General features: G+C 40.2%; 2 protein-coding genes across 2 annotated transcripts; one reads left to right on the top strand and one right to left on the bottom strand.

The window, feature by feature from the left end:
- The first annotated feature begins 10,273 nt into the window (after positions 1 to 10,273).
- Positions 10,274 to 10,726, top strand: LOC135968653 (small ribosomal subunit protein eS27-like). Its single transcript, XM_065536347.2, has one exon. The coding sequence runs from the start codon at positions 10,430 to 10,432 to the stop codon at positions 10,682 to 10,684; it is 255 nt and encodes an 84-aa protein (XP_065392419.1). The 5' UTR covers positions 10,274 to 10,429; the 3' UTR covers positions 10,685 to 10,726.
- Positions 10,727 to 20,096: 9,370 nt separating this feature from the next.
- LOC102143870 (uncharacterized) lies at positions 20,097 to 53,688 on the bottom strand. The gene is made up of 4 exons (XM_015440458.4): positions 53,509 to 53,688; positions 29,574 to 29,700; positions 28,966 to 29,061; positions 20,097 to 21,744 (listed from the first exon to the last, which is right to left on the bottom strand). The coding sequence occupies exons 1-4, from the start codon at positions 53,509 to 53,511 to the stop codon at positions 20,264 to 20,266; spliced, it is 1,707 nt and encodes a 568-aa protein (XP_015295944.3). The 5' UTR covers positions 53,512 to 53,688; the 3' UTR covers positions 20,097 to 20,263.
- Between the last annotated feature and the right edge of the window lie 18,401 nt (positions 53,689 to 72,089).

Below are 72,089 nucleotides of genomic sequence, written 5' to 3'. Positions count from 1 at the left end.
CTCACTTGAGAGGAATTGGACAAAGCAGTAATCCTAAACAAAGTTCTAAATACCTAACATGGACAGATAAAGAAAACAATTCAGGCCTCATTAAGCCATTTGTCATCACTTACCTACCTGTTAACCTTTGGGGGCGAGATCTGCTCTCTCAAATGAAAATTATAATGTGTAGTCCAAATGATATAGTTACTGCACAAATGTTAACTCAAGGATACACCCCTGGTAAAGGTCTTGGAAGAGGAGAAAACGGTATCCCACAGCCTATACTGGTTTCAGGACAACTTGATAAAAAGGGGTTTGGAAATTTTTAGCTCAGGCCACTGACATACCTGCACCCCAAAGGTGCGCTGACCCCATTACTTGGAAGTCAGATGAGCCCGTTTGGGTTGATCAGTGGCCTTTACTCAATGATAAACTAAGTGCTGCCCAACAGTTAGTGCAGGAACAACTGGTAGCAGGACATATTGCGGAAAGTAATTCTCCTTGGAATACACCTATTTTTGTTATTAAAAAGAAGTCTGGTAAATGGAGACTCTTACAAGATTTAAGAGCAGTAAATATCACTATGATCCTTATGGGTGCCTTACAACCAGGATTACCTTCACCGGTTGCGATTCCTCAAAAATATTTTAAAATCATTATTGACCTTAAAGATTGCTTTTTTACAATTCCCCTTCACCCTGCTGACCAAAAAAGATTTGCCTTTAGTCTTCCATCTACAAATTTTAAACAACCAATGAAGCGCTATCAATGGAAAGTCTTACCTCAGGGTATGGCCAATAGTCCTACCTTGTGTCAAAAATATGTAGCTGCCGCTATAGAGCCAGTCAGAAAAACATGGGCACAAATGTATATTATACATTATATGGATGATATTTTAATAGCAGGAGAAATTGGCGAACAAGTCTTACAGTGCTTCGCCCAACTCAAACAAGAGTTAACAGCAGCCGGATTACAAATAGCCCCAGAAAAAGTACAATTACAAGATCCATACACCTATCTTGGTTTCCAAATTAATGGACCCAAAATCATTAATCAAAAGGCCGTTATACATCGTGATCATTTAAAAACTTTAAATGATTTCCAAAAGTTACTGGGAAGCATAAATTGGCTTCGATCGTACTTAAAGCTCACCACAGGAGAGTTAAAACCTCTTTTTGATATATTAAAAGGAGACTCTAATCCAAAATCCCCCAGGTCCATTACTAAAGAAGCATTAATAACACTCCAACAGGTAGAACATGCCATTGCAACACAATTTGTTACCGGTATTGATTATTCTCAGCCATTAATATTCCTTATTTTTAACACAACAATAACCCCTACTGGCCTATTTTGGCAGAACAATCCCATTATGTGGGTACACTTGCCCTCCTCCCCTAAAAAAGTTTCATTGCCTTATTATGATGCCATAGCTGATCTAATTATCTTGGGAAGAGAAAACAGTAGAAAATACTTTGGAATAGAACCCTCTACCATTATACAGCCCTACACTCAATCACGCATCCATTGGCTGTTACAAAATACAGAAGCCTGGCCAATTGCTTGCGCTTCTTATACTGGCGCGATTGACAACCATTACCCACCTAACAAACTCATTCAATTTTGCAAACTTCATGCGTTTGTGTTTCCCCATATTACCAGTAAAGAACCTCAATGACGCATTACTAATTTTCACTGATGGATCTTCCACAGGACTTGCCGCTTACACCTACAATAATGTAGTCGTTAAGTTCCAGACCACTTATACATCAGCTCAGCTGGTCGAATTGCAAGCTATAATTGCAGCACTATCAGCTTTTCCTTGTCAGCCACTTAACATTTATACAGACAGCGCTTACCTGGCTCATTCAGTAACCCTCTTAGAGACGGTGTCTCAAATTAAACATATTTCAGACACAGCTAACCTATTTTTACAATGTCAACAACTTATTCAAAAAAGAACTATTCCCTTTTTTCTTGGGCATATTAGAGCACATTCAGGATTACCGGGACCTTTAGCACAAGGTAACGCAACAGCCGACACGGCAACAAAAACCATAGCCATAGTCACTACAGACAATTTGCAACAAGCACAAAAAGCACATGCCTTACATCATTTAAACGCCCAAACCTTAAGGCTTATGTTTAAACTTACCAGAGAACAAGCTCGACAAATAGTTAAACAATGCGCCAACTGCATAAAATATTTACCTGTTCCCCATCTAAGAGTTAACCCCCGAGGACTCATCCCCAACGAAATTTGGCAAATGGACGTTACTCACCACTTAGAATTCGGTCAACTAAAATATATCCATGTATGCATAGACACCTATAGTGGATTCATTAGTGCAACTCTCCAAACAGGAGAGGCCACCAAATGTGTCATAGCTCATTTATTACACTGCTTTTCTATTTTAGGAATACCCAAACAAATCAAAACAGACAATGGCCCCGGTTATATAGCCAAAACCTTCTTACAATTTTGTAATACCCTACACATTAAACATACCACAGGCATTCCCTACAATCCCCAAGGACAAGGTATAGTAGAAAGAGCTCATCTGTCATTAAAAACTGTTATCACAAAATTAAAAGGGGGGAGCTGGTACCCCGTGAAGGGTACCCCCAGAAACACACTCAATCATGCCCTGTTTATCCTTAATTTTTTAAATTTGGACAGTCATGGAAAATCGGCTGCCGACCGTTTCTGGCATCCTGAATCTCAAAAACAGTTTGCAATAGTAAAATGGAAAGATCCACTTGATAATTCATGGCATGGCCCCGATCCAGTTTTAATTTGGGGAAGAGGCTCAGTATGCATCTTCTCACAAAAAAATGATGCAGCCAGATGGCTGCCTGAAAGATTGGTAAGACAAATAAATCATAACCATTGTCAGTCCAGGGAAGATAAATCTCCCTGAGAAGTTCTTTCTTTCTTGTTTTTCAGAAAATGAAGCCTAACATGAAATTCCTTTGGAGAATAATTGCTCTATATAACATAGTGACAGTCTATGCAGGTTTTGGTGACCCTCGTAAGGCAAGAGAATTATTACGAAAACAATACGGCCAGCCTTGTGATTGCAGAGGGGGACAAATATCTGAACCTCCGTCAGATAGAATCACCCAGGTGACTTGCACGGGCAAGACAGCTTAATTAATGCCAAACCAGTTATGGAAATGTAAGTCTACCCCAAGAGATACCTCACCTAACGGGCCGCTCCTAGAATGCCCTTGTAGTTCTTTCCAATCTTCTGTACATAGTTCCTGTTATACCTCCTATCAACAATGCAAATCAGGCAATAGAACATACTATACGGCCACGTTACTGAAAACACAAACAGGAGGCATCAATGACGTACAAGTATTAGGATCCACTAATAAACTTGTACAATCTCCTTGTAACGGCCAAAAAGGAAAGCCTGTTTGTTGGAGCACTACCGCCCCCATTCACATTTCTGATGGAGGAGGCCCATTAGATATTGCAAGAATTAAAACCGTCCAGAAAAAATTAGAAGAAATTCATAAAGCTCTATATCCTGAACTTCAATATCACCCTTTAGCCCTACCTGAGCTTAGAGATAATTTTAGGCTCGATGCTCAAACTTTCGATATCCTCAATGCTACTTACAAGTTACTTCAAATGTCCAATACAAGCCTGGCCCACGATTGTTGGCTTTGTCTTAAAATGGGCCCCCCTATTCCTCTAGCTATACCTAACCTTTCATTGTCCTATGTCAATTACTCAAATGAATCCTTAGTAAATAATTCCTGTCCTATTACCCCGCCCCTTAGTTCAACTGATGACGTTTTCTAATTCCTCTTGCCTCTTTTCACCATCATATAATAACACTAAAGAAATTGATTTAGGCTATGTTGTGTTTGACAACTGTACCTCCATAATCAATGCCACCAACCCTTTGTGTGCCATAAATGGCTTGGTTTTCGTTTGTGGAAACAACATGGCATATACGTATCTACCTACAAATTGGACAGGGCTTTGTGTTCTGGCCACTGTTCTCCCCGACATTGATATCATCCCTGGAGATGAACCTATCCCCATCCCCGCTATTGAAAATTTTATTTATAGACCGAAACGAGCCATACATTTTATTCCCTTGTTGGCTGGACTAGGAATCACAACTGCTTTTACTACAGGAGCCACAGGCCTAGGAGTCTCACTAACCCAATATACTAAATTATCCAATCAATTAATTTCAGATGTACAGACCTTATCCAGTACTATACAAGATTTACAAGACCAAGTAGACTCATTAGCTGAAGTAGTTCTCCAGAATAGAAGAGGTCTAGATTTGTTAACGGCAGAACAGGGAGGGATATGTTTGGCTTTACAGGAAAAGTGCTGTTTTTACGCCAACAAATCCGGAATCGTCAGAGATAAGATAAAAACTTTGCAAGAAGAACTAGAAAAGCACAGAAAAGGCCTGGCCGCCAATCCACTGTGGACTGGACTCGATGGACTTCTCCCCTATCTCCTGCCATTTCTTGGTCCTTTACTTACTCTTCTACTCTTCCTCACTCTCGGGCCTATAATCCTTAATAAGCTTATGGCATTTGTCAGACAACAAATCGAGGCCTTCCAGGCCAAACCTATACAGGTCCATTATCATCGCCTTGAGATGACTGAAAATGGTGAGTCTTATTTACCTTAATAAGACCACCTCCCCTGTGTGCTGAACTGGACAGTCAATGACGGGTAAGAGGACACTATCTCCATCGGAGCCTAAGACAGGAGGGCCGCCCTTGCTGCTGCCTTATCCCATGACGGGCCTAGAAGGTGGGGGTGAGTTGACCCAACCTAAGACAGGCGCAGTTCCCGAGGGGTTTTCTTATCATAAAAATATAAAAAGGGGGACCTGTCCGGAGCTGCACGCCCCGGCCATAGCGAATAACAATTAACGATTAAACGCCTGAGCTCTATTCATTTCCACCTTCTACCTCCTCCCTGTATTTGCCTTTTCTCTTTTGTATCAATACCTCATTAAAGATGGCGCTCTTCCTGCTTCTTCTTCACTCACTTTTCCCGCGCGTGCAAAAATTGTTACTTAGTTGTTACTTAACAGCGCAGGCGCAACATGACGTTCGACCGGAGAAACCGAAACCAACCTGGCCACACCCTCGGCAATGAGATCATTTCCGCCTTAGCCCAACCCCTTCCCCTCCAAGTGTATATAAGGCAGTGCATTACCGCCATTAAACGAGACTTGATCAGAGCACTGTCTTGTCTCCATTTCTCGTGTCTCTTGTTCCCCAAATTCCCACCCCCTCCTCCAGGGCCTGCTCTGTCGATCCCGCGGGCCGGGATAAGCCTTATACTTTGTCTCCTAATAGAGGAGTATATAAATTAGCTATTAGAGTGTGTGGCCCTTTGCCAAAAGGACATGATGTTACTAATAAAATTCTTATTATGGTTCAAGTCTCACAATTTATATGCCTAGAGGCAGGGAAACATATTCTCAATAGGGAGGGTTTGGTAGCACAGAAAATAACTGTTTTTTGGGAAACTTTAGTTTCTAATTAAAAGCCCTTATGTTCATTGCACATTAATGAAATAGTTTTTAAAGAGTTAATTGATACGGGGGTGAATATGTCTATTATTTGTTTAAATTAGTGGCCTATACAATGGGAAAAAAGACAAGTTTCAGTTATACTCACTGGCTTGGGTTCTGCTTCTGTGGTTTATCAAGACGCAGAACCTTTAACTTGTGTCGGTCCTAAAGGTCAACAAGGTCAAGTGTTTTTTTTATATTGTTCCTATCAATATTAATTTTTGGGAACAAGATCTTTCACAACAATTTGCTGCTTTTTTAAACATTCCTCATATTTTCTCAGCTGCCAAAAATATGATGTTCAAAATGGGCTACAATCCTTTAAACTCATAGCCACCACTGCTATTTAGGTGAAACAGTGACCATTATCTAAAGAAATACTTAGGACTCTAAAAGAGTAAGTCAAAAAACAAATGGCCGAGAGGAATATAAAGCCACGTATTTCTGCATGGAATTCCCGTCTTTGTCTTGTCTTAAAACTATAAATGTTTACATTCAACCTAAGGAAATGTTTACAGCCTGGTCTTCCTAATCCTGCCCTTATCCCACAACGTTAAAAATTAATGGTCATAGATCTCAAAAATTGTTTTTTCTCTATTCCATTACAACCTCAAGATTGTAAAAAGTTTGCCTTTATTATTCCTAAATATAATAATGGACAACCCATTCAAAAATATCAGTAAAAGCTTCTTCCCCAGGGTATACTTAATAGCCCTACTATATGTCAAAAATTCGTACATAGGACTTTAAATCCTGTAAAAAATCAGTTTCCAACTGTGTTAATTTATCATTGCATGGATCTTCTCTGTCCCTGTTTCTAATAATTCTCAGCCACTTTCTCGATATCAATGGAAAGTTTTACCTCAAGGTATGTTAAACAGCCCTACCTTATGTCAAGAATTTGTCCTTTTGCATCATTACAAACTCAGCTTTCTTTCTATTCACTTAATATTGCCCCAGAAAAAATTCAACTGGATTTTCCTATTCAATATTTAGGTTATACCTTAGGAGCACAAAATATTCGACCTCAAAAAACTCAAACTCGACGTGATCATTTCAAAACATTAAATGACTTTCAAAAGATGCGTCCTGTTTTAGGAATATAATATCTTTTTTCTATTCTAGAAGGAGACAGTCAGTTGGACAACTCATGCCATTTAACTCCTTTGGCTTTACAGGAACTCCAGCTTGTAGAAGAGCAACTTCAAAAGGCCCATTTATATTATCTCCTTCCCAATGTTCCCCTTTCCTTTTGTTTATTTCATACTTTACATTCTCCCACAGGAATGATTCATCAAACTAATCGGCCACTAGAATGGATCTTTTTGTCCAATAAAATATCTAAACGCTTGGCTACTTATATCGATCATTTAGCTAAACTGATCATCAGAGGACGACATCGTCGACAACTTTGGGGAGGAGATCCTTCCTTAATTATCTCTCAATTCCCTCATAATCAGATTACTTATCTTCTTGCAACTTCTGATTCTTGACAAGTTGCTTGTGCTTCATTTGTTGGTCAATTTTCTACCCAATATCCTAAGTCTCTGATCTTTTCATTTTTTAGACAACATTCTGTGTTGCCTTTCTCACCAATTTCTATATTTCCTGTTCAAGGTCCTACCTTTTTTACTGATGCTAGTAGCAATGGTAAGGCTGGATATTGGAGTGTTCATCAATCTCGAGTTACAGTTTATCCTTATCCCTCGGTGCAACAGGAAGAATTGTTTACTATTTTCATGGTCTTACTTGATTTCCCTACTACTAGTTGTAACATTATTAGTAATTCTTAATACGCCGTTTATATTACTTCTTATATTTCTCAGGCCACTTTACTTCTTTGTGCTACTTCTTCTCTTCAGAAACTCTTTTCTTTGTTATCCTCTACTTTGAGCCAACGTCGAGCTCCTTTATTCATCACTCATCTTCGTTCTCATTCTCAACTTTCTGAACCATTAGTTCATGGTAATACTCAGATTGATTTGCTTTTAATCGGCCACCTACATGCTGCAGAACAAAAATATACTCTACATCACACTAATAGTTCTGGCCTTCAACGACGGTTTCATTTAACTCATAAACAAGCTCGTTCTCTTATTCGAGCTTGTCCTTCCTGTGCTCCTTTGAGCATTCCATCCTTCCATCCTGGGGTTAATCCACGAGATGTCCCTTCTTTTGGACGATTAAAATATGTTCATCATACCATTGATACCTTTTCTCATTTCTGTTATTACTCATCTCTTAGCTTGTTTCGCCATCATGGGCATTCCTCTTATACTTAAAACTAATAATGCCCCTGCCTATGTCTCTTGTAAATTACAAGTTTTCTTACAGCACTACAATATTCAACATGTCACTGGTATCCCGGGCAACAGTCAAGGTCAAGCCATCATTAAGCGCGCAAATTTAACCTTAAAAACTTAACTGTTTAAAAAAAAAAAAAAAAAAAAAGGGGGAAATGAGCCCCTCAAAAAACTAGATTTTGAAGGTTCTTTTTACTTTAATTTTTTTGATTTTGAAGGTTCTTTTTACTTTAATTTTTTTTGAATCAATGGAGACAATTGCAAGACTCCGCTGTTGTAACCCATCTTTCCTCACCTCCCTCGGTGATAGTCCCCACTGACAATTTAAAGATTTGGTATCCTAATGAAGAAGGTAAGTATGTTCAAGGGCAAGTTCTAAAACAGGGACGGGGCTATGCTCTTGTCCTTACAGGGAGCGGACCTGAGTGGTTTCCTACAAGATTATTGAAACCCTCTTGAAAAGAAAACTGGATTCAGCATGCATTTCTTCCATTGTTGGATGTGCCTCGGTGGGGGACTTATTTCCCTTAGTGAGGCTTTATATGAATATTGGTCTTATATTCCCTTTCCACCCTTGTATCAGGGAGTCGCCTGGGGGGAGGCGGAAATTAAGGTTTTCACCAATGACACTATTTGGATGCCGTCCCCCTATATGGACAAGGACAACACAGAACGGGAAACGGGAATCATAAACAGCACATACCAATTTGGAGTGGAAGGACTTCCAATATGCATGGGAAATAGTCCTCATTGTCTCCAAAAATCGCATGAAGCCTGGGCTGTTCGCTATAATCATAGTCATGTGGCTGCTAATACTGTTATTATTGTAACTAGAAGCTTTTAATATAATCATACTGTATATAGTAATGAAACGATTCCTAGTTCTTTACCTTTTTGTCCTATTCCAGAGGTTTCTCCTAATATTGAGGTGCTGGAGTGGCAACAATGTCGGGGAACTAAACCCCGGATTTTATTAGAATACAATGGAATGCAAATAACTGATTGAAGTGTGCACGGTGATTTTCAAATAAAATTTAGTCACATACCTTTGAAATGGCATCGGGTAAATAAAAGTATTGCCGCTAACAGTAATGAAACCTTGGTATGGCATGAAGGCCTGGCCTAAGTACAGAGTCATCTTTGGAAGTTGTTAGCTGCAGGCGATGCCATTAGCACTTTTGTGGGGAATATGTCCCTTAATCTTTCTAACCCGAATAACTCCTTTCATATTCAGTTATATCGAAATACCTCCTGATATATTATTGCTTGTGTCTGTAAGCCCTACCTATTATTAGTGGGGAATTTGACATGGGATAATGATACGGGGATTGTTAATTGTACAGATACGTGTACATTTTTGTCTTGCCTCAATCATTCCTGGTGGCACAACTTTACTGGGGATATTTATATCCTCAGGGCTCGTAAGGAAATTTGGCTACCTGTTAAACTTACGCGACCGTGGGGGGCATCACCTCTTGAGACTTATATTTGGACTTCTCTCCAGCGAACCCTCCATGCCCTTGGACTTATAATTGCCTCGGTGATGAGCCTTGTCGCCATCGTCTCCACTGCGGCCGTAGCAGGGCTCGCTCTTCATCAAAGCATACAAAATGCTGAATTTGTGCAGCAATGGCACGAACAATCTCACCGGTTATGGCTTCAACAACGAAACATTGATTCTCAACTTGCTGAAAGATTGGACAACATGGAGCAAGCCTTGACATGGCTTGGAGATCAGCTCACTGTACTCAGTACTTGGATAACATTACAATGTGATTGGAACTCCACTCAATTTTGTGTAATGCCTGTGCCTTTTAATATCTCTCAAAATTGGACCATAATCTGAAAATTATTAATAGGCCATAAAAATATTAGTTTGGACATCCAAGAGCTCACTCAGAACATTTTCGAAGCATTTCAACAACAATTACATGTGTTGTCCGGAACTGTAACCCTTCAGGAGCTGGGTCAACGCCTTGCTGCCTTTAACCCATGGACCCAGATGAAAACATGGATTTCTACAATCTCTGGAAGTATATTGCTTTGGGCACTTGGATTGGGTCTACTTCTTTTGGTGATTCGATGCTCCCTCCGTCGCCTCCAAAAACAAAAGAAAACACAAGAACAAATATGGGCTACATTTTTAGGATTGAGGCAAAACAAAAAAAAAGGGGGGGGGGAAATGCAGGGGCCTTTGAAAACAGTATGCTGAGAATAGATAGGGCTCAAAGACAGTATCTCCAATTGAACTTTTAATGAACTCCCGTAGGCGCCAAGAAGGCGGGCAGATAAGGAAGAGCATAGAAACAAGGAACTGAGTAGAAGTTTACATCTGGAAAAAGAAAGTTTGTTTTGCATTGCATTCTTTCTGCTGACGTGGGGTTTATGGAGTATAAATAAAGTGAGGCGGAGGCTCTGAGTGCGGCCACCATGTTCTCTGTGTGTCTTTGTCTTTTGTGTGTTCTTTCATTCTCCACCACCCCCGCCACGGACCCCAACAATACATCCCATCAATACCTAGTTTATTAAGAGTTTTTAGTGCCCTTTCCAGTAGTGACGACCTACCCACATGAGAACATGCCTCTCACAAAGGATTTCCTTCATCCCTCCCCAGAAGAGGAAAAGAGGAAACACAAGAAGAAACGCCTGGTGCAGAGCCCCAATTCATACTTTATGGATGTGAAATGCCCAGGATGCTATAAAATCACCACGGTCTTTAGCCATGCACAAACAGTAGTTTTGTGTGTTGGCTGCTCCACTGTCCTCTGCCAGCCTACAGGAGGAAAAGCAAGGCTTACAGAAGGATGTTCCTTTAGAAGGAAGCAGCACTAAAAGCACTCTGAATCAACATGAGTGGGAAACCATCTCAATAAATATATTTTAGATTAAAAAAAAAGTTTTTAGCATAAAGTGCTGTTGAATTTTGTCGAAGGCATTTTCTGCATCTATTGAGATAATCATGTGGTTTTTGTCTTTGGTTCTGTTTATATGATGGATTATGTTTATTGATTTGCATATGTTGAACCAGCCTTGCATCCCAGGGATGAAGCCCACTTGATCATGGTGGATAAGTTTTCTGATGTGCTGCTGGATTCGGTTTGCCAGTATTTTATTGAGGATTTTTGCATCGAAGTTCATCAGGGATATTGGTCTAAAATTCTCTTTTTTTGCTGTGTCTCTGCCAGGCTTTGGTATCAGTATGATGCTGGCTTCATAAAATGAGTTAGGGAGGATTCCCTCTTTTTCTATTGATTGGAATAGTTTCAGAAGGAATGGTACCAGCTCCTCTTTATAACTCTGGTAGAATTCAGCTATGAATCCCATCTGGTCCTGGACTTTTTTTGGTTGGTAGGCTATTAATTATTGCCTCAATTTCAGGGCCAGTTATTGGACTATTCAGGGATTCAACTTCTTCCTGGTTTAGCCTTGGGAGGGTGTATGTGTCCAGGAATTTATCTATTTCTTCTAGATTTTCTAGTTTATTTGTGTAGAGGTGTTTATAGTATTCTCTGATGGTACTTTGTATTTATGTGGAATCAGTGGTGATATCCCTCTCTTATTAGTCTTACTAGCAGTCTATCAATTTTGTTGATCTTTTCAAAAAACCAGCTCCTGGATTCACTGGTTTTTTTGAAGGGTTTTTTTGTGTCTCTATCTCCTTCAGTTCTGCTCCGATCTTAGTTATTTTTTGCCTTCTGCTAGATTTTGAATGTGTTTGCTCTTGCTTCTCTAGTTCTTTAACTGTGATGTTAGGGTGTCAATTTTAGATCTTTCCAACTTTCTCTTGTGGGCATTTAGTGCTATAAATTTCCCTCTACACACTGCTTCAAATGTATCCCAGAGATTCTGATATGTTGTGTCTTTGTTCTCATTGGTTTCAAAGAACATCCTTATTTCTGCCTTCATTTCATTATGTACCCAGTAGTCATTCAGCAGCAGGTTATTCAGTTTCCATGTAGTTGAGTGGTTTTGAGTGAGTTTCTTAGTCCTGAGTTCTAGTTTGATTGTGCTGTGGTCTGAGAGACAGTTTGTTATAATTTCTGTTCTTTTACATTTGCTGAGGAGTGCTTTACTTCCAACAACGTGGTCAATTTTGGAATAAGTGTGATGTGATGCTGAGAAGAATATATATTCTGTTGATTTCAGGTGGATAGTTCTGTAGATGTCTATTAGGTCCGCCTGGTGCAGAGCTGAGTTCAAGTCCTGGATATCCTTGCTAACTTTCTGTCTCGTCGATCCAATGTTGACAGTCAGGTGTTAAAGTCTCCCCTAATTATTGTGTGGGAGTCTAATTCTCTTTGTAGGTCTCTAAGGACTTGCTTTATGAATGTGGGTGCTCCTATATTGGGTGCATATATATTTAGGATAGTTAGCTCTTCTTGTTGAACCGATCCCTTTACCATTATGTAATGGCCTTCTCTGTCTATTTTGATCTTTGTTGGTTTAAAGTCTGTTGTATCAGAGACTAGGATTGCAACCCCTGCTTTTCTTTTGTTTTCCATTTGCTTGGTAGATCTTCCTCCGTCCCTTTATTTTGAGCCTATGTGTGTGTGCACATGAGATGGGTCTCCTGAATACAGCACACTGATGGGTCTTGACTCTTGACTTATTCAATTTGCTTGTCTGTGTCTTTTAATTGGGGCATTTAGCCCATTTACTTTTAAGGTTAATGTTGTTATGTGTGAATTGATCCTGTTTTTACGATGTTAGCTGGTTATTTTGCTCGTTAGTTGATGCAGTTTCTTCCTGGCATCAATGGTCTTTACAATTTGGCAAGTTTTTGCAGTGGCTGATACCGGTTGTTCCTTTCCATGTTTAATGCTTCCTTCAGGAGCTCTTGTAAGGCAGGCTTGGTGGTGACAAAATCTCTAAGCATTTGCTTATCTGTAAAGGATTTTATTTCACCTTCACTTATGAAGCTGTCTGGCTGGATATGAAATTCTGGGTTGAAAATTCTTTTAAGAATGTTGAATATTGGCCCCCACTCTCTTCTGGTTTGTAGAGTTTCTGCCAAGAGATCCGCTGTTAGTCTGATGGGCTTCCCTTTGTGGGTAACCTGACCTTTCTCTCTGGTTGTCCTTAACATTTTTTTCCTTCATTTCAACTTTGGTGAATCTGACAATTATGTGTCTTGGAGTTGCTCTTCTAGAGGAGTATCTTTGTGGTGTTCTCTGTATTACCTTAATTTGAATGTTGGCCTGCTTTGCTAGGTTGGGGAAGTTCTCCTGGATAATATCCTGAAGAGTGTTTTCCAACTTAGTTCTATTCTCCCTGTCACTTTCAGGTACACCAATCAGACGTAGATTTGGTCTTTTCACATAGTCCCATATTTCTTGGAGGCTTTGTTCGTTTCTTTTCACTCTTTTTTCTCTAACCTTCTCTTCTCATTTCATGTCATTCATTTGATCTTCGATCACTGATACTTTCTTCCACTTGATCAAACTGGCTACTGCAGCTTGTGCATGCCACGGTTTTCAGCTCCATCAGGTCATTTAAGGCCTTCTTTATGCTGTTTATTCTAGTTAGCCATTCGTCTAATCTTTTTTCAACGTTTTCAGCTTGTGATGGGTTCAAACATTCTCCTTTAGCTTCGAGAAGTTTGTTATTACTGATCATCTGAAGCCTTCTCTCAGCTCGACAAAGTCATTCTCTGTCCAGCTTTGTTCCATTGTTGGCAAGGAGCTGCGTTCCTTTGGAGAAGACGTGCTCTGATTTTTAGAATTTTTAGCTTTTCTGCTCTGGTTTCTCCCCATCTTTGTGGTTTTATCTACCTTTGGTCTTTGATGATGGTGACGTACAGTTGGGGTTTTGGTCCATTCCAGACCCTGTTTGCCTGGGTATCACCAGTGGAGTCTGCAGAACAGCAAATATTGCAGAACGGCAAATGTTGCTGCCTGATCCTTCCTCTGGAAGCTTCGTGTCAGAGGGACACCCGGCCATATGAGGTGTCAGTTGGCCCCTACTGGGAGGTGTCTCCCAGTTAGGCTACCTAAGGGTCAGGGACCCACTTGAGGAGACAGTCTGTCCATTCTCAGATCTCAAACTTCATGCTCGGAGATCCAGTACTCTCTTCAAAGCTGTCAGACAGGGACGTTTAAGTCTGCAGAAGTTTCTACTGCCTTTTGTTCCACTATGCCTTGCCTCCAGAGGTGGGAGTCTACAGAGGCAGGTAGGCCTCCTTGAGCTGTGGTGGACTCCACCAAGTTCGAGCTTCCCAGCCACTTTGTTTACCTACTCAAGCCTGGGCAATGGTGGATGCCCCTTCCCCAGCCTTGCAGTTTGATCTCAGACTGCTGTGCTAGCAGTGAGCGAGGCTCCATGGGCATAGGACCCTCTGAGCCAGGCGTGGGATATAATCTCCTGGTGTGCCATTTGCTAAGACCATTGGAAAAGTGCAGTATTAGTGTGGGAGTGTCCCGATTTTCCAGGTACCATCTGTCACAGCTTCCCTTGGCTAGGAAAGGGAATTCCCTGACCCCTTGCGCTTCCCAGGTAAGATGATGCCCCGCCCTGCTTCCACTCACTCTCCATGGGCTGTACCCACTGTCCGACAAGCTCCAGTGAGATGAACCCGATATCTCAGTTGGAAATGCAGCAATCACCCATCTTCTGCGTCACTCACACTGGGAGCTGTAGACTGCAGCTGTTCCTATTGGGCCATCTTGGAACCTCCCTTAAATCCAGAGTCATTTATTTATTTATTTATTTTATTTATTTATTTTTTTTGAGATGGAGTCTGGCTCTGTTGCCTGGGCTGGAGTGCAGTGGCCGGATCTCAGCTCACTGCAAGCTCCGCCTCCCGGGTTTACGCCATTCTCCTGCCTCAGCCTCCCACGTAGCTGCGACTACAGGCACCCGCCACCTCGCCCGGCTAGTTTTGTATTTTTTAGTAGAGACGGGGTTTCACTGTGTTAGCCAGGATGGTCTTGATCTCCTGACCTCGTGATCCGCCCGTCTCGGCCTCCCAAAGTGCTGGGATTACAGGCTTGAGCCACCGCGCCCGGCCAGAGTCATTTATTTTAACTGCACACTTGGGAATAAAACACATCTTGGGCTATAGGCCAAGAACTTTCAGAGACGATAACTTACAATTGTGGGAAGACCTGGTATAGAAACATTTACCCCTATGCCTTAAGGAGTAATTCTGTCTTTCACTGCTAGTTCCAACTATTAACTTGGAACTACAGAAATATAACAAGTCATTATACCACAAAACATCTTGTTATTTCTATTTTAGATTCAGGGAATACACATGCAGATTGGTAGCATAGGTATACTGCATGGTGTTGAAGTTTGGACACTTAACTATCCCATTGCCCAAGCAGTGTACACTACACTTGATAGGTAGTTTTTCAATGCTTGTCTCCCTTTCTTCTTCCATCTTTTTAGAATTCCCAGTGTTTACTGTTTTCATCTTTGCTTCCATGTGCACCCCATGTTTACCTCCCACATATAAGTGAGAACATGTGTTGTTTTACTGATCTGTTAAGTTGCTTACATTAATGGCCTTCTGCTGCATTCATGTTGCCACAAAGGACATTACTTCATTCTTTTCTGTGACTGCATAGAATTGCAGGCTGTATAAGTACCTCATTTTTCTTATCCAATCTAAGATTTATAGGCACCAATTTCTCCTGAAGTCAGGATGAAGTTGAAACAGATACCTGTTTCTCCACAACTTCAACATGTTAATTTTTGACTTGCCATAACAGACATTCTAACTGGTGTGAAATTGTATCACCTTGTCGTTTTGATTTACATCTCTGATAATTAGGGATGTTAAGCATTTTTTGAATGTTTATTGGCAACTCTTATGTCTTCCTTTGAGAAGTGTTGATATTTTCTGCTTTGTCAAATTAAATTTCTTATAGATTTGATATATTAATCACTGGTATGCACTTTGCAAATATTTTATTTCATATTGTAGGGTATCTGTTTCCTTTGTTGATAGATTCTTTGGCTGTGCAGAAGCTCTTTAATTAGATGCGAATTTTTGAATTTTTTCACACTCACTTTTACGATGTTATTCATAAATTCATCCCAGAGGCCAGTGTCTAGAACAGTGCTTCCTAAATGTTCTCCTAGGATTTGTGTACCTTGAAGACTCACAGATAAGTCTTTAATCTATCTTGACTTATATTTTCTGTATGGAAAGAGGTAGGCGTCCACTTTTTTCTGCATATGACTAACCAGTTTCCCCAGTACCATTTATTATTATTACTTTTGAGACAAAGTCTCACTCTGTCACCCAGGCTGGAGTGCAGTGGCGCCATCTTGGCTCACTGCAACCTCTGCCTCCCAAGTAGCTGGGACTACAAGTGCCTGCCACCATGCCTGGCTAATTTTTGTATTTTTAGTAGATGGGGTATCACCATGTTGGCCAGGCTGGTCTTCAACTCCTGACCTCGTGATCCGCCAGCCTCAGCCTCCCAAAGTGTTGGGATTACAGGCATGAGCCACTGCGTCTAACCCCCATTTATTAAATAGGGAGTTATTTTCCCTTTGTTAATTTCTGTGGGCTTTGTGAAAATTAACTTGTTTGTAAAAGTGTAGCTTTATTTCAGGGTTTTCTCTTCTTCTCCATTGATCTATATGTATATTTTCACATCAGAATCATATACTGGTTACTATAGCTTGTAGTACAATTTTAAATCAAGTAATACGAGGTCTCTCTTTTTTTTTTTTTTTTTTTTTTTTCCTGAAGTTGCCTTGGCTATTTGGGCTCTTTTATTGATACAAACTAGTTTTCTTTGCTGGGTCCAGTGGCCCATGCCTGTAATTCCAGCACTTTGGGAGGCCAAGGCTGGCATATCATGAGGACTTCGAGACCAGCCTGGCCAACATGGTGAAACTCCATCACCACAAAAATACAAAAATTAGCCAGGCACAATGGCAGGTGCCTACAATCCCAGCTACTCGGGAGGCTGAGGCAGAAGAATTGCTTGAAACTGGAAGATGTAGGTTGCAGTAAGGCCAGATTGTGCCACTGTACTCCAGACTAGGTGACAGAGTGAGACTCCATCTTAAAAAATAATAATAATTTAATATGGTTCACTTACCATAAACTCTTAATATTCTAATTTCTATATTTTCTAGCAAATTTTATATTTGTCACATTTTGGGTAAGAATCTAGTAAGACTTTCTTTTTCAAACAATATTTTTTCTTTTTACAAAGAAAGTAGCTCCATGCGAACTGATTTAATCCTTGCGCCTGTGGACATATATGCCATTTATCTTAATTAACTGATCTGAAAGTTACATTGATAAGCAAACTCTCCAGTTAAAACCAATTTTTCAGTGCATTAAAAAACACCAAAGTTCTCATCAAAACCCACAAAATACCATGTGAAATGACATGGCATGAAGAAAACTGGGAAGACTGTAGTACAGAAAAAGAAGAAGGGCCACGATGCATACATGGGTGGAATACACATAAAAAGACAAACAAAGCTTAAGATAATTAGAAAATAAATGAAGCAGAATTTCTTTTTAAATTCAGCAAAATTCAGCTTTGCAGCCTGAAAAAAATGTCCTCTCCACATGAAGAATCAATGTTATTTGTTTACCTTTGATATTTTCTACCTGACTTGAAGTTACAAGTTTCACATGAATATTTATGCCTTATTATGGAGTATCTGTTACCCAGCAAGCACTGTCATGTTTCTTTGCTACATTTATGTATAAAAACATTCTCATCACTTATGAAACTTCCCTAGTACTTACCTCAACAAATTGCCTAATGAATAAATTTACTTATATCCATCATAAAAAGTGAAAAAAAAACATAAGTAGGCTTATATAGTGTTCTCCAATTAAAAGAACAAAATGGAAAGTTCCAACTAAATAAAATATAATTTAATGCACTAATTTTAGAATTACAGGTAAAAATTGTTTTGTGTACATGACTAAATTTATTTTATTTTGAGATGGAGTCTTGCTCTGTCACCCAGGCTGGAGTCACCCAGGCTGGAGTGCAGTGGCACAATCTTGCCAACATAATTATGTTACATATGCATATTCTGATAGAGGCATATAATAATCACATTAGGGCAAATGAGGTATCCATCACCTTTAGAATTTGTTTTTTGTATTATGAACAGCTCAATTGTACAATATTTTATTTTTTTAAATAATTTTATATTTTTATAATAAAGTTATTTTTATAATAAAAATTATATACATGTATAAAATTTGCACATTTCTGAGTCCTGGATAAACACTTAAAAATAATTTCTTGTATGTTTTTCTTTGAATATGTGACCTCTCGGCTTGCAAACGCATACCGACTTTTAGTTTTGATTTACAGTTAAGTATACACATCTATTAGTCTAAATATAAACCTTAGGTGTAAGATGATTATGGATTAAGTGTGTTTGAGTATGAATTTGTAGCTATTTTCAGAATATTGGAACAAGACAAATCATTTTAATAAGGTGTCTTTTATTTTTGAGACAGAGTCTCGCTCTATTGTCTAGGCTGGAGTGCAGTGGCATGATCTCAGCTCACTGCAACCTCTGCCACCTGTGATCAAGGGATTCTCCTGCCTCAGCCTCCCAAATAGCTGGGATTACAGGCAAGCACTACCACATCTGGCTAATTTTGTATCTTTAGTAGAGATCGGGATTCTCCATGTTGGTCAGGCTGATCTTGAACTCCCGACCTCAGGTGTTCCACCCGCCTTGGCCTCCCAAAGTGCTGGGATTACAGGTATGAGCCGCCACGCCTGGCCTTGTTACCACCTCTTACCTATACCCTTGAGTAAGGAGGACTAGGTTAAAGTAAGTGGAATAATGTGACTTGATTGAATGCACAATATTTAAACTGTTAAAAATGCTGAATTAAGAAATTAAGTTCAGACATAATCTAAAATTTTTAACATGTACTGCTTTTTATTCATAAAAGTACAATTAGTAAAATATACTAATTTATTTTTAATTTTAACTAAAACTAAAAATATTTGTCTCTCATTACAATGCAGAATATTACTCTGAACAGCTACCTCACACATCACTCAATACTGTAAGTGAATTACAAAGAAACTCTTAGATTTTCATCATGCATCTTACATTTTAATGTCCTTACTCTTTCATAGAAGAGGTAATAAATGCTCACCTAATAAAAAATAATCTCTCATATCTTTTGGTCACATGCTTTCATATATGAATACAATAGGAATAAAGAAACAGCATGGGCCAGGCGCAGTGGCTAATACCTGTAATCCCAGCATTGTGGGAGGTAGAGCTGGGTGGATCACCTAAGGTAATGAGTTCAAGACCAGCCTGGCCAACATGGCAAAACTCTGGCTCTACTAAAAATATAAAACTTAGCCAGGCATGGTGGTGTGCCCCTGTAATCCCAGCTACTCAGGGAGCTGAGGCAAAAGAATCACTTGAACCCTGGATATGGAGGTTGCAGTGAGCCGATATCACGCCACTGCACTCTAGTCTGGGCAGCGACAGAGCAAGACTCCATCTCAAAAAAAAAAAAAAAAAAGGAAAAGAAACTAATTTCTTTAGCATGAAGTAATCTGAGAGTTAATTACAACTTTAACATGAAGTAATTTGAGTTAATTACAACATTATTTGTATGAAGCAATTTGAGAATTTGCCACATTATTTACTTTTCAAAAAAACCTGTAATCTTTCCCCCCAAAAAAGTATACTTGTAACTCTCCAAAAAACCTTCTACTCTTTTAAAGTTATAAACAAATAATTTTTCTACCAAGTTTAGTTTTGTATTGTATTCTAAACTCAGAACTCTGATTCAGTGTAAAGTCTGAAGTGTCAGTGCCTTATATGTTTCTAATGTAAATTCTCTGATATTTACAGACTTAACATACAATTAAATATTTTTTTCTATTTACTACAACTGCAAAAATATATTTTAATATGAACTCTCTGGAGTTTTCTAACCTGTAGTTTTTGAATAAATGTTTTTTTTCCGAATTTATTATATTTGCAGCGTTTTTCTTCTATATAAATTTTCTGACGTTGAATGAAGTTTGAGCAATTGCTTCAGGGTTTGCCTCTAATGCAAAATGAATACAACAAGATCTGTGTTACAAGTAAACTTACCACAACTTTGTTTATATTTATAATGTTTGTCTTCAAAATAAATCCTCTTCAGCACTTTAAAAGCTTACATTTTCTCAAGACTCTTTTGACAGTAATTGCACTTTTAATGCTATTAAGTATAAATTCTCTGATGTTGAGTAAGATGTGAGGAGATATTAATCATTTTAACTTTTTTTATATTTGTGCATTTATTTTCAAGTATAAAGGCTTTCGTGTGCAATAAGGTATGAGCATTGTGTAAGTTTTGCCACATTGTTCACACTTGTAGAAGTTTTCTCCAGTGTGAATTACCTAACCTGCAAGCAAGTGTGATAACCATTTAAAGGCTCTGTCGCATTATTCATATTTCTGTGATTTCTCACCAGCACACTTTCTTTTATGTTTGGAAATGTTTGCGATGTTGTCACAAGCATTGTTACAACTTTCAGGTTTGTAGAGTTTCTCTCCAGTATGAATCATCTTATGTCTGTTAAGAATAGAGGAGTTGTTAAAGGCTTTGCCACATTCTTCACACTTGTAGGGTTTCTCTCCAGTATGAATTCTCTTATGTGTAGTAAGGTGTGAAGACTGGTTAAAGGCTTTGCCACATTCTTCACATTTGTAGGGTTTCTCTCCAGTATGAATTACCTTATGTTTAGAAAGAGTTGAGGACCGATTAAAAGCTTTGCCACATTCTTCACATTTGTAGGGTTTCTCTCCAGTATGAATTCTCTTATGTGTAGTAAGGTATGAAGACTGGGTAAAGGCTTTGCCACATTCTTCACATTTGTAGGGTTTCTCTCCAGTATGAATTAACTTATGTTTAGAAAGAGTTGAGGACTGATTAAAAGCTTTGCCACATTCTTCACATTTGTAGGGTTTCTCTCCAGTATGAATTCTCTTATGTGTAGTAAGTTGTGACGATAGGTTAAAAGCTTTGCCACATTCTTCACATTTGTAGGGCTTCTCTCCAGAATGAATTCTCTTATGTGTAGTAAGGTGTGAAAACCGGCTAAAGGCCTTGCCACATTCTTCACATTTGTAGAATTTCTCTCCAGTATGAATTATCTTATGGGTAGTAAGGGTTGAGGACTGAGTAAAAGCTTTGCCACATTCTTCACATTTGTAGGGTTTCTCTCCAGCATGAATTATCTTATGTGCAGTAAGGGTTGAGGACTGGCTAAAAGCTTTGCCATATTCCTCACATTTGTAGGGTTTCTCTCCAGTATGAATTCTCTTATGTGTAGTAAGGTTTGCAGATTGGTTAAAAGCTTTGCCACATTCCTCACATTTGTAGGGTTTCTTTCCAGTGTGAATTATCTTATGTGTAGTAAGGTGTGAGAGCCGGTTAAAGGCTTTTCCACACTCTTCACATTTGTAGGGTTTCTTTCCAGTATGAATTCTTATATGTGTAGAAAGGTTTGAGGCCTCATTGTAGGCTTTCGCACATTCTTTACATTTATAGGGTTTCTCTCCAGTATGAATTCTTCCCTGTTGAGCTAAGTGTGAAAGCACACAAAATGACTTTTCACATTCTTTACATTTGAAGGCCTTCTTTCCAGTATGTTTTATCTTACGTCTGTCTGAATTTGAAAATTTATGAAAGACTTTCACGTATTTGTCACATTGAAATATTTTGTTCTGGGTAGTTGTCAAACACTGGCTAAGTCCATTGTAACATTCTTCGTGCACCTTACACTCATCCACACTTTTACAGTATTTTCTTAGCTGTAAATTTTCATGTCCATATTTTTTATATCTTCTCAGTATCACTTTTTGGAAATAATTTTTTATGCCCTGCTTTGGCCAAAGGTCTTGGGCAAAATAAGAACATACAACTGAAAGAAATAAAAATAATAAATTACTTTACTTACTAGACTCAGATGAATATACTTTACAAATCTAACCTATAAAATGATAGACTACATCACAAGATGGCACAGCCAAATATTACATGCTGTAACATTTTCACAGCCATATAAAGTAACAAAAACATACAGACCAAATTACATTTGTGAAAAATTAAAGTAAGTGTGTGCAGTGCCCCAGGTGAGTCCAATGCAAAGAGGCACATAGAAGAAAGTAAAGTCTGTTACATTTACCCAACACAGATCTTCCTGCTTCCCTATATAATATAGTGACTTTAGAAATAAACTGCCAACTCCTGGTTTCATTTTTAAAAGACAAATAAAATAATGGCTTATACATCTTTATTTCTCAATGGCAGGTGCTTTTACAGACACTGGTTCCTGTCTCTCACTGCATAAAAGTTCTGAAAGAAACAGTGGTATTCTTTAAAATGACAGTTTGAGTGTGCTGAGATAAAAGGTACGGTACCAAAACAGATATACAGACAAATAGAACAGAACAGGGCCCTCAGAAATAACACCACACATCTACAACCATCTGATCTTTCACAAACCTGACAAAAACAAGAAATGGGGAAAGGATTCCCTATTTAATAAATGGTGCTGCGAAAACTGGATAGCCATATGTAGAAAGCTGAAACTGGATCCCTTCCTTACACCTTATATAAAAATTAATTCAGGCCGGGCGCGGTGGCTCAAGCCTGTAATCCCAGCACTCTGGGAGGCCGAGACGGGCGGATCATGAGGTCAGGAGATCGAGACCATCCTGGCTAACACGGTGAAACCCCGTCTCTACTAAAAAATACAAAAAACTAGCCGGGTGTGGTGGTGGGCGCCTGTAGTCCCAGCTACATGGGAGGCTGAGGCAGGAGAATGGCGTGAACCCAGGAGGCGGAGCTTGCAGTGAGATGAGATGCGGCCACTGCACTCCAGCCTGGGCAACAGAGCAAGACTCTGTCTCAAAAAAAAAAAAAAAAAATTAATTCTAGATGGATTAAAGACTTAAATGTTAGACCTAAAACCATAAAAACCCAAGAAAACCTAGGCAATACCACTCAGGATATAGGTATGGGCAAAGACTTCATGACTAAAACACCAAAAGTAATGGCAACAAAAGCCAGAATAGACAAATGGGATCTAATTAAACTAAAGAGCTTCTGTATAGCAAAAGAAACTACCATCAGAGTAACAGGCAACCTACAGAATGGGAGAAAATCTTTGCAATCTACCCATCTGACAGAGGGCTAATAGCCAGAATCTACAAAGAACTTAAACAAATTTACAAGAAAAAAACAATCCCATCAAAAAGTGAGCAAAGGATGTGAACAGACACTTCTCAAAAGAAGACTTTTTTTTTTTTTTTTTTTTTTTTTTTTTTTGAGACGGAGTCTCACTCTGTCGCCCAGGCTGGAGTGCAGTGGCCGGATCTCAGCTCACTGCAAGCTCCGCCTCCCGGGTTCACACCATTCTCCTGCCTCAGCCTCCCGAGTAGCTGGGACTACAGGCGCCCGCCGCCTCGCCCGGCTAGTTTTTTGTATTTTTTAGTAGAGACGGGGTTTCACCATGTTAGCCAGGATGGTCTCGATCTCCTGACCTCGTGATCCACCCGTCTCGGCCTCCCAAAGTGCTGGGATTACAGGCTTGAGCCACCACGCAAAAGAAGACATTTATGCAGCCAACAGACACATGGAAAAATGTTCATCATCACTGATCATTAGAGAAATGCAAATCAAAACCACAATGAGATACGATCTCAGGCCAGTTAAAATGGTGATCATTAAAAAGTCAGGAGACAACAGGTGCTGGAGAAGATGTGGATAAATAGGAATGCTTTTACACTGTTGGTGGGAGTGTAAATTAGTTCAACCATTGTGGAAGACAGTGTGGCAATTCCTCAAGGATCTAGAACTAGAAATACCATTTGACCCAGCCATCCCATTACTGGGTATATACCCAAAGGATTATAAATCATGCTACTATAAGGACACATGCACACATATGTTTATTGTGGCACTATTCACAATAGCAAAGACTTGGAACCAATCCAAATGTCCATCAATGATAGAATGGATTAAGAAAATGTGGCACAGATACACCACGGAATACTATGCACTCATGAAAAAGAATGAGTTCATGTCATTTGCAGGGACATGGATGAAGCTGGAAACCAGCATTCTCAGTAAATTATCACAAGGACAGAAAACCAAACACCACACATTCTCACTCATAGGTGGGAACTGAGCAATGAGAATACCTGGACACAGGGCTGGGAACATCACACACTGGGGCATGTTGGGGGGTGGGGGCTGGGGGAGGGATAGCATCAACCACCATGGCACATGTATATCTATGTAACATAACTGCATGTTGTGCACGTGTACCCTAGAACTTAAAGTATAATAAAAATAAATAAATAAATAAATAAATAAATAAATAAATAAATAAATAAGAAAGGTAAGTTTTACAGCAGCAGAAAGACTGTGGTATTACAGACAGAAAACAATTATAGCAAGTGATTATTGGTTATCAAGAAGAAACATGAATAGGCTGAGTGTGGTGGCTCACACCTGTAATCCTAGCACTCTGGGAGGCCAAGGTGTGTAGATCAACTGAGGTCAGGAGTTTGAGACTAAGCCTGGGCAACATGGTGAAATCATCTCTACTAAAAATACAAAAGTAGCTGAGCATGGGGTTACAAGCCTGTAATCCCAGCTAAGTGGGAGGCTGAGACTGGAGAATCACTTGAACCCAGGAGGTGGAGGCTGCAGTGAGCTGAGACCATGCCATTGCACTGTAGCCCAGGTGACAGGAGCAAAACTCTGTTTCAAAAAAAAAAAAAAAAAAGAAGAAGAAGAAGAAGAAACAACATGAATAAACACCTTTGACTAAAAGTAAACACAAAATTTTAGACAAGGCACATCCTAAGAACATGTTTGAGAGACTCCCAGAATCTCTAGCCAAGATAATTGTTTTCAGACTATGTCAGAAAAAAAAATGCATTTTAAAGACTGTGACAGGTAGCTTTTTAAAATGTCCAAATCTCAAAGATTATAATGTATACAAAACAGAGCAACATGATTTCATCAAAAATATTGTGTAAATTCCAGAAAGAAATCATAAAAAAGATGTATACATTAATTTTAAACACTAATAAATTGAATAATATCCAATGAGTGAAACAGGAATACAGTCAGTCCACTGTAGAAAATCACAAAAATGAGAATAAAAACAAAAATATCAAAATATTTTAAAAAATTTGGAGGTAAAAAATAGAAAAATAAAAAATAACTGGAAAATCCTAAAAGAAAAATGATGTAAAAATGAAGTTCAACAAACAAATTATGATACACACAAAGATATTTATAACAAATACATGTTAAGCACATTTTCAAAAATCACAGACAAGAAGAAAGTCTTCGGAGCTGCAAGATAAAAGTAATGTGTCATTTACAAACATAGTCTTATGATATAACCAGTGAATTATCAACAAAAATTTTGCAGGCCAGAAAGAAACTGTGTGACACAAAGTCCTGAAAAACAAAAAAGACAAAAAAACAACAAAAAACTGCCATGAAGTGAGAATAATACCATCAACAAATCTGTCCTGCCAAATAAAAAGGAAAAACCTTCCAAAACAACCAAAATCTGAAAAAGTGTATTAGTACTGCATATGCCCTGCATATAAAAGATGGTGAACGCAGCTCCTTAACCTGAAAGTAAAAGGATTCAAAAAAAAAAAAAAAAAAAAAAAAAAAAACACATACACAAATAAAAATACACTATTTTCTGGGAAAGATATGCACACACACAAAAATAGAATCTTGTGGCATTATCATAATGGTGCAGAAAACATTTTAAATTATTCACTAAATTTTGAAAAATAAAAGCACAGAAATTATAAACATCTGTTAATGAATATACAATGCAAAAACATAATTAGCAACATCAATGACAAATTTCAGGGCAGATGTAATAAGGAAGAATTTTTTTATTCAACTGAAGTTGATTCTGCACCAAATTAAAAATATACTGTTGTTTCTTATAGAGGTTTTATGGAAGCCCCAAGGTACCACAAAAAAAAAAATCTGTACAAATATACAAAAGTGAATTAGAAATAAGTAAAAGCATATCAATACAAAAAGCAAAAGACACAAAGACAGAGAGAAAATGAGAAACAAAGATGCAAGAATCAAATAAAATAATTAAAAACATAACAGTAAGGTCTCTATCAGACAATTACTTAAATATATATATATCAAATTAACTTTCAAATCAAGGGACACACTTTCAATAAATAGATTTATTAAAATTTTTAAAAGCCAAGATCCAACTTTTTTTTCTACAAAAGTCAGTAGAGATCTAATGATAAAAAATACTAAAAGGGGCAAGATGGAAGAATGCATTTCATACAAATATTAATCAAATGAGAGCAGAAGAAATCAACATAATATTATGCAAGCCACATCTTACGTCAAAAACTGTCATATTTTATAAAATGTACTTGAAGTCAAAACTCCAAGGAGACAAAAAAGGACATTAAAACTTATAGATTTAGGCTGGGCACATTGGCTCATGCTGGTAATCCCAGCACTCTGGGAGGCCGAGGCAGGATCAAGTGATCCTCCTGATCACTTGAGATCAGGAGTTCGAGACTGGCCTGGCTAACATGGTGAAACCCTGTCTCAACTAAAAATAGAAAAATTAGCCAGGCATGGTGGCAGCCACCTGTAATTCTAGCTACTCAGGAGGCTGAGGCAGGAGAATTGCTTGAACCCAGGAGGCAGAGGTTGCAGTGAGCCAAGATCACACCACTGCACTCCAGCCTGGGACGCAGAGTGAGACTCTGTCTCAAAACAACAACAACAACAACAATGATGACTTGAGATTTACTCACTGGGAACCTATGAAAAATGTGTATATATATCTCTGTGTGTGTGTGTGTGTGTGTGTGTGTGTGTGTGTGCATCTCACATTAGGGCTCCAAACATATATAGCAAATATTGACAGAACAACAGAGACATAGACAGCAACGTAATTATAGTAGGGTATTTTAACACTGCACTTTCTGCAATAAAAATTAAATGAGAATATTAGTAAGGGAATACAGGGCTTCCAGGCAGTATAACACAATTATTTCTAACAGAGGTATAGAAAACACTCAACACCAGGACACACATGGTTCTCAACAGCTAATACAACATTTTCCTTGATAGACCACCTCTTATGCCAAAAAAAGAAAATAAGTCTCACCAAATTTTTTAAAACTGAAATTTTGTAAATTACTTTCTATCACCAAAATGAAATGAGTATACAATAAGAGAAAAAAAACTGAAAAATTAACAAATATATAGAAATTAACACACTCTTAAACATGCTCTTGTGAAAGGCTGAAAAAGGTAATATTGTAACGATGTCCATCCTGCTCAATACAATCTACAGATTTAACGCAATGTTTTTCAAATTTCTCATTACATTTTTGAAGAAACAGAAACAGCAATCCTTCGAGTATACAGAATCTCTACAGACAATAAAGTACCCAAAAATATTAAAAACGAAACAAAACAATGTTGGAGGCATTACAGTTCCTGATTTCAAAACACATCACAAAGCTACAGAATTAAAACAATTTGGTATGAGTATAAAGGTGAAAAGGTAGACTAATAAAATAGAATGCAGCACATATATAAACTCTCACATATATGGTCACATGAAGAGTCACTTGCATACCCACAATTATTTTAGCATTGTTACTAAAAGTCAATAGGTAAAAGCAAGGCAAATTTCGGTCACCAAATCGTTCAGCAGATATAATTTGAAATATAAAAATACCAAAATATTACTCAGTTTGAAAAAAAGCAGGAAATATTCTAACAACTATAAAAGTAACTCTTGATGACTTTATGCAAAATAAAATGAGCCAGCCACAGACAGAGATTTTATGAGATATATAAAGCAGTTATACTCTTAGAAAAAAGAATGCTATTTGAAAAGTGCCAGGAAATGGGAAAAATTGGTAGTTGTTTAATGTGTATTGTAAAATTTCTAGAAGTCTTTTATAAAACAATGTAAATATACTTCACATGCCTGAAATGTACAGTACAGTGTTTTTGAGTCAGGGTCAAAAATCACCTCAGGTGATCCGCCTGCCTTGGCCTCCCAAAGTGCAGGGATTACAGGTGTGAGCCACCATGCCTGGCTGAAAGAATATTATTAAAGTGCCATATTATCTACAATGATCTCTAGATTCAATAAATTCCCTATCAAAATTCCAGTATTTTTTTTACAGTAATAGAAAATACAATTCTCGGCCAGGCGTGGTGGCTCATGCCTGTAATCCTAGCACTTTGGGAGGCCGAGGCAGGTGGATCATGAAGTCTAGGAGTTCAAGACCAGCCTGGCCAATATGGTGACACCCCGTCTCTACTAAAAATACAAAAATTAACCAGGTGTGATGGCTTGCACCTGTAGTCCCAGCTACTCGGGAGGCTGAGGCAGAAGAATTGCTTGAACCCGGGAGGCAGAGGTTGCAGTGAGCCGAGATGGTGCCACTGCACTCCAGCCTGGGTGACAGAGCGAGACTCCGTCTCAAACAACAACAAAAAAAAGAAAATACAATTTTCACACAGAACTACAGTAAACTTTGAATAGCCAAAGCAATCTTGAAAAAAAAAAAAAAAGAACAAAGCACAAGAACATCATACTTTATAATTTCAAACTATACTTCAAGACTATAAGAAGAAGACAAAATACAATGTGCAGAAAAATTAGCAATAAAAAGACAACGGAACAGAAACCACTACTCTCACACACTTAGAACATGATGTAAAAAGAGAACTTAAAAAACAGTTTAACACAGAATTTCTCAAAATTTTGCAGATTATCTGTGTGTTTTCAAAAACAACAAAGAAGCAGTCAGATTTTGCAGTCTCTCATATGCCACGAAGAGGACTCTCTTGGCTGTCACTGTAAACTTGAAGGAAGGTCACCAAAGGGAAAGTAAAATCTTTAGTGATTTTACAAAGATCAGACAGAAGATGCTTCTTTGTGAGAGCAAAATAAAAAAAAATTCAGGCTTCCTAGAAACTATTTCCTTTGGAACACAGATTTCAAATCATTTTAAGGACTTTTCTTTTTTCTGCTTTGGACCTCTCATCTGTGTTGTCTGTTGTACTCACTTTCACTCTCACCTACCTGGGAGTTCAGCTCCCATCTCATGTCTCTTCACATTCCAAGGTTCTTTTCCTTGCTCCAGACAGGTGATCAGGTCTGGCTTAGAGGCAGCAATACCTGTTTTATTAAAAATAGCATGAATCATGCTCATATTCTCCAATTATCAATTTGGTAATGGGTTCAGTAAAAATGATGTAATAGAATATTCTAGTAAATTAATTCCAAAATACTAATTTACAACAAAAAATTTAAAATATTTAGGAAATATTTTAATTTTGTACGTTCTTAATTTTACTACGTGGTACTACTAAATCAAAAATTGGTAGTGGCAATTACATTTTAAGATGTGGGCAACAGTTATGTTATGCCACTAAATTTCTAAAATTAACACTAATCTAGAGTGAAAGGACACAGATTAGCTCAGGAGTGTGGAAAGTTCAGGTCAAAATGAAACATCTTGAAATTCCCTTCTACATACACAAAGCTTGAAGTTTAAAAACAAACAAACAAACAAACAAACAAAAAACACAGAGATCTGAAAGCATAAATTACCAAAAACCATTCTACAAAAAAAGAGAAATAAAACTTATAGGGTATAGTAGGGAATTGTGTACTGAAGTTATCCTCACCCAGGAAGACCAGGTTTCTGTAGTTCTCTAACATCACATTCCTATATAAATTCTGCTGTGCAGTGTCCAGGCATTGCCACTCCTCCAGAGAGAATTCTATGGCCACATCCCTAAATGTCAACACTCCCTGAAAAACACACAAACACACACACACATATTTACCAAGTGGCCAGGAACAGAATTTTTAATTTGACTCAAGGCAAAACAAGAGTAAAGAGAACTGGTTCTTACTTATAGGAGTGACAGAAAATATTTAATAAATAACTTTCAACACAGAAATATTCTCTAATGTATTCTCTAACTCTGAGAAAAGAGAGTGGTATAAGATCCACAACATCAATGTATAGATGATACTTTTCTGGATGATGAAATATAAAATTGAGGGCATTAACACTAACATGTACATTTTTGAATGCTATATTTACATCATACAGAATACGTTGTGTAAATTTTTCAGATGGAAAAGACATATTCAGTTAGAAAACACTGCTCAAATATTAATGTGTATGATAAACTGGAGATATTGTTAATGCAGATTATTTTTTCAGAAAATCTGGGCTGGGCGTGGTGGCTCACGCCTGTAATCCCAGCACTTTGGGAGGCTGAGGTGGATGGATCATGAGGTCAGGAGATCGAGACTATCCTGGCTAACACAGTGAAACCCCGTCTCTACTAAAAATACAAAAAATTAGCCGGGCGTGGCGGTGGGTGCCTGTAGTCCCAGCTACTCAGGAGGCTGAGGCAGGAGAATGGCGTGAACCCCAGAGGTGGAGCTTGCAGTGAGCTGAAATTGCGCCGCTGCACTCCAGCCTGGATGACAGAGCAAGACTCTGTCTCAAAAAAAAAGAAAATCTGGAATAAAATCTGAGTTTCTGAATCTCTAACAAGCTCACCAGTAATGCCCATGTTTTTGGTCCAAGGAAACTATTTTGTCAAACATCCAGTAAGTGGAAGAGCCTGTGTGTTTTTCAGTTTTTCTGGCCTATAAACAAAGATGAGAGCTTTCATTTTCCAAAGACAGATAAATGGAAAGAAAACCTAAGAAAGGTCAGCTACCAGATTAAATGTGATTGTTCATGCACATCTGCTGAATAAAGATATATAATAATTAAGAGAAAAATAATTAACTCTATAGAAAAAAATATGTCACAGAGCTCATTAACCAAGTGAGTTACTAACATCAACTGCATGAAGACAAATTTTTATGGTGTGCTGATGCACAGAGAAGGACACGGCATCACTGCTATGGTATCTCCCAGCCAAAAGTAAATTATAGCCTGAATTTAATCATAAAGAAACATTGGTTTTATGCAAAGTTCCAGATACCAGTATCTCCCATGTTCTGTACATTTTAATGGTGATTTTCAGTAGTCTTTTTTTCACACCCTGAAGAGTAAGTATCTCCTAATAATTTTTTTTTTCAAAACTGTCTGGGTAATAAATGCCATCCTGTTTAAATAAGCATTTTCTTAATCCTGTTCTGCATACAGCTAATGGAGAACAGAGATGGAACCTCAACATTACATGCTCTCCATCTTTACTAAGGACCCCAGCTTCTCCCCAATAGGAATACTGAGTATCCACACCTTTCCATGTTCCACAGCCACAAAAGAAACATTCTTAATATTGAAGTTCATAAATTCACCGTGAGAATTCGTTATGACATATAAGAAGGCAGGATCTTGATAATGTAGAGAAGACTCTGGTATATAGGAAAGAAATGTTTTTCAGACCCCCTTGACTATAATAAGAACTAAAAGGTAGTTAAAACAAACTCATTAGGAAGAAAAAGCACAAGTAGAAAATTAAAGCTCTGCAAGTATTGAACACGTGGCATTCCAGGAGGCAGAGTGGACACAGCTCTTCATCTGAGACATGTTTAGCTTAAAAAACAAAAAACAAAAACAAAACAAAAAACATTTTTTAGGGGTGGGGCAAAGACGGCCAATTAGAAGCAGCGGCGATCAGAGGCTCCCACCGAAAAGAACCATAATGGCCTGTGCATCCTGCACTGGCACCTGAGGTATCCAGGTTCTCTCATCAGAACTGACTAGGCAGCTGGCATGGCCCATGGAGAGGAAGAAAGAAGAGTGTGGTACAGCCACCCACCTGACAGCCACACAGGGCAGAAGAGCCCCCACCCCCCAGCCAAGGGAGGCAGTGAATGAGTGTGCTACTTAGCTGACAAAACCATGCTTTTTCCATGGAACTGTGCAACCCACAGACTGAAAGATTTCACTCGGGAACCCATGCCACCGGGGCCTAGGGTCCCAACCCCAGAGCTGTGCAGATTCTCAACAACCTCTCAGCTAAAATCGGTTTAAGCCTGCTGAGTTCCCAGGGGAGGGGTGACCGGCACCACAGCTGTGGCTGCCTGCTGTCTAAGCCATTTGAGCTCCTTGGGGATGGGCAGCAACCAGTACTGGGACTGACAGCTGTCTAACACACTAGGCTCCCTGGGCAGGGGAAGGGCGGCAGCCATCTCTATAGCTCCTGGCGGTGCTTTTCCCCTGCTGGAGACAGGGATGCTGGATGGCGTGGTTCCAAGAGGTGTCCCCCACAGCCCAACACACTGACTGTGCCAGACTGCAGCTACAGCACCTCTTTAGGCCTGACTCTGACCCATCCCTCCTCACTCTGTGGGGCCACCCTGCAGGAACTCCAACAGCTTCAGCCAGGGGCTCAGGGACAGAACTCTGATCTCTCTGGGTCTGAGTCCCTAAGGGGAGAGGTGACCGCAGTCTCTGTGGATGAGCAGACTTAGCTTTTCCTCCTGCTAGTTCTAAGTAATCCAAGCAGCCCAGAGGAGTGGGTTTAACCCCAGTGAAGCATACCCCTCCACCAAGGGACAATAAAAGTGCTTCATTAAATGGGTCCTGTTCCTCGTGCCACCCAACTGGGTGAGATACTCCAACAGGGGTTGTCAGACACCCTATACAGCTGTGTTCCTACTGGCATCAGATTGGTGTTCCTTAAGGTCAGACATTCCAGGGGAAGGAAGAGGCACCCATCTTTGATGTTCTCCAACCTCCTTGATATCTCCAGGTTCAGGAGTGAACCAGATAAATAGAGCCTGAGGTGAACCCCCAGCAAACCACAGCAACCATACAGAAGAGGGACCTGACCACTGAAAGAAAAACAAACAGAAATGAGTAACAGCAACAAAAAAGTCCCCACAAGAACCCCATCCAAGAGTCAGCAGCCTCAAAGATAGAAGCTAGACAAACTCATGAAGATGAGAAAGAATCAATGAAAAAAACACTGAGAACCCAAAAGGCAAGGGTACCTCTTCTTCTCCAAATGATTGCAATGCCTCTCCAGCAAGGGTGCAGAACTGGACGGAGAATGAGAGACACAAATTGACAGAAGTAGACTTCAGAAGATGGGCAATAACAAACTCCACTGAGTGCTAAAGGAGCACGTTCTAACCGAATGCAAAAAACCTAAGAACTTTGGAAAAAAGTTAGAGAGAGGAGCTGCTAACTAGAATAACCAGTTTAGAGAGGAACAGAAATGACCCGACGGAGCTAAGAAACACAGCATGAGAACTTGATGAAGCATACACAAGTATCAATAGCCAAACTGACAAAGTAGAATAAAAAAATATCAGAGTTTGAAGACCACCTTGCTGAAATAAGGCATGCAGACAAAATTAGAGAAAAAAGACTGAAAAGGAATGAACAAAGCCTCCGAGAAATATGGGACTACATAAAAAGGCCAAACCTACAATTGACTGGAATATCTGAAGGAAAGGGGGAGAATGGAAACAAGCTGGAAAACACGCTTCAGGATATCATCCAGGAGAATTTCCCCAATTTAGCAAGACAAGCTAACATTCAAATTCAGGAAATACCAAGAACACCACTAAGATATTGCACAAGAAGATCAACCCCAAGAAACATAATCATCAGATTCTCCAAGGTTGAAATGACAAAAAAATGTTAAGGGTAGCCAGAGAGAAAGGCCAGGTCACCTACAAAATAAGTCCATCAGACTAACATTGGACCTCTCAGCAGAAACCCTACAAGCCAGAAGACAATGGAGGCCAATATTCAACATTCTTAAAGGAAAGAATTTTTAACCCAGAATTTCTTACCAAGCCAAACTAAGCTGCATGAGTAGAAAAAGAAATAAAATCCTTTCCAGACAAGCAAATGCTGAGGGATTTTTGTCTCCACCAGGTCTGGCTTGCAAGAGCTCCTGAAGAAAGCACTAAATATGGAAAGGAAAAACTGGTACCAGCCACCACAAAAACACACCATGAAGACCAATGACACTATGAAGAAACAGCATCAAGTAGTGTGCAAAATAACCAGACGCCATCATGATCACAGGATCAACTTCATACAGAACAATACTATTCTTAAATGTAAATGAGCTAAATGCCCCAATTAAAAGACACAGACTGGCAAATTGGATAAAGAGTCAAGACCCATCAGTGTGCTATATTCAGGAGACCCATCTCATGTGCAAAGACACACACAGGGATGAAGCAAAATTTACCAAGCAAATGGCAAACAGAAATAAGCAGGGGGTGGAATCCTAGCTCTGACGAAACAGACTTTAAACCAACAAAGATTAAAAAAAGACAAAGAAGGGCATTACTTAATGGTAAAGGAATCAATTCAACAAGAAGAGTTAACTATCCTAAATATATAAGCACCCAATGCAGGAGCACTCAGACTCATAAAACAAGTTCTGAGAGACCTACAAAGAGACTTAGATGCCCACACAATCATGGTGGGAGACTTAACACCTCACTGTCAATATTAGACAGAACAATAAGACAGAAAATTAACTAGGATATTCAGGACTTGAACTCAGCTCTGGATCAAGTGGACCTAATAGGCATCTACAGAACTCACCACCCCAAATCAACAGAATATACATTTTTCTTAGTGACACATAGCACTTTTCTAAACTCAACCACATAATTGGAAGTAAAACACTCCTCAGCCAATGCAACAGGACTGAAATGGTAACAAACAGTCTCTCAGATCACAGCACAGTCAAATTAGAACTCACGATTAGGAAACTTACTCAAAAGTGCACATTTACATAAAAAATGAACAACCTGCTCCTGAATGATTCCTGGGTAAATAATAAGGCAGAAATCAAGAAGTTCTTTGAAACCAATGAGAAGAAAGACACAACATACTAGAATCTCTGGGACAGAGTTAAAAGGGAAATTTATAGCACTAAATGCCCACATCAGAAAGCTAGAAAAATCTCAAATTGACACCCTAACATCACAATTAAAAGAGCTAAGTCATGGTGCAGTGACTCACGCCTGTAATCTCAGCATTTTAGGAGGCTGAGGCAGGCAGATCACCTGAAATCAGGAGATCAAGACCAGCCTGGCCAATATGTCAAAACCCCATCTCTATTAAAAAATAGAAAAATTAGCCAGGTGTGGTGGTGGGTGCCTATAATCCCAGCTACTCAAGAGGTTGAGGCAGGGAGAATTGCTTGAACCCAGGAGGCGGAGGTTGCAGTGAGCCAAGATCATGCCACTGCACTCCAGCCTGGATGACACAGCGAGTCTCCATCTCAAAAAAAAAAAAAAAAAAATTAAAGAGCTAGAAAGCAGGAGCAAAGAAATCCAATTCCAAAAGCTAGCAGAGGACAAGAAATAGCTAAGATGAGAGCAGAACTGAAGGAGATAGACATGAAAAACCCTCAAAACAAAAACAAAAACAAAACAAAACAAACAAACAAAAAAACCAACTCAATGAATCCAGGAGATATTTTTGAAAAAATTAACAAAATAGGGCCAGGCACGGTGGCTCACCCCTATAATCCCAGTACTTTGGGAGGCCGAGATGGGGGGGATCACCTGAGGTCAGGAGTTGGAGAGCAACCTGGCCAACATGATGAAACCCTGTCTCTACCAAAAATACAAAAATTAGCTGGGCATTGTGGTGCACGCCTGTAATCCCAGCTACTCGGGAGGCTGAGGCAGCAGAATCACTTGAACCTGGGAAGTGGAGGTTGCAGTGAGCCAAGATTGTGCAACTGCACTCCAGCCTGGACCACAGAGCAATCAACTCTGTCTCAAAAAAAAAAAAAAAAAAAAAAAAATTAACAAAATAGACTGCTGGCTAGACTAGTATACTATAAACACTTCTATGGAAATAAGCTACAAAATCTAGCTGAAATGGATAAATTTCTAGACACGTATACCCTCCCAAGACTAAACCAAGAAGAAGTCAAATTCCTGAATAGACCAATAACAAGTTCTGAAACGGAGGCAGTAATGAATAACCTACCAACCAAAAATAGCCCAGGACCAGACAGATTCACAGCCAAATTCTACCAGAGGTACAAAGAGCAGCTGGTACCATTCCTTCTGAAACTATTTCAAGCTACTGAAAAAGAGGGATTCCTTCCTAACTCATTTTATGACATCAACATCATCCTAATACTAAAACCTGGAAGAGACACAACAACAACAAAACTTCAGGCCAATATTCCTGATGAACATCGATGCGAAGATCCTCAATAAAATACTCGTAAACCAAGGCCGGGCATGGTGGCTCACACTCGTAATCAGAGCACTTTGGGAGGCCGAGGTGGCAGATTACCTGAGTTCAGGAATTCGAGACCAGCCTGGCCAACATGGTGAAACCCCGCCTCTAATTAAAAAAAAAAAAAAAGAAAAAATTAGCAGGGTGTAGTGGCGGGCACCTGTAATCTAGGCTACATGGGAGGCTGGGGCAGGAGAATCACTTGAACCCAGGAGGCAGAGGTTGCAGTGAGCTGGGACTGCACCTTTACACTCCGGCCTAGGCAACAAGAATGAAACTGTCAAAAAAAAAAAAAAAAAAAACTGGCAAACGGAATCCAGCAGCCCTTTAAAAAACATCCACCAGGCCAGGTGCAGTGGTTCACGCCTGAAATCCCACCACTTTGGGAGGCCGAGGCGGGCAGATCACCTGAGGACAGGAGTTCAAGACATGCCTGCCCAACACGGAGAAACTCCGTGTCTACTAAAAGTACAAAAAATTAGCCGGGTGTGGTGGTGCAAATCTGTAATCCCAGCTACTTGAGAGGCTGAGGCAGGAGAATCACTTGAACCCGGGAGGCGGAGGTTGCGGTGCACCGAGATCGCACCATTGCACTGGGCAACAAGAGCAAAACTCCGTCTCAAAAAAACAAAAACAAAAACTTACGCACCATGATCAAGTCGGCTTCATTCCTGGGATGCAGGGCTGGTTCAACATATGCAAATCAATAAACATAATTCATGACATAAACAGAACTAAAGACAAAAACCACATGATTATCTCAATAGATGCAGAAAAGGCCTTTGATAAAATTCAACTTTCTTTCATGTTAAGAACTCTCAATAAACCAGGTGTTGAGGGAACATATCTCAAAATAGTAAGAGCTGTTTATGACAAACACACAGCCTATATCATACTGAATGGGAAAAAGCTGGAAGCATTCTCTTTGAAAACCAGTACAAGACAAGGATGTCCTTTCTCACCATTCCTGTTGAACACAGTATTAAAAGCTACAGCCAGGGCAATCAGGCGAGGGAAAGAAACAGTATTCAAATAGAATAAGGGGAAGTGAAATTCTCTCTGTTTTCAGATGACATTATTCTATATTTAGAAAATTCCATCATCTCAGCCCAAAAAATCCTTAAGCTGATAAGTAACTTCAGCAAAGTCTCAGGATACAAAATCAATGTACAAAAATCACAGGCATTCCTATAAGCCAACAATAGACAAAAAGAGAGCCAAATCATAAATAAACTTCACAATTGCCATAAAAAGAATAAAATATGTAAAAATACAGTTAACAAAGAATGTGAAGGACCTCTTCAAGAAGAACTACAAACCACTGCTCAAGGAAGTAAGAGAGCACACAACCAAATGGAAAAACATCCCATCCTTATGGATAGAAGGAATCAACATCATGAAAATGGCCATACTGCCCAAAGTAATTTATGGACTCAATGTTATTCCCATCAAACTACCATTGACATTCTTCACAGAATTAGGAAAAAAATGACTTTAAATTTCATATGGAACCAAAAAAGAGCCCATATAGCCGAGACAATCTCAAGCAAAAAGAACAAAGATGGCAGCATCACACTACTTGACTTCAAGATATACTACAAGACTACAGTAAGCAAAACAACATGGTACTTCTCCAAAAACAGGCATATAGACCAATGGAACAGAAAAGAGCCCTCAGAATTAACACCACACATCTACAACCATATGATATTCAACAAACCTGACAAAAACAAGCAATGGGGAAAGGATTTTCTATTCAATAAATGGTCCTGAGAAAACTGGCTAGCCATATGGAGAAAACCGAAACTGGACCTCTTCCTTACACTTTATATAAAAATGTACTCAAGATGGATTAAAGACTTAAATGTAAAACTCAAAACCATAAAAACCCTAGAAGAAAACCTAGGTAATACCATTCAGGACATAGGCATGGGCAAACACTTCATGACGAAAACGCCAAAAGCAACTGCAACAAAAGCCAAAATTGAAGAATAAGATCTAATTAGACTAAAGAGCTTCTGTACAGAAAAAGAAACTATTAGCAGAGTGAACAGGCAAACTACAGAATGGGAGAAAAAATTTGCAATCTACCCATCTGACAAAGATCTAGTATTCAGAATTTAAAAGAAACTTTAAAAAATTTACAAGAAAAAAAAATTTCATCAAAAAGTGAGCAAAGGCTGGGCATGGTGACTCACGCCTATAATCCCAGCACTTTGGGAGGCCAAGGTGGGTGGACTGTTTGAGATCTGGAGTTCAAGACCAGCCTGGCCAATATGGTGAAACCCCGCCTCTACTAAAAATACAAAAATTAGCTGGGCATCATGGTGGGCGTCTGTAGTCTCAGGTACTTGGGAGGCTGAGGCAGGAGAATCACTTGAACCCAGGAGGTGGAGGTTGCAGTGAGGAGAGATAGTGCCACTGCACTCCAGCCTGGGAGACAGAGTGAGACTCCATCTCAAAAAAAAAAAAAAAAAAGGTGGGCAAAAGATGAACAAACACTTCTCAGAAGGCATTTATGCAGCCAACACACATGAAAAGAAGTTCAACATCACTGATCATTAGAGATATACAAATAAAAACCACAATGAGAGACCATCTCACACCAGTCAGAATGGTGATTATTGAAAAGTCAGAAACAATAGATGCTGGTGAGGCTGTGAAGAAATAGGAACGCTTTTACGCTGTTGGTGAGAATGTATATTAGTTCAACCATCGTGGAAGACAGTCTGGTGATTCCTCAAGGATCTAGAACCAGAAATACCATTTGACCCAGCAATCCCATTACTGGGTATATACTCAAAGAAATACAAATCATTCTACTGTAAAGACACATGCACACGTATTTTTATTGCAGCACTATTCATAACAGCAAAGACATGGAACCAACCCAAATGCCCATCAATGACAGACTGGATAAATAAAATGTGGTACATACACACCATGGAATACTATACAGCCATACAAAGAAATAAGATCATGTCCTTTGTAGGAACATGGATTAAGCTGGAAGTCATCATCCTCAGCAAACTAACACAGGGCTAGAAAACCAAAAACTTCATGTTCTCACTCATAAGTGGTAGTTGAACAATGAGAACACATGGATACAGGGAGGGGAATAACACACACCAGGGCCTGTTGTGGAGTGGAGGGCACGTAGAAGATGGGTCAATACGTGCAGCAAACCACCGTGGCACACATATACCTATATAATAAACCTGCACATTCCGCACATGTATCCTGGAACTTAAAGTAAAATAAAAATAAAATAAGTATTCAATATTTCATCATTTATAATGCCATTTTTTCCTTTTTCTCCTTCTTTTCTAGAATTCTTTCTCAGATAAGATTCTCTGGACAAACTACACCGCATCTTGAGACTACGCCTTAAAAGGTGTCAGCACCACCTGTTTACCTGCTACCACCACACTCACAGGCAGAAGACTCAAAACAGAAAAAACTCCACCCATTTCTGTACTTTATAACAGAAGAGATTCAGCAACAATGAGCTGCTGTACAGATATAAAAATATAAGTTTCTCCTTTCCTGTCTTCAGGTGCCTCTCCTGCCAGCAATTTCTGCTGCAGTAATAAAAATATGAGCCACACTGCCCTGTCCCTATGAAACCCAAACAAAAGAGGCTCTAGGACTACCCTTTAGTGCATAGGTGAAACTTAACTCTTATAAATGTATCTTGAACCCCCTATACTTGATTCTGGCCACAACTTAGAGTTACATGAGGCAGTTAATTAAAATAACAAGAATGCTTCCACCCAGAACATTAAACAGAACCTGTGGGAAGGGCACCAGTAAAGAGAGTTCTGCAAATTGGCCATGTGATTGTAATCAGCAGCCTGGGCTTATAACCACTTAACTAAGCATTGCCTCTCAAGCTTTAATGAGCTTATAAATCACCTGGTAATGTTGGTCTCACTCTATGTAATCTGATTTTGCAGGTATGGAAAGGTCCATGAATGTGTGTTTTAAATAAGTCCCCTGTCAATGCTGAGGATGCTCCCCCTCGGCTCATGATTAGCATTAGTTAGAGAAGCAGGCACAGCACAGAGTCCCTTAAACTTGGCACTCTTGTCACAACACAAATACATCTGGCACAAATGAAGACAACTAATCTCCATCTTAAAGTATTGTAATCTTTGTTGGCTTTTTAAAGTTTACAGAGAAAACAGAAAGCAGCAATATCTGACTAAGTCTGCATTTTTATTTTATTTTATTTTATTTTTTGGGTGACGGAGTCTCACTCTGTTGCCCAGGCTGGAGTGCAGTGGCGAGATCCGCACTTACTGTAACCACTGCCTCCCAGGTTCAAGCGATTCTTCTGCCTCAGCCTCCTAAGTAGCTGGAACTACAGGCATGCGCCACCATGCCTGGCTTTGTGTGTGTGTGTGTGTGTGTGTGTGTGTGTGTGTATGTGTGTTTTTAGTAGAGACAGGATTTCACTATGTTGGTCAGGCTGGTCTCGAACTCCTGACCCCAAATGATCTGCCCGCTTTGGCTTCCCAAAGCACTGGGATTACAGGCGTGAGCCACCGCGCCCGGACCTTGTTTTTGTATTGTAAGTACTTCAGCCTGCAAATAAGTACCTTGGATAATCAAGTTTCTGTCAAAGGAACTTACTCTGTATCTTTTAGTTTTATCATTCTACAGCTAAATGTAATTCTACCTTTGTGTCCAACTTTCATGTGCTCTTAAAATGAGCTTTACTCTGAACAAATCTGTGTGTACTTTTAATGACATAAAATTTAAAAAATAAACTTTTGCCAAAGCAAAAACAAAGCAATGAATCTCAGGTTACAAATAAAGACAATCCTGAGTCAAAAAGAATGACAAGGCCGGGTGCAGTCGCTCACGCCTGTAATCCCAGCACTTTAGGAGGCCAAGGCAGGCGGATCACGAGGTCAGGAGATCGAGACCATCCTGGCTAACATGGTGAAACCCCATCTCTACTAAAAGTACAAAAAATTAGCCAGGCGTGGTTGTGGGTGCCTATAGTCCCAGCTACTTAGGAAGCTGAGGCAGGAGAATGGCGTCAACCCGGGAGGCAGAGCTTGCAGTGAGCCAAGATCATGCCACTGCACTCCAACCTGGGCGACAGTGCGAGACTTCATCTCAAAAAAAAAAAAAAAAAAAAAAATGACGAAAGGTTTATTTAGCTGTTAATATAATTTACGTATATTTCAAAAAAGCAGAGAAAAATATCTACATATAATCTAAATGCTTTAATAAAACAGAGATGAATAATATATCCTCCCTTATTTTCATGTATGTGAATAAAGCCTCTTATTACTAATTTACATTTTCTCCTAAAACAACCAGGTCACTGGACATGTTCTTGAACTCTTGGACATCTGAATTGTGAACCTGAAAGAATGTTTACGGTAAAAAAGCAGAAGAGAGAAAGGTGTTATAATAAATTGATGGGTGCACATAAACAAATCAAGTTGTTAGAGACCTATGAAGAGAATGAGATACTGACACAATAATAGTGGGAGACTACAACACCCACGGGCACTAATAGACACATTACTGAGGCAGAAAATTAACAAAGATATTAAGACCTAAACTCAACACGTGACTAAACAGTCCTAATAGACTTCTACAGAACTCTCCATCTAAAAACAACATAGTATGGTCTTCTCATCATTACATGGCACATACTCTAGAACCACACACAGAGGCCACAGCTTGATAAAAATGTAATTCAATGCAAAGAAAATCACTCGAATCATACAATTACAAGGAAATTAAACAACCTGAACTTGAACTACTTTTGGGTAAATAATGAAATTAAGGCAGGAACCAAGAAGTTCTTTGAAAAAAATGAGAACAAATACAACATACCAGAATTTTTGCAACATAGCTAAGGTAGCATTAGGAGAAAAAAATTATAGCATTAAATGCTTACACTGAAAAGTTAGAAAGACTTCAGTTTAACAGCCTGACATCATAAATAAAACACCGAGAGAAGCAAGAGCAAATCAACCTCTAAGCTAGCAGAAAAAATAACCAAAATAATTTCTGAATGGAAGGAGATTTTGACATGAAAAACTATACAAAAGATCAACAATTACAGGAGTAAAATTTTTAAAAAAATAAAATAAAATAACCAGTAAGATTAATGAAGAAAAAGGAAAAGATCCAAATAAACACAATTAAAAATGACAAAAGGGACATTACCACTGACCCCACAAAAATATATTGAAGTCTACTATGAATACCTCTATGCACACAAACTTGAAAATCTAGAAGAAATGGAAAATTTATTATTATTATTATTTTTTGAGATGGAGTCTTGCTCTGTCACCCAGGCTAGAGTGCACAGGCACGATCTTGGCTCACTGCAAGCTCCGCCTCCCGAGTTTGCGCCGTTCTCCTGCCTCAGCCTCCAGAGTAGTTGGGACTACAGGTGCCCGCCACCACGCCCAGCTAATTTTTGTATTTGTAGTAGAGACGAGGTTTCACCGTGTTGGCCAGGATGGTCTTGATCTCCTGACCTCATGATCCGCCCACCTCGGCCTCCCAAAGTGCTGGGATTACAGGCGTGAGTCACCGCACCCGGCCGGAAAAATTATTGAATAAATATATCCTCTCAAGACTGAACAAAAAAGAAATCAAAGCCCTTAATAGATCAATAACAAGCTTGAGAATTTAATTAGTAATAAATAGCCTACCAACCAAAATAGCCTAGGACCAGATAGATTCACAGCTGCATTCTAGTAGATGTACAAAGGACAGCTGGTACCACTTCTACTAAAACTATTCCAAAAAACTAAAAATGGCACCATTCTGATACCAAAACTTGACAGAGATAAAACAAAAGAAGAAAACTTCAGACCAATATTCTTGATGAACATTGATGCAAAAATTCTCAACAAAATATTGGCAAACCAAATTGAGCAGGACATCAAAAACCTAACCAACTATGATCAAGTAGGGTTTATTTTGGGGATGCAAGGCTAATTCAACATACATGAGGTGGGGCATGGTGGCTCACGCCTGTAATCCCAGCACTTTGGGAAGCCAAAGCAGGCAGATCACCCAGGGTCAGGAGTTCGAGACCAGCCAGGCCAACATGGCAAAACCCTGTCTCTACTAAAAACACAAAATTAGCCGGGCATGGTGGCAAGCACCTGTAATTCAGCTGCTTGAGAGGCTAAGGCAGGAGAATCGCTTGAACCCGGGAGGCAGAGGTTGCAGTGAGCTGAGATCGTGCCACTGTACTCCAGCCTGGGCAACAGAGTGAGACTCCATCTCAAAGGAAAAAAAAAATCACGTGTGAATTAATAAATGTGATTCATCACATAATAAGAACTAAAGACAGGGCCAGGAGTGGTGGCTCATGCCTGTAATCCCAGCACTCTGGGAGGCTGAGGCGGGTGGATCACCTGAGGTCAGGAGTTCAAGAGCAGCCTGGTCAACATGGTGAAATTCCATCTCTACTAAAAATACAAAAATTAGCTGGGCTTATCGGCGGGTGCCTGTAACCCCAGTTACTTGGGAGGCTGAGGCAGAAGAAATGCTTAAACTTGGGAGGTAGAGCTTGCAGTGAGTCGAGATGGTGCCACTGCACTCCAGCCTGGGTGACAGAGCAAGACTCTGTATCAAAAAAAAAAAAAAAACACCAAAACTAAAGACAGCACAAAACTGTGTCAATAGATGCAGAAAAGGCTTTCAATAAAACTTAACATTTTTATGTTAAAAAGCCTCAACAAACTAGGGATGGAAGGTGCATACTTCAAAATAATGAGTTATCTATCACAAACCCACAGCCAACATACTGAACACACATAAATTAGAATCATTTTTCTTTGAAAACAGGCACAAGACAAGGATGCCTCCTCTCAACACTCCTATTCAACATAAAATTGGAAGTCCTGGCCAGAGCAATTAGGCAAGATAAAAAAAATAAAAGACATACGAACAGGAAGAAAGGAAGTCAAACTTATTTCTGTTTACAGATGACATAATGCTGTATCTGAAAAACCCTGTAATCTCAGCAGAAAGCTTTTCTTTTCTTTTTTTTTTTTTTTTTGAGACCGAGTTTCACTCTTGTTGTCCAGGCTATTGTGCAGTGGCGTGATCTCGGCTCACTGCAACCTCCGCCTCCCGGGTTCAAGCGATTCTCCTGCCTCAGCCTTCCTGAGTAGCTGGGTTTAAAGGTATGCACCACCACACTCGGCTAATTTTGGTTTTTTAGTAGAGACGGGGTTTCTCCATGTTGGTCAGGCTGGTCTCAAACTCCCAACCTCAGATGATCTGCCCACCTAGGCCTCCCAAAGTGCTGGGATTACAGGCATGAACCACTGCGCCAGGCCTAGAATAGCTTTTCAAACTGACAAAAAACCCTTCAGTAAAATTTCAGAATACAAAATAAATGTACAAAAATTAGTGGCATCTCTATAAATCAAAAACATGCACGGCAAAAGCCAAATCAAAAACAGAACCCCTTCACAATCACTACGAAGAGAATAAAATATCTAGGAATACAGCTAACCCGGGAGGTGAAAGATCTTTATGACAACACTGTGAAAATACTGCTTAAAGAAGCCAGAGATGACACAAACAAATGGAAAACCATTTTGTGCTCATGGATAAAAAAGATCAATATTGGCCGGACGCAGTGACTCATGCCTGTAGTCCCAGCACTTTGGGAGGCCGAGGTGGGTGGATCATGAGATCAGGAGTTCAAGACCAGCCCGGCCAACACGGTGAAACCCCATCTCTACTAAAAATACAAAAATTAGCCAGGCGTGGTGGCGGGCATCTGTAATCCCAGCTACTCAGGAGGCTTTAGCAGAGAACTGCTTGAACCTGGGAGGCAGAGGTTGCAGTGAGCCAAAATCGCACCACTGCACTCTAGCCTTGGTGACAGAGCAAGACTCTCTCTAAAAAAAAAAACAAAAAGGAGAAAAGATCAATATTATTTAAATGGTCATACTGCCAAAGAAATTACAGATTTAATGCTATTTTTATCAAACTATCAAAAATATTTCTTAACAGAACTAAAAAACAGAACAAAAAATTTTTTAAATTATGGAACCAAAAAAGGGCCCAAATAGCCAAGGCAATTATAAGCAAAAAGAACAAAGCTGAAGTCATTACATTACCTGAATTCAAACTATACTACAGGGCTACAGTAAACAAAGCAAAATGGTACTGGTACAAAAACAAACTCATAGACCAATACAACAGAATACAGAGCCCATAATAATACCACACACCTACAACCATCTGGTCTTTGGCAAAGCTAACAAGAGGAATCTGGAAATAATTTCCTATTTAATAAATGGTACTGGAATAACTAGCTAATACTATGTAGAAGATTGAAACTGAACCCTTTCATTACACCATATACAAAAATCAACTCAAGATAAATTAAAGATTTAAATGTAAAACTTCAAATTATTAAAAAAAAAAAAATCCATGATATAACTTAGGAACTACCGTTCTAGACATAGAAGCCGGCAAAAATTTTAAAATAAAGATACCAAAAGCAATTGCAACAAAAGCAGTAATTGACAAATGGAAGCTAACTGAGCTAAAAAGCTTCTTCACAGCAAAGGAAACCATCGACACAGTAAACAAAAAACACACAGAATAAAAGAAAATATTTGCAAACCATGCTTTTGACAAAGGTCCAATATCCATTATTTATAAGAAACTTAAGTTTATAAGAAAAAAAAAAAGACCTCACTAAAAAGTAGACAAAAAACATGAAAAGGGTGTTTTTTTAAAGAAGACATACATGTGGCTAACAAGCATATAAAAAATGCTCATCACTAATCATTAGGGAAATTCAAAGAAAAACCACAGTGAAATATCATCTCACCCAGTGAGAATGGCTAGTATTAGAAAGTCAAAAGATAACAGATGCTGGCAAGGTTACAGAGAAACGGGAATGCTTATACACTACCCGTGGGAGTGTAAATTAATTCAACCACTATAAAAAGTAGTGTGATGATTTCTCACAGAACTAAAAACAGAATTACCTTTTGACCTAGGAACCTCATAATCAGGCATATACCCAGTAAAATATAAATTATTCTATTATAAAGACATATGCATGTTCATTGCAGTCCATGTCATTCACAACAGCAAAGAAATGGAATCAACCTAAATGCTTATCAATTGTATACTGGATAAAGAAAATATGGTATGGCTGGGCATGGTGGCTCACACCTGTAATCTTAGCATCTGGGGAGGGTGAGTCACGTAAATTGCCTGAGCTCAAAAGTTTGAGGCTACCTAGGGCAACATGGCAAGACCCTGTCTCTACAAAAAATACCAAAAAAATTAGCCAGGGCTGGTGGCGTGTGCCTGTAGTCCCAGCTACTTGGGGGGCTAAAGTAGAATAGGATTGCTTGAGCCTGGGAGGTTGAGGGTGCAGTAAACTGAGATCATACCACTGCACTCCAGTCTGGACAACAGAGTGAGACCCTTTCTTCAAAAATAAAATAAAATAAAAGGTTTAGGCCGGGTGCAGTGGCTCACACCTGAAATCCCAGAACTTTGGGAGGCCGAGACGGGTAGATCACAAGATCAGGAGTTCGAGACCAGCCTGACCAACATGGTGAAACCCCGTCTCTACTAAAAAAAATTAAAATTAAATTAAAAATTTAAAAAAACAGACACAAAAAAATTACCCAGGCGTGGTGGCAAGAGCCTGTAATCCCAGCTACTCAGGAGGCTGAGGCAGGAGAATCGCTTGAACCCAGGAGGCAGAGGTTGCAATGAGCCAAGATCATGCCATTGCATTCCAGCCTGGACAACAAGAGAAAAATTCCATCTCAAATAAATAAATAAATAGGCCAGCCGCAGTGGCTCACACCTGTAATCCCAGCATTTTGGGAGGCCGAGGAGGACAGATCACCTGAGGTCAGGAGTTCGAGACCAGCCTGACCAACATGGAGAAACCCTGTCTCTTCTAAAAATACAAAATTAGCCAGGCATGGTGGCGCATGCCTGTAATCCCAGCTACTCAGGAGGCTGAGGCAGGAGGATCGCTTGAACCTGACAGGCACAGGTTGCAGTGAGCCGAGATTGTGCCATTGCACTCCAGCCTGGGCAACAAGAGCAAAACTCCATCTCAAAAAAAAATAAAATAATAAAATAAAAAGTAAATAAATAAATAAATAAAATATGGTAGATAAATATCATAGAATACTGTGTGGCCAGCTGTTAAAACACACACATACAGAAGATCATGACCTTTGAAGCAAGAAGAATGAAGCTGGAGGCCATTATTTTTAGAAAACTAATGTAGCAGCAAAAAACCAAATGCATGTTATTTCTAAGTAATAACTGAGGCCGGGCACAGTGGCTCACACCTGTAATCCCAACACTTTGGGCTGAGGTGGGCAGATTACCTGAGGTCGGGAGTTCAAGACCAGCCTGACCAACATGAAGAAACTCCATCTCTACTAAAAACACAAAATTAGCCAGAAGTGGTGGTGCATGCCTGTAATCCCAGCTACTTGGGAGGCTGAGGCAGGAGACTCACTTGAACCTGGGAGGAGGAGGTTGCAGTGAGCCAAGATCGCGCCATTGCACTCCAGCCTGGGCAACAAGAGCAAAACTCCATCTCAAAACAAACAAAAAAATTTAAGTAAGAGCTGAATAATAACACAAAAAAACAAAGAGGGAACAACAGACACTGAGGCCTAGTTAAGCTTGGAGAATGGGAGGATAAAGAGGATCAGAAAAACTACCAGTTTGGTGCTATGCTTAGTACCTCAGTGACAAAATAATCTGCACACCAAACCCCCATGACACAATTTTAGCTGCATAACAAATCTGCATATGTACCCCTGAACCAAAAATAAAAGTTAAAAGAATAAAAATCTATGAGTGGGAAACAGTGCAATGTAGGTGGAAGAACTGGTTTGTGCTACAGATGGCGGCTCAAGTAGAAGTATATTCTGATGGATTTTTGTGTTTATGCAGGCAGATGAGATTATGAACAGGAGGTCCAGAACCCTCACCTGGTAGGGAAAACAGGTTGCTGTTGCAGATTCAGTGTCTAGGGGTTGGGATATGCCAGGAGACTTGTAGACACTTTTGTAGGTTTTTGTCAAGAAACACTAGAATCAAAAATGCTGTTGTAAAATTTCTCAGGGTGGTGTCTAGTCCTGGGAGATGTCTGGACACATTAATATCTAGTGGGTTTGCTTGTGAGTGAGTGGGAATCCTGTGGTGACAGCTGTAGGGAAAGGGGTTTGCTGTCAGAGTTTCTTTCCTCTAAGTTTGGATCCTCTCTCTCTCTGGGAGACCAGGAATCACAGGACAATGGGCAGTGTGACAGTCTGTGTACAGGACAGCAGAGCTTCCCATTCCCAGACAAACCAGAGTTTTATTCCAGGCCAGGTCTCTGTGATATCTTTTTTCTTGTACCAAATCTGTAGAGTTTGTTGAACACCAAGCCATTCTCCAACACCAACTCGTTGTCTAACATTTGAATTTGAATTCTGACACCACTCAGAGTCAGCACAGACCTTGATTCAGGGCTCATTTTCACAACATTGTCCTAATGGCAGATGCCTGTCACAAACCCCATAGGCCCATGTATGCTTCTAAGCTACTGTTGAAAAATTATGGACTCCCATAACCTCCCTCGAGTTTCATAATTTGATAGAGCTACTCACAGAACTCAGCAAAAAGCTGGTAGTTACATTTACCAGCTTATAAAAAATACAATCCCAAAAAGTTAAATGTAAGAAATGTATAGAACAAAGAAAAAAATGGGGAAAGATGAAGCACTTCGATAATCCTGGTAAATAGCTGTGATTAATAAAATTCTCTATCTTTTGTGTTCTCCAGAAACAGTTTATAGAAAGAAACACGCTTTCCATTATGGCTTAGTTGGTGCTCTTTTTTCTTACCTATCACATAGCCAGACGCAGACTGCACATTTTCTTCTCGTTCTCATTTTTAAAAAATCAGCTGGCTGGAAGCGGTGGCTCATGCCTGTAATCCCAGCACTTTGGGAGGCTGAGGTGGATGGATCACCTGAGGTCAAGAGTTCGAGACCAGCCTAGCCAACATAGTGAAATCTCGTCTTTATTAAAAATACAAAAAAAAATTAGGCGGGCATGGTGGTGGGCGCCTGTAATCCTAGCTTCTCAGGAGGCTGAGGCAGGAGAATTGCTTGAACTCAGGAGGCGGAGGTTGCAGTGAGTGGAGATCACACCACTGCACCGCAGCCTGGGTGACAGAGCGAGACTCCATCTCAAAAAAAAAAAAAAAAAAAAATCAGCTGAAATTTTCTTCAGTGGTCAAAATAATTTTTTAATCAAACTTTTTAATCAAACTTCACTTAAAGTTTATCTCCTCCCCCAGAGCCTCCTTAACATTCAGCTACACTCAATCTGTGTCAAAATACAGCCCCATTTTATGTCCTTCCTAAGGACATGATGACTTCAGAGTAAAACATTAATCCAGAATCTAATTTTTTTTTTTTTTTTTTTTTGAGACGGAGTCTCCCTGTGTCGCCCAGGCTGGGGTGCTGTGGCGCAGTCTCGGCTCACTGCAAGCTCCGCCTCCCGGGTTCACGCCATTCTCCTGCCTCAGCCTCCAAGTAGCTGGGACTACAGGCGCCCGCCACCACGCCCGGCTAGTTTTTTGTATTTTTAGTAGAGACGGGGTTTCACCATGTTAGCTAGGATGGTCTCGATCTCCTGACCTCGTGATCCACCCGCCTCGGCCTCCCAAAGTGCTGGGATTACAGGCTTGAGCCACCGCGCCCGGCCTTAGGATCTAATTTTTTCACCCTCCATTTGCCATTTCCCTCCTACCTTCATTCTAATCTTGTTTGTTCCTTTCTATAAAAGGAAGCCCTTGTCTGCCTGAACTTGCAATTTTTAAAGATATTATAGTAGGTATTTTCTTCTGTTACAATACTCCTTTGGAAGTTTTTATATTAATCTTACTTTGGTTTATTTTAAATAGTCTAGAAACTGCTTCAAAACAATAACAACTTCATCTTCACAAAAATCCTGCCAGTTCTTTTCCTTCTGAACCTTAACTGCATCTGCCTGTGGGTCCCCAGCTTTCCAGGGCTCTGTAGCTTCTCTCACTATAAAGGTTTCTTCCATGGCTGAGGTGAGCAGGCTGGGACATCTGCAAGAGAGGCTCTTCAGAAAAAAACTAACTGGGCCATTAATAACCTTCTTTTGCAGGCTCATTATTAGCCTTAGCTTGAAGTCACTAGGCTCATGTTTTGATTTCCATTGTCAGTTACCAACTTGGTTTTCGAAACTACATGTGTGAAAAATTCAGCAGCATTACTCAAACATCATGTTCATATAAGGGGATGAAATTATAAGGTGCTTACATTTTATACCTCAATGAGAAAAGCAAAAGTATCAATTCCTTTCAGATAATGCATGTCTTACTGTATTATTTCCATTAAAAATCATGTAGTAAACAATTAGTCATATGGGAACATTTCTAGGAGCTACCAAGTTTTATCTCATAAAATTTAGCATGAAACTCAGAAGTCAAGATAACAAGATACAGAACAGAGATATTCACTGTCACAAATTTACCCTGCAATAAAAGGAAGTGATACTTTATGAATCTACCTAACTCACCAATTATCTACCACATTTTCTTGTGGAAATGTATTTTTTTTTTTTTTTTTTTGAGACAGAGTTTCGCTCTTTCACCCAGGCAGGAATGAAGTGGCACAATCTTGGCTCACTGCAACCAACACCCCCTTGGTTCAAGTGATTCTCCTGCCTCAGCCTCCCCAGTAGCTGGTATTATAGATGTCCACTACCACGCCCGGCTAGTTTTTGTATTTTTAGTAGAGATGGGGTTTCACCACGTTAGCCAGGCTGGTCTTGAACTCCCGACCTCAGGTGACCCACCAGCCTCAGCCTCCCAAAGTGCTAGGATTACAGGCATGAGCTACCGTGCCTGGCCAGAAATGTATTCATTTTCTACAGCCAAAATGCAGGAGAGATTTTCCCTATTGTTTTTCTTGGTAGCATTTTAAAAGCGAAGTCTTGGAATTCTGCTTGAAATCACTCAGTCATAAAAAATCCATCTGAAAAAATTCCTAAACTCACTTTGGGAAGGAAAAAGGTAAACAATTTTTAACAAGTAGAATACATAATTAATTTTTTTCTGAAATGCACAACTTTTAGGCCCTTTGTAAATATTATAAGTATTTTCTTACCTTTTAAACTCTACTAATAAATGCAATTTACAGTTAAAAAACTAAAGTCAATAAAAGTGAACAAATCTTTTCCAGGTGACAAACCCAGGGAGTAGCAGTGCTGATTAGAAAACAGATGTGTAGGCTGGACGCAGTGGCTCAGACTGTAATTCCAGCACTTTGGGAGGCCGAGGCGGGTGGATCACAAGGTCAGGAGTTCAAGACCAGCCTGGCCAACATGGTGAAACCCCTTCTCTACTAAAAATACAAAAAAAAAAAAAAAATACCTGGGTGTGGTGGTGCACACCTGTAGTCCCAGCTACTCGGGAGGCTGAGGCAAGAGAATCGCTTGAACATGGGAGAGGTTGCAGTGAGCCCAGATTACACCATTGCACTCCAGCCTGAGTGACAGACTCCATCAAAAAACAAAACAAAACAAAAGAACAAAAGAGAAAAGGAGATTTGTATGACTCAAGTGTGAATTCAGATCATCCAATCACTTGAGAGATTCTCCCACTCCATCCTGCTCACTTAAGTGCTCAGTGACCACTCTCTGAGGAGATACTGCACTATGCTCAAGTGAGTGCTCCAAGTGTATTTTACTTTGCAAGTTTTTGAACCATCTCACTGAAGTCAGGTTTTTTCTTTCTTTTGGGATACTATTTTGTCTTTCACAAATCTTAGAGCATTTAGGAGGCAGAAATTATTTCTGTTTTCCCCTCAATACCAGCATGTGATTGGTGGACCAGCAATCTGTCTCCAAGAAATGGAAGCTGGGTTGGGTGAAGACAATTTTAATGTCTCAGGGGCTTAGCTTGTCAAAGGAAGAGTACGCCAAGAGATTCATCTTTTCCCCAGGGTATTCTCTTGCTCCCTTGAGAGGCTACACTCCCTACCTCAGGATGTCCTATGAAAGAAAATGACATAGGAGCTGATATTTATTAGATACTGTAGCAGACACAGCCATAGAGGTTATCTTGGTTTATTCACAGACAGTACCACCAGGACCAAGAAAAAACGACAGGGTTGCTGAGGATGAATCACCCCATAACGTTTGCAAAATAAAAATATCTTGACACTAAAACATTCTCATAAAATCTTTGTGCCCAGGGAAGACAAAAGCAAAAGAGGCACAGAGATTTTTACAATTCACTATCAGGGGATATTCTTTGCTTTCTTCTCATGGGAAATATTTACAAACAGAAAACATATCTTTTTCAATATGCCATCTAATGCTTTGTCAAAAAATGATTAATTAAAATGCAGTATCAAAAATGTACACTAAAGGACAAATAATAATGTAAATTAGGGAGAGGAAATTGGCATTTGAGATTTTCAGAAGGAACTGAAAATTGAGTATTTTACTGCAAGCCAGAGTTAAGCTGGAGAAATGGGGTGTGAGGGGTTGACTTGAGATCCTGCTTGGGACCCATGTGAAACATGCAAGTGAAAATCAGTCCCATGTGGTGGCAAATAGACTGAGGTGGCTCCAGTCCCTGGATTCCTAATTTTAAAAAATCTAACTCAAATACATTTTTTTTTTTTTAAGAAATTACTACATTGGGGGAAACAAAATTCAGGCTTAATCAATGATAAACTGCCAAGTAAGCTCTAATTACACAACCAGGAAATCTGCAGGCTCAAGGCGAAAATTAAGAAACTATGTAAATGTACCTAACCAATTATTGAATTTGGGTATTTTCATCATGTATCTTTCCTTCGAGATCTTTTCATGGACCACAAACTACAACCCATAGCTGGGTGCTCTACAATTTTTCAACCACTCCTTGCTTAAATTTTTAAGTATTTTCGCCATAACTCCCATACATTTTTAATAGGCGAAAAGAGGAACTAGGAACCCCATAAACCAAACCAAAGCTCTTTCCATTCATGAACCCGCACCCCGAGTCAGGATTGTCCCCTGACCACCCTCCCGTGGTCCCTGCACAATCTGGGAGAGATGCGGCACTACGGATGCAGAGCTGCCGAGAAAGGGCTCCAGGCCAGGGCACAGTCACTGCGCAGGGAAGAGACAGGACGCCCGGGCGCCCGGCTGCCAGCGCAGCCGCCAATCTGATGGCTGAAGGGGACTGAGGCCGGGCTGGGCAAGGAGAATTCGGGGCGCAGATTGTGAAGCCGACTGCGGGGAGGCCTGAGTCCCGCCACAGCCTCTTGCCACCGGTTCCAACCAGCCCCTTCCCCTCTCTCGGGATGTCGGACCCGGAACTCTCACCATTTCTAGGCTTCTGGGGGTCCTGGCGTCTTAGCTGTGGTTCTCCAATACCTGCAAGTCACAGGGCCACAGAGGCTGGGTGTCTAGGAGAACAGGACGCAGAACAGCAAAGACTAGACCAGGCACTCGGACTGCAGCCAGAGACAAAGATCCCGCCACATCCCGGACACCGCCATTTCCGCTCCATCTGCGTGCCTGATTGGACGGTTCCCAGGCCAGCGTCGCTGAATGGATAACGTTTAAGACCGCGCCCTCAGGCCCTGAGTGACAGAAGATGTAACCAAACGTTGGGCTGAATGAGGAAAGAGTGACAGCCGAAGGTGCAGCCTTTTCAGGTAGGGCTTCCTCCCTGAACTGAGCCAAGCCCGCCGCAGAGGGTGTTAGTTTTTTTTTTTTTTTTTTTTTTTGAGATGGAGTCTTGCTCTGTCGCCGAGGCTGGAGTGCAGTGGCGCGATCTCAGCTCACTGCAAACTCCACCTCCCGGATTCACGCCATTCTCCTGCCTCAGCCTCCCGAGTAGCTGGGATTACAGGCGCCCACCACCATGCCCAGCTAATTTTTGTATTTTCGGTAGAGACGGGGTTTCACCATGTTAGCCAGGATGGTCTCGATCTCCTGACCTTGTGATCTGCCTGCCTCGGCTTCCCAAAGTGCTGGGATTACAGGCGTGAGCCACCACGCCCGGCCCAGTGTTTGAGATTTTTATACACAGTGTATGTCACTTCTATCAAGTGTGACTTCTGAGGCCTGATTTGCAGAAGCATTTTAAGATTTCATCAGTTTTGTCAAGAATTTCTCATCCTTTGACATTCAAAATGTCATTTTAAAAATAATTTTTAAAAAATAAATGTAATCATTCTGAAACAATAATCAACTTGTAGAAAGGTTGCAGGTACAGTACAAAGAACTTTTTTATTGACCCATTTGAGGGTCAATTGCCAACCTGTTGTCCCGTCACCCCTAAAGCTTTGGTGTACATTTCTTACAAACAGGACATTCTCCTGCATAGCCACAATGTAACCACTAAATCAGGGAATTGATGTTGTGTTCCTGCCATGCAATCCTCAGGTCCCATATATGTTTCACCAGTAGTCTCAATATTGTCCCTTCTAGCAAAAGAACCCAGCTGAGAATCATGCATTGCATTTAGTTGCCTGTGTCTGCTGTCTTCTTCAGTCTGGAAGAGTTCCTTGGTGCTTCTGTGACTTACACCCATGTCATGTTTGGAGGTAACAGGCCAGTTGTTTTGTGGTGTGTGTCTTGATCTGCATTTGTCCGTTTCCTTTCCTTTAGATTCAGATATGCATCGTTGGCAGGAATAACAGAAGTGATGCCATTTTCTACTCATTGTATTCTATTACATAGGGCAGATTTTGATTTATTCTATTTCTAATGATATTCACTTTGATCACTTGCTTAAGGTGGCGACTGCCAAGCTTCTTCACTTTTGAGTTAGTCTTTTTCTTTTTTTTGAGATGGAGTCTCACTCTGTCACACCAGGCTGGAGTGCAGTGGTGCAATCTTGGCTCACTGCAACCTCTGCCTCTCAGGCTCAAGCGATTCTTGTGTCTCAACCTCCCAAGTAGCTAGGACTACAGGCGTGCACCACCATGCCCAGCTAATTTTCTTATATTTTTAATAGAGACGTGGTTTTGCTATGTTGGCCAGGCTGGTCTCAAACTGCTGGTCTCAAGTTATCTGCCTGCCTCAGCCTCCCAAAGTCCTGGGATTACAGGCGTGAGTCACTGTGCCTGGCCTGGACTACAACTTTTAAAATATAAAATGCATAACATAAATACTGCACAACAAAATAGAATAGAAATGATGTAGTTTGATACAAAGGACAGTCAAACTGTATCACAGCAAAATAAAAAATAAGTGTCTATTATTAGAGGCATATAACTTGAAGTATTTGAGAGACGCTCTCTAAGAATCTAAAATTGTTTTTAGTTTTAGTTTCTATAAGAATGTTTCATAAGTATTTTTAATTTTCAAAAAGTTTTTAAATGTATGCTTTGTCAGATTCAGTTTTCTAAAAAATTTAATAGAATAGAGTAAAATAATAAATGTAAAATATCAACTTTTTTGGTAAGAGATCAGTTAAATTTTCAGACCAAAAAAGTCAAAAAATTTTATGCCTATGAATTTGATCAGAATCATCTTTTTTACAACTGGAAGAGATGACACAGAGATGCAGCTTTCATGTTGGGTGGGAGTGAAAATGATTACCAGGGAATAGATAATTGTCGTTTCACTAATCTATGTTGATTTTCATTACCATTTTGTCTTGAATTATGCTGATGATAAAGTAATGGTTCTCTGATTCCCCTCGCAGGATGTGCGACAGGGGCGTGGCTCGCCTGTTTGGTCACCCCAGAGCTCAAACCCCTGAGAGAAGGGAGAGGATGTCGATGGACAGTTGCTAGGTCCTAAGTGGGTGTGTGTTACTGTGCTTTTTTAGCCTTGCTGCTCAGGAACAGCTGAGTGTTAACCCCGCCAGATTCTTGTCCAGCATCCTGGGTAAATCAGGTCACGTGAACTGTTTGAAAGGTGATGAATGCAGAGACTTTATTGAGCAGTGGAGGTGGCTTCCAGCAGGATGCGGAGCTGGAGTGGGAAGGTAGAGGTCAGGGAGATAATCTTCCTCTGAAGTTGGGCCATTCTTGGCTGAACTCCTCTGGACGTTCTGACACCCTTTGCCTCCTCTGCTGTGCTGCCCTGCTGTACTCTTCCACTCTCCACCACTCTGTTCCTCTGCTCCACTAGACATTCAGTAACTTGTGTGTGTGCCCACTAAGGTCTCAGGTTTATACGGGCACATAATTGGGGGCATAGCAGGCCAGAGTGATCTTGGAAAATGCAACATTCGTGTGCCAAAACAGGAGGGCCTGTTCTCACTTAGATCTGCGAGCACAGGCCTAAAGATGGAACCCTCACAAGGGACCCTATTATTCTACCCAGCCTTTCCTGTCCCATCCCGTATCATTTTCCCCTCTGAAGAGGCACATCTAACTGCCATTAGAATATACATGACAACTGGTATTAGCTACTTCCTGCCGATAGGGGGCATTGTTTTGAGAAAAACAGCAGTCAGATTCATCCCAGATGTCTACTTAAGGGTTCTTGACAAAGGGGAGTCATTGTCCAGGGCCTCAGTTGCCTACCTTTTTGGAGTTTGATGGCCTCTAGGTGTGAGAAAGAAAAAAAACTTCCATAAGGTCAGATACGCAGGGGTAAAACGTGTATTATACTAGTAAAGAATTTAGTGCCAAACATTTCAGAAATAAAAAGTGAAATATACTAATTATTCTTAAAACACTATTGTGCCCTGTGGTTATAGAACAGAACAAAGGTAAGAACAGCAGCATAGACAAGACTATAAAGAGAATATTCACGGAAGGTTAATTATTACCTTACCTTTTGTGATTTTTAGCTTGAGGTCTCTGATCTCTTCACACTGGTACTTTTGGTATTTTTCTGGGTTGACAGAGGTGGCTCCATCAGATTCCTAGGTCTTTACTTGGGTATAATGAATTCAAGAATCTATTCCAATGACTTATTGTAAAAGGCCGAGGTGGCCACTTTCAAGAGGTTCTCTAAAATACTGTCTGATGCCAGGGCCTGTTCCTGAAGCTTCCTCCTAATATCAGGGGCTGCCTGAGAAATAAATTTATCCTTTAGGATTAGTTGTCCCTTGGCTGAATCAGGAGAGAGAGAGGTGTGCTTCACCAAGGCCTCTCTTAGCCTTTCTAAGAAGGCAGTGAGATTTCATCAAATCCCTGGTTGATCATGGATACCCTAGTATAATTGAGATGTCTGGTCCTGGTCCTATGTAAGCTCTCATTATGCACACCTGAAACTGTCTCCCTATCCAGTCTCCCATCTCATCATTGGACTCCCATCCAGGGTCATTCACTGGTACTGCTTCTCTTCCAGTTGAATAACATTTGCCCCCTTTCCTCATGCTATAGGTGACACAAAGCTCATTTCCAAATCTCTCTACTGACTGCAAAGGGGCTTGCTTCTCAGTGTCCATCAGGGTCTAATTCAAAAGTAACATAACGTGTCTCCAGAAAGTTCAAATATTTGGATGAAATTCTCGAAAGCCTTTATATGTCTTTCAGGGTCATCTGAAAAGTTTCAAAGATCCCACTTAATATGTTTTAAGCCCTGTAGGAGAAGGAGAGCTGGACCTTACTGGGGCCAAATTTACCAGGCATCTGTTGGAGGAGCAAGAGTGAAACCAGGGCTTGTCTAGGGTGAGAAATTCTAGGAGGGGGCAAGTGAGAGGCTGAAGCTGAATTGGGAGGTCAGGGTGGACCTGGATGAGCAGGGCTAGAGGGAACTGGCTTCTCTGCTGGGGGAACCTCTGGAGTTTGTTTCTTTAGTTCCCTGAGATTGCCCCTGGCAGCCTCTCCTGAGATGGCATACAGGAAGGCTGGATCAATCCTGCTGTTGGCAAAGGTTGGGATTGCCCTGAAAAGTATAGAAAGCCTGTACATATGGGGCCTCAGACCACTTGTTCTCATGTTTGCAGAAAAGGTCTAATTGCCAAACGGTATCAAAATGAATGGTTCATTCCTAAGGCCAAGCTGGTCTTTGTTCTGTCATAACTTGGCCAAACCTGTGTGCAGAGGGCTATGAGACATTTTCCCTCAGATTCTGAGGGTCAAGGCAGTTGCAATGGTTCAGGATACACTCCAAAGAAGTATAAGCTAGGAGTGGTGAAGAGAACTACTTGCTCATTTCAGAGGCATTCCTCATTTCCCTTCCTTCTTTCAGTGAAAACTCAAGGTGTGATGGGGAGAGAAAGCAAGCATTTTCCCTTTCTCTTTCATCTTTTTATCCCCAAGTCCTGGTGACCTTGGCAGGTGCCACCCATGAGTGCCAATGTGGCATGCAGCTACGAAGCAGGGAAGGCCTATAGAAAAAGAATGATCTGAGGCCAGGTGCAGTGGCTTACACCTGTAATCCCAGCATTTCGGGAGGCCTAGGCGGGCAGACCACCTAAGGTCGGGAGTTCAAGACCAGCCTAACCAACATGGAGAAACTCCGTCTCTACTAATAAAATACAAAATTAGCCGGGGCGTGGTGGCAAATGCCTGTAATCCCAGCTACTCAGGAGGCTGAGGCAGGAGAATCACTTGAACCCAAGAGGTGGAGGTTGGGGTGAGCCAATATCATGCCATTGCACTCCAGCCTGAGCAACAAGAGCGAAACTCTGTCTCTCAAACAAACAAAACAAAACAAAAAGAAAGAAAAAGAACGATCTGCCCTCACCTATGCCTCCATCTCTCCCTGCTGTTGACAACCTTTGAGTTCCCTGGGCCTCATTTATGCCATGGGGCATGGCCTCCTTCCATGGGGTGGGGGTTTAGTCAGCAAAGTTGGTCCTGCCCATTTACATTGTGCCTGTTGCCTGGCTTTGGTTCCCTCAGATCTGATTTTTTTTTTTTTTTTTTTTTTCTAGAGACTCAACCTGAAGCTTGGAATCAAATTTGGGTCTAAAAAGTATTTCAAGGGGTTGAAGCTGTCTGTTTAGATTGTCTCAAATGAACCCTGCCAAATTTACAATTATCAGCCACCTGGGGTCACTCTGTTAACTTCCCTGTCAGAAGCAGAGCGCTGGGGAGGGAAACACTCTCACCTGAAAAGAAAAAAAAAGAAAAGAGAAAAGAGTTTAAGGGGCAAAAGAGGAGGAAGCCCTTGTACAATGCAAATAGGTCCCTCTGATCATTGTATCTTTCTCTTGGTTCAGACTGTTTGTATTCCTTGGCCAGGGTAAAAGAAAGTTCTGCTGGTATGGTGAGCAGGAAGCACCGGCCAACCAGCCCTGTGGGGTGCCAGAAGCAGCTGTGCTCTTCTTCCACCCTTCATGGTTGTTGGACCCAGCTTTTGCATGCAGTGGACACACCAGGCACCTGAGCTGGGAGGGGAGGCGGTACAGAGAGGAGGTGTCCTGTGTCATGTGCATCTTTGGCTGCCAGGGTGAGAGTAAGGATGGTACCTCTAAGAACAAATGAAAACCACACTGCTCTGATTTTGTACCTTCAATGGCTGAGCCAAATGCTCATTTTATTTAATATCACTGCTGCAGCCTGTAGCAAAACCCTCAACATTATAAAGGAAGTGATAAGAGCCACTGTAAACTGTGAGAGAAGAAAAGACACCAAGCGAAGTCTGGGGGCCTTGGCTGACAAAGTTCAGTGTCGGAGTCTTCCAGCAAATGATGGCTTCAGTTGCCCCAGGTCTCTAATGCTCCAGTCCTATGTGCCAATTAGACCTCTGTGAAGGGAAACAAAGCCTTTTACACAAGAAAAGAGAGAGGGGTGACAGGGTCTTATAAAAGAGGCACATCCAACAATTTCACATTTGTAACCACTCTTCTGATGATTATCCCAGACGAGCCTTCAGCTGAAACAAGAGAGCTCCCTGATTCCCCTTGAATGATGAGCAACAGGGGTGTGGCTCACCTGTTCAGTCATCCCACAGTTTAAATCCCTGAGGGAAGCAGGAGCACGCAGACAGGTAGATGCCAGAGCCCAATGGATGTGTGTTACAGTGTGCTCTTTTATTTAGCCTTGCCATCCAGGAACAGCTGAGTGTTCACCCCGCCTTGGATTCTTGTCTAGCATTCTGGATGAAGCAGGTCACACAAACTCTTTGAAAGGTGATAAATGTAGAGACTTTATTGAGCAGTGGAGGTGACTTTCAACAGGATGGGGAGCTGTAGTGGGAAGGTGGAGGGAGAGGAGATAATCTTCCCCTGGAATTTGGCCTTTCTCAGCTGAACTCCTCTCGACATTCAGATGCCTCTTCCTTTTTCTCTGCCACTTTCTGCTGCTGTCTGCCACTGTGTTCTTTTGCTCCTCTCATTCAGTTGCTTGTGTGTGTGCCCGCTAAGGTATTGGTTTATATGAGCACAGGAATGGGGGCATGGTGGGCCAGAGTGGTCTCGAAATATGCAACATTTGGGTGCAAAAACAATAGTGCTTATTCTCACTTAGGTCTGTGGGCACAGGCCTGAGGGCGGAGTCCTCACCACGAACCCCACCCTTCTCTATCTAGCACTTCCATGCCCCTCTCCCATATCAATAATCTTGATCCAAGAAATTTTTTAAACATATTTTGTCAATCAGCCAAAATAGGAATCAAAAGAAGGCATAAAAATAAAAGTATTTAACGTCATAATTTATATTTTAAAATTAAAACACTTCTAGAAAATGTGGTATATTTACATAGTGGAAGGCTATTCAACCCTTAAAAAAAAAAAGGCAGTCTTGTTATTTGCAACAACACTGATAAACCTAAAGGATATAATGCTAAGTAAAATAAGCCAGCACAGGAAACACAAACACACACACACACACACACACACACACACGATCTCATTTCTATGTAAAGTTAAAAAAATTCAACCTCACAGAAACAGAGAATAGAATGATGATTGCCTGCAGCTGGGGGTGGAAAAGATGTTGGTCTAACGAAATGAGTCTTCCATACATCACTTACCTTAACAGATAAGTTACTCTCCTCTCAGTTTTGATTCACCAGTGAATTGAATCATATCCTCAAGAATCAAAACTGAAGAAACAGTGTATTTGTTAAAGCAATGCAGGTTGTTTACTGACATTTCAGAGCCTTAGCACAATAATATATTTTCTGCTGACATCACCATCCCCTGTGGGGTTTTTTTCTGGTTAAGAAGACTTCATCATGATCTTTCAGGGATTATATTTTCTTTCATCCTCTTTTAGCATCCTCCTCTTTCTTCACTGAATGAATTAGAAAAAAAAGAAATGTAGTGAAGACACATTTGCTTCTTATCCACACATCACTTCCACTCACTATTAGTCAATGTGGATAGAGCTGAGAATAGCAGTTTCCTGGTAGAACAGCCATTTCTCAGCAATAAACACCACACTGAAAAAAAAAAGTATAAATCATTCGTTAAAAGCTAATGTATTTTAAGAAAAATAAGCATATACATGAATAATAAAATACTTGTGGAAAAATAAAGATTCATTTTGTTGATTTCTATTGAGCTCAGAGAACATTTGACTAAAAGCTCACAAATATACAGCAGAAAAAATTATTTGAAATAAGAATTTTGTGAATCAAGTTATTCTGTCAATAGAAGTAAAAATACTATGACCTCATACTAATAGTCTCATCTATAGTTGTACAATGTTAAATGCTACTTTTTATTAAAAATTGTATTTTACATAAGTATTCAATTTATATCACCCCCTTCACTCTTTCTTTCTTTCTTTCTTTCTTTCTTTCTTTCTTTCTTTCTTTCTTTCTTTCTTTCTTTCTTTCTTTCTTTCTTTCTTTCTTTCTTTCTTTCTTTCTTTCTTTCGAGAGGGAGTCTCGCTCTGTCGGGCAGGCTGGAGTACAGGCACTCCAGCTCACTGCAGGTGCCACTGCAAGACTCACTGCAAGCTCCGCCTTCCAGGCTCACGCTATTCTCCTGCCTCAGCCTCCTGAGTATCTGTGACTACAGGCGCCCGCCACCACGCCTGGCTAATTTTTTGTATTTTTAGTAGAGACAGGGTTTCACCATGTTAGGCAGAATGGTCTCAATCTCCTGACCTCGTGATCCGCCCTCCTTGGCCTCCCAAGTGCTGGGATTACAGGCGTGAGCCACCGCACCCGGCCTCCCTTCGCTATTTCAATGCCTTCTTCACTTTATATCAGTGGAAAACAGACAGTGGGTCCCAGGAAAGCACGTGGTGCCATTGCTACTTTAATGATAATGATGAAGAGCACTTGTTTAGGTGATACTCGCATGCCAAACATTGTTATTTGACCCAAAGTACTGATTTTCTGTTTTTGTCTAAATTTACTGATAAAATTTTTAACTAGGAAGACTTGATCTCATTCAAATATGTTTTACGGAATTTTGTTGACATTTAAATGTCTCTGAATTATCTGGAATATTGAAATTTTTAATACATCCAAACACAGTACTATAAATGAATACTCTTTTACTAAAAGCCTTTCTGAGGCAGAGTAAGATTCATGAAATTTCTTTACAATATGGAAGAAATGTGTTAACCATGTTTTCAATATGGTTTAGTGTTTACCTGAGTCATTCAGGGGAAACTGGTATTTCTGTAAACAAGCAGATAAAGGCGCTGAGTGAAGGTGCACCATACTGCACATCAATGCTTTCCACATGCACCTCTTAGGGTCTTAATTTAATTGGGCTATCATTTGCATGACTAGATACTTACTGAATCTAGTCATACTATTATTTGTCAGCTAAGAGCATTCATTACCCATTAGTTTTACACAATTATTTGCTTGTCTGAAAAATCTTTTGTTATTAACTCTAAATTAATAGACTAGATTTGCAATCTTCAACTTTTCAATAATAAAGTAAATTTAAAAAAAAGCAATGTGTTTATGTTGAGTGCATTTTTCTGCCTACCAAAATTCTTTTTGTAGTGCCTTGGAAATCCTAGGAAGACACCTAAAAAATACCCCATTCAAATTCATTAGCCAGGATTTTAGATTTTAAAAGGTCAAGAACTTAATAAGTGAGCAAAGGCAAAATCTTGTCTTTGCTTCTATTTAGTAATCTGGCCATTTCAAAAAGCAAGGCAATTATGCCAAGCCATTGAAAAAATGTGGTTTTAATTTTATCTCATTTCAAATGTTTTCTCTAATTGTTACTTTATCATGTTAATCTAAGGGAAACTATCTACATATTCGGTCATGAAGTCAAGAAACATTTATATTATAGCCAGGTGCAGTGGCTCACACCTGTAATCCCAGTATTTTGGGAGGCCAAGGCGGGCAGATCACTTGAGGTCAGAAGTTTGAGACCAGGCTGGCCAACATGATAAAACTGAATCTCTACTAAAAATACAAAAGTTAACCAGGTGTGGTGGTGTGCACCTGTAGTTCCAGCCACTCTGGAGGCTGAAGCAGAAGAACTGCTTGAACCTAGGAGATGGAGGTTGCAGTGAGTCGAGATCACACAACTGCACTCTAGCCTGGGTGACAGAGTGAGACTCTATTTCCAAAACCAAACAACAAAAAAAGAAATATATGCATATGCATATAGGTGTTTAAAGTTCAGTATTGTATTACAGTATAGTAGAATTCCTCTAAAATTAGCAGAGGATAAGTTCATTATTAATACATTTATTAGGCTTTCAAGATTTTTCAACTGTAAAAACAATTAGGTATGCTTTTTCATGATAATGTTAATTCTAGGAGGGTACCCACTGGTCTCCATGGTAATTTCTGTAATGGTGGTAAAACTGGGCAACCAGAATAAGGCACACATGCTGATTTAATCAGAATAAGAATAAGTTCAGCCTTCTTGGTGGACTATTGATATCTCAGAGGCTGATCATTCACTATAGCTTACTAAATATTGCTCCATGATGCCAGTGAGCCCTTTTAGCCTGATTTTCTTTCTCCTGCCATTGACATAGTCATGTTGTCATCTTCTCTGTTTATCTTAACCTAGCTCAGATGAGAGGTAATTATTTCTTGCAGGAATAAGAACCTCTTTTATTCCTCTGCCATGGGATCCTCCTGCCCTCTCTACTACAAGCAACATGCAAGAGGCAGGAATGATGACAATATACAAATATATTTTCTGTCGTGTGGCCACTATAAGTACTTACAACACGACCAAATTAGAATTCACTTCCAGGTCAGCAGGAGTGTTTTTCTATGATGTATCTCTTCCTCTTAAAAACACCCCTGATTAAGTTCAGCCCAATCAGGATAATGTGTCTTTTGATAAACACAAAGACAATACATGAGTAACCAAATTTTATGAGAGATTTCCCACCACATTCACACATATTTTTACACTCAGATAAAAAGAATTGCACAGCAGGTGTGCAACAGACTGGAAATCCTGGGGATTATCTTATAATTTTGCCTACCATCTCAATAGACTTTTAAAACAGTCTTTTAGTTGCTTTTGTTATCTAAGTAAACAAAGATATCATCTGCAAATAATAATTAAATACTTTCCAATTATATTTATTACAAATATTAACTAACTTATCTTTTTTCTGGCTTAAATTATTTCTCCTTTAGGTAACTTTTTTTTTATATTCACACATACATATAACAATGACAATGTATCCAATTATTCAATTATTGTTAATTTTTATTAAAAATGACTGTTAAAAATTTTTTTTTTGTTTGAACAGTTGTTACTGTTGTACTCAAGGGTGTTATCTCTGGAGACAAAGTTTCTCATGTTTTATTACTGGCTCTGCTATTGTCAGCCAGTCATTTCTCTTGGTGGCTCTGTTACTTCCTCTGTAAAATGAAAATAGCAATAATACCAACGTTATTAAGTTACTGTGGGAATTAAATTCATTACAGACATATATTGTGTTATGGTTACTGCTCAGTACAAGTTAGCTATTATTAATAAGATATGTGTATGCTGAATTACATTAATATATGCATTTTGTTTGCTTGCTTGAGATGGAGTTTTGCTCTGTGGCCAGGCTGGAGTGCAGTGGCATGATCTCGGCTAACTGCAACCTCCGCCTGCCAGGTTCAAGCAATTCTCCTGCCTCAGCCTCTCGAGGAGCTGGGACTACAGGCTGAGCCACCATGTCCATCTAATTTTTGTATTTTTAGTAGGGACAGGTTTTTCTCCATGTTGGCCAGGATAGTCTCAATCTCTTGACCTCGTGATCCGCCCGCCTCGGCATCCCAAAGTGCTGGGATTACAGGTGTGAGTCACTGTGCCTAGCCAATACATGCTTTAACACAGAAATATCCTTTCATAACACATGAGTTTTTCAACCCACAGATGAATGCATTTAACTTTTTATTTAAATGTGGTATAGATACACAATGGAATATGATTCAGTCTTAATAAAGGGGTAAACCTTATAATTTGAAACAATATAGATAAATTTGGAGGACATTATGCTAGATGGAATAAGCCTGACACAGAAAGACAAATACTGCATGATCTCATTTATATGTAGACTAAAATGTATCTCAAAAAAGTAGAAACTGGAATAATGGTCACCAGAAGCTAGAGATGGTGGGAAATAGAGAGATATTTATCAAAGGCTCCAAAGTTTCAAATAGACAGCAGTCAAAAGATTTTGAGGCCAGGTGCGGTGGCTCACACCTGTAATTCCAGCACTTTGGGAGGCTGAAGCGGGCTGATCCCTTGAGGTCAGGAGTTCGAGAACAGCCTGGCCAACATGGTGAAACCCCATCTCTACTAAAAATACAAAAATTAGCTAGGCATGTTGGTGGGTGCCTGTAATCCCATCTACTCTGGAGGCTGAGGCAGGACAATCGCTTGAACCCAGGAGGCAGAGGTTGCAGTGAGCCGAGACTGTGCCATTGCACTTCAGTCTGGGCAAAAGCTGTGAAACCCTGTCTAAAAAAAAGGCGGGGGGGGAGGGGGGCTTGAGATCTATTGCACAGCAGGGTGACTATAGTGAACAATAATGTGTTGTATATTTAAAAATAACTAAGGCCAGGCAGGGTGGCTCACACCTGTAATCCCAGCACTTTGGGAGGCTGAGGCAGGTGGATCACTAGATCAAGAGTTCAAGACCAGCCTGGCCAAGATGGTGAAACCCTGTGTCTACTAAAAATACAAACAATTAGCCAGTCGTGGTGGAGGGCGCCTGTAATCCCAGCTACTCAGGAGGCTGAGGTGAGAACTGCTTGAAGCAGAGGTTGCCTTGAGCTGAGATCGCATTGCTGCCCTCCAGCCTGGGCAATAAAGTGAGACTCTGTCTCAAAAAATAAAAAAATTAATTAAAAGATAACTAAGAGTAGGCCAGGCACAGTATTTCTCTATTAGAAATACAAAAATTAACTGGATGTGGTGGTGTGTGCCTGTGATACCAGCTATTGGGGAGGCTGAGGCAGGAGAATCACTTGAACCCAGGAGGCAGAGGTTGCAGAGAGCCAAGATCACGCCACTGCACTCCAGCCTGGACAACACAGCAAGACTCCATCTCAAAATAAATAAATAAATAAATTGGACCAGAGAAAAAAGTGCTTTTTCATCTTTTAATTTTGGAAACCATATATGTATACTTTTTGTTGAAAATGGCTTGCTCATTTAGTGATGTAGGTAAGTAAATTTTTAATATCAGGAATAGTCTGAACCCAACACTCAAGAATAAAATATCTTGATTTTTAATGCTCAAAATAATATAATACTTTAAAAGACAGACTCTAAAGCAACTGTTTAGAGTAAAATTTTTTCTAAATGTCTAAATAAATGATTTTCTTTACTTGTTAAAGGAAAAAGTTATTTTAAATATATTTCTCAACTACATTTAAATTTATCAAATCAACATAAATAATTACTTGGCAATAAGAAATGTATTAAACAAGTAAATGAGGAAACAATTTTCCTTCTTTTCTAATTTTAAAACTGACAAACAATTGGTATTTAAGTGCTTATTTATCTAGTGTTACTGGAGTGCTAAAGAACAGTACTCAATGAGAAATCTCATCATAATATTTATATCCATGCTGTACGTTAATATATGGGAATATACCAATGATGGTATTAAAAACATTTAACTACTATTATATCTTCAGACTGACTAAATTAGAATTAGATTAAAATAAACATAGGTTACAAACCACTAATGTGGCCACCTTGTTTTCAGGTTTAACACTGAGCATGATCTAACAGAATTAACAATTAGGAGCTAATAAATTTACTGTACCCTAGCTATGTGCTGGGTGCTATTTGGGCACCTCTATTTGCATTAATTGCTTTAATTTTACCTAAGCTCTAGGATTTAGGCACTATTATCCTTACTGTACAGCTGAAGAGTCATGCACAGAGAGGTCAAGAAACTGTATTCAGGTCATACAGCCCATAAGAAGCAGAACTGGGATACAATTAGAAATCACCTGATACTGAGTTTTAATCTCAACCATTATACCCAACATTCCCTTGCCTAATGCTTGTTTTCATTTCTGATCTAACATTTTAGCTTTGAATTTTCTAATTTAGTAGAAATAAAGAGGAATTTAAAAAACACTCTTGCTTACCCTTAGATAGTATGTAAAACTTGATTTTTGGTTTAAAGCACTTATTACTAAGCCTAACACAAATACTTTGGTAAATGGATTCTTACAATGATATCCCTCTCATGACTTAAAAGAGCCACTAATTTTACTTTTGAACTCTATTAAATTTTTATATTAAAAGCTAAGATGAGCCTATAACTATATAGAAAATTTGTGGTCTGCATTTACATTATCATCAATTAAGTAGTCTACAATTTCTGAAAGTTTCAGAAACACTAACATAAGAATCTTTTTCTGAGGAAATAATTTAAGGATATTAAGTCTTTTAAGTTACTAAAATGAAATAGATTGGAATTTCTAATCAGTCACTTACAATGTAATTTTAAATGTTCTTTAATGAAAACAAAGTTTCTTTTAAACTCATGTTAACAACTTATTTCTATTGCTTCATCACTTCTATTAGAAAAAAATATTATAATTTCTGTGATTACAAACCTGTGAATTTTATTGAAATCCAAACACAGTACTAATCTTGTGTGTACAGTGGGAGTGGCTGGCCCACCGTCCAGGGACACCTTTGGAGCCTCCCCACCTTCCCCTCCCTCCGTGTTTGAAAAAACAAAAAACAAAAAGAAACTGAAAATAGAGTACTTTTCTTTCTTTCTCTCTTTCTTTCTCTCTTTCTCTCTTTCTCTCTCTTTCTCTCTCTTTCTCTCTCTTTCTCTCTCCTTCCTTCCTTCCTTCCTTTCTCTCTCTTTCTTTCTTTCTTTTCTTCCTTCCTTCCTTCCTTCCTTCCTTCCTTCCTTCCTTCCTTCCTTCCTTCCTTCCTTCCTTCCTTCCTTCCTTCCTTCTTTCTGAGTCTCGCTCTGTCACCAGGCTGGAGTGCAGTGGTGCCATCTTGGCTCACTGCAATCTCCACCTCCTGGGTTCAAATGATTCCCCTGCCTCAGCCTCCTGAGTAGCTGGGACTACAGGCATGCACCACCACACCCAACTAATTTTTTGTATTTTCAGTAGAGACGGGGTTTCACTATGTTGTCCAGGATGGTGTCAATCTCCTGACCTTGTGATCCACTCACCTCGGCCTCCCAAAGTACTGGGATTACAGGTGTTAATGTCGAAAATTAATAAGAAACTAAATTTACAGTTTAAGTTTAGGTTAGAATAGGCGTGAAGTAACCCCCTGAAGAAACATTATAAAAAGAACATTAACTGCTCCTCTGCAAGACCTCTAAGGGTCTGTGAAACATTAACTATATCACTTTCCCACATATTTTGTAAGTTCTGTAAGTCCCTGTTTTTCTTGCTGTGCAGTTGCAAGGTCACAAGATAGATAAGTGAAAGTTAAGTTGCAACTCATGTTTCTCCTAAGATGTAAGAAATGGCCTGAATGATTAACTGCTTTTGTTCTCACTTCTGTAAACCTGCTTCCTGCTTCATGTTTTTCCCGCCCCCAAACACTTAAAAGTTGCTCGCTTTCTCTGTTCAGGGCTCAGACTTTCAGGATACTTGTCCGCTGAGCCCCTGTACACCTAAAATTAAAGCCCTCCTGCATCCCGATCGGTCTCTCCAGTTCCTTCCTGCAACATTTTGGTGCCGAAACCCTGGACCAGAGACAGCAGGTTACTGTCTCCTTTGCCTGTGGGACTGAGGCCCTGGGACAGGGGAGGTCTGGGACCCTTGGAGCCACCGGGAGAGCTTCAGCCCCAAAGGGGATCGGCCTTCCAGTGTCCTGGTGTTCATCCCGACAGTGCAATGGAACCGGTAAAGGGGACGGCTGAATAGTAAGAGGAAGCGCGGGCAGACATCTGAACTGTGGTAAGGTTTGGGTCCTGAGACAGGACCCATCCCAAAGGACAGAAGGGGAGGCTGATCACCTTCCAGGGTGTGACGACTAATCCGACCCAGAGGGACTGGGAATAACAGAAGTGGCTCGTTGATTCGAATGAAACTTACACCCTAACCGACAGAGCGCCAGAGAGGCTCACGGGTGGGTCAGGAAAGGAAACTGAAAGTGGTGAGTGGCTCGCCACTTTTGACTAAAGGTAACTGACACAGGAGGTCAGAGTGGCTCGCTTAGTCAGTTAGGAAAGGAAACTGGAGGCAGTGAGAGTGGCTCGATGCCCCAACGAGGGAAGGGAATTAAGAGTGGGGAAGTGTGTGAGTTCATGTGAAAGAGACAGTTCGGAGAAGAACCAACGCAAGGAGTGGCGAATGGGGGGCTGCAGGTCTCTTAGTGGGGGCTGCAGGTCTCTTAGTAGAGGCTGTATGCTCCAAGCAGTATAGGACCAACTAGGTCCAATCCTCCAATCAGTCCAAAACGAAAGGAAGAGTGAATGCGCGTGATGGGAGAAAAAGCGTCAAAACCCACCCCATCAGAATTAGAAAATATGTCAAAGAACTTTAAGAAAGGCTTTGCAGGGAATTAGGGAGTTAAGTTAACCCCTCAGATGCTGAAACCTCTTTGTAAATTAGAATTGGCCTCATTTAGTGTTGGCTAACCTGCCAGAGGTACTATAGATAAGGAAACAATTGGCCGTGTATTTAAAATGGTGACCGGAGTAGGAGATCAGTCAGGGCATTCAGACCAAATTTTCCTTATATTGACTCATGGCTAGATGCAGGCTTGCCTGGCGGCGTATTACAAAAACGAGAAAGCAGCTTCACCGGCAAACAGAGTTAAAAAGGAAGTCCGAGAAAAATCAACTGGCTGCACAGGCAGCTACGAAGAAAAAGGAAAGCTACAGGAAAAATCGGTTTTGCAAAAACCATCAGAAGGAATGGGGGCCCCTTTTCCATATGTTCCAATCTACTCTCCTTTACCAAGGCTAACTGCCCCTGAGCAGCCAGGCTCAGGTGGATTTATGCCCCAGCCTATACCCCAGAAGGGGAAGTCTGAGCCCTCACTCCGGGAAGTTAAGGTGGAAGCTCAGAAAGTCAGACAGGCTGTCGTCTCAGGTCTGGTCGCGCCTGAGTTATGCAAATGCCTTCTTCTCAAGGAAACAAAAAGACCCCCAGTAGGACCCAGATGAGGCAACTCAGCTATAGTGCCTGCAAAAGTGCTGTGAAGCGCTTCTGCAAGGGTTGAGCGATGGCAAGAAAAAGGCAATCAATACAGGAAAAATCTCAGAGGTGCTGCAAGGTGTAGATAAAAGTCCAAGCCAGTTTTATGAAAGATTTTGTGAGACATTTCAGTTGTACACTCCGTTTAACACTGAGGCTGCTGAAAATCAGCACATGGTGAATACGGCATTTATAAGGCAGGCCCAGGGAAATATCAGGCAGAAATTTGGCTACTCGGCATATTAAAGTGGCTACCAAGGTGTACATTAACCGAGATCAGGAGGCAAAGAAGGAGGCTGATCAGAGGCTTAAGAAAGGCTAATTTGCCGGGCGCGGTGTCTCACGCCTGTAATCCCAGCACTTTGGGAGGCCAAGGGCGGATCACGAGGTCAGGAGATCGAGACCATCCTGGCTAACACGGTGAAACCCCATCTCTACTAAAAATACAAAAAAATCAGCCGGGCCTGGTGGCCGGGGCCTGTAGTCCCAGCTACTCAGGAGGCTGAGGCAGGAGAATGGTGTGAACCCGGGAGGCGGAGCTTGCAGTCAGCCGGGATCCAGCCACTGCACTCCAGCCCCGTCGACAGAGCGAGACTCCGTTTCACCAAAAAAAAAAAAAAAGAAGAAGAAAAGAAAAAAAAGAAAGGCTAATTTGCTAACAGCAGCTCTTACAGGAAGAGAAGCTAGCTTTGCAAAGAGGCGTGAATGCAAGCATAAATGCAGTCATGGAAGAGGCCCCTCTGGACAGAAATTTAAAAGCTGGCTGAGGCTAGGGAGAAATCAATGTGCACAGTGCAAAAGGGAAAGGACGCTAGAAGAATGAATGTTCAGAGAATAACAATAAAGAAAATGGTCAGGGCAGTGGTATGAAAAAGCCACTGGCCGAGGGCTGCTGCACCCAGGAGGAACCCAACACCTCCTGCACCTGCTGTACAAGGCAGAATATAAAGTGTCAGGGGAAAAGGCTCAATTTTGCTTTGAAAGTGTCCAGTGTTTAGGCTTCTATGTAAGCCAAGGGTAGTGAACGAAACCTGGCTGTGCGTTTCCCACTCCAATCACCCAGCAACAGGTAAAAGAGTTCCTAGGGGCAGCAAGGTTCTGACACATTTAGATTCCAAATTTATCACTCATGGCTAAGCCACAAAGCCAGGAGAGAAGGAGTCCCTTCTCTGGGAGGCCCACCAGGAGAAGGCTTTTTAAAAAAAATCAAAGAAGCCTTAACTTAGGCCCCAGCTTTAGCACTGCCAGATCTAAGTAAGCCTTTCTTTTGTATGTCTGTGAGAAAAAGGGAATGGCCATAGAAGTTTTAACTCAAGTCATAAGGTCATAGCATTGCCTGGTGGCGTACTTATCCAGGCAATTGAATTCTGTGGCACCTAGATGGCCTCCTTGTTTTAAAGCAGTAGCTACCACAGCTCTGCTGGCACAGGAAGCTAATAAACTGACTTTAAGACAACAACTAACAATCTGGGTACAACACTGGGTTATGGGAGTTATAATTT

The sequence above is a fragment of the Macaca fascicularis genome, chromosome 19 (genome assembly GCF_037993035.2).
Source record: "Macaca fascicularis isolate 582-1 chromosome 19, T2T-MFA8v1.1".
NCBI classification, from domain to species: Eukaryota; Metazoa; Chordata; class Mammalia; order Primates; family Cercopithecidae; genus Macaca; species Macaca fascicularis.
Note: the sequence above shows the minus strand (reverse complement) of the source record. Positions and strands in the feature narration are given on the sequence as shown.

Coding starts and splice junctions, on each gene's coding strand:
- LOC135968653 (XM_065536347.2), top strand. CDS start 10,430: ATGCCTCTCACAAAGGATTTCCTTCATCCCTCCCCAGAAGAGGAAAAG.
- LOC102143870 (XM_015440458.4), bottom strand. Junction 29,062..29,573: donor CAGAAACCTGGTCTTCCTGG/GTGAGGATAACT, acceptor TTAATAAAACAG/GTATTGCTGCCTCTAAGCCA. Junction 21,745..28,965: donor GATGGGAGCTGAACTCCCAG/GTAGGTGAGAGT, acceptor TATTTCTTTCAG/TTGTATGTTCTTATTTTGCC.